At 52.4% G+C, this 68,412-nt stretch overlaps 5 protein-coding genes across 5 annotated transcripts; 3 read left to right on the top strand and 2 right to left on the bottom strand.

Annotated features, from left to right (window-relative positions):
• Positions 1-23,215: 23,215 nt before the first annotated feature.
• KCNA10 (potassium voltage-gated channel subfamily A member 10) lies at positions 23,216-24,766 on the top strand. The gene has a single exon (XM_009808112.2). The coding sequence runs from the start codon at positions 23,216-23,218 to the stop codon at positions 24,764-24,766; it is 1,551 nt and encodes a 516-aa protein (XP_009806414.2).
• Positions 24,767-29,607: 4,841 nt separating this feature from the next.
• On the bottom strand, positions 29,608-33,382 carry LOC104251662 (embryonic pepsinogen). Its single transcript, XM_059831349.1, has 9 exons — positions 33,327-33,382; positions 32,827-32,989; positions 32,438-32,555; positions 31,830-31,948; positions 31,519-31,718; positions 30,962-31,075; positions 30,264-30,408; positions 29,941-30,039; positions 29,608-29,745 (listed from the first exon to the last, which is right to left on the bottom strand). The coding sequence occupies exons 1-9, from the start codon at positions 33,380-33,382 to the stop codon at positions 29,608-29,610; spliced, it is 1,152 nt and encodes a 383-aa protein (XP_059687332.1).
• Positions 33,383-38,874: 5,492 nt separating this feature from the next.
• PROK1 (prokineticin 1) lies at positions 38,875-42,039 on the bottom strand. Its single transcript, XM_059831350.1, has 3 exons — positions 41,968-42,039; positions 39,804-39,929; positions 38,875-39,015 (listed from the first exon to the last, which is right to left on the bottom strand). Exons 1-3 carry the CDS (start codon positions 42,037-42,039, stop codon positions 38,896-38,898), a joined length of 318 nt encoding a protein of 105 aa, XP_059687333.1. The 3' UTR covers positions 38,875-38,895.
• A 2,806-nt stretch (positions 42,040-44,845) lies between these two features.
• LAMTOR5 (late endosomal/lysosomal adaptor, MAPK and MTOR activator 5) lies at positions 44,846-46,625 on the top strand. The gene is made up of 4 exons (XM_059831351.1): positions 44,846-44,903; positions 45,082-45,143; positions 45,645-45,762; positions 46,263-46,625. The coding sequence occupies exons 1-4, from the start codon at positions 44,869-44,871 to the stop codon at positions 46,321-46,323; spliced, it is 276 nt and encodes a 91-aa protein (XP_059687334.1). The 5' UTR covers positions 44,846-44,868; the 3' UTR covers positions 46,324-46,625.
• A 1,858-nt stretch (positions 46,626-48,483) lies between these two features.
• On the top strand, positions 48,484-59,698 carry SLC16A4 (solute carrier family 16 member 4). The gene is made up of 10 exons (XM_059831348.1): positions 48,484-48,527; positions 49,064-49,170; positions 50,287-50,419; positions 50,988-51,131; positions 51,604-51,765; positions 52,293-52,552; positions 52,643-52,841; positions 54,157-54,368; positions 55,174-55,267; positions 59,421-59,698. Exons 1-10 carry the CDS (start codon positions 48,512-48,514, stop codon positions 59,573-59,575), a joined length of 1,482 nt encoding a protein of 493 aa, XP_059687331.1. The 5' UTR covers positions 48,484-48,511; the 3' UTR covers positions 59,576-59,698.
• The last annotated feature ends 8,714 nt before the right edge of the window (positions 59,699-68,412 follow it).

Genomic DNA, 68,412 nt, shown 5'->3' with positions numbered 1-68,412 from the left:
TGCAAGTGGTTTCCAGAAATTGGGGAATATGTTGCAAATCCCCCCCTACTCCTGCTCACCCCAAGCAATTTACCCCAAGGATGCTCACAGAAAGCATAAATCAACCCCCAGCAAGACACTTTTTCTGGGGACTCAAGGGCTTCAATCACACCCTCGAGGCAAAAACGAGTGTTCAAAACCTCAACTGCAGAAGGGGGATGGAGAATCCTCTTTGCCTTTCCGTCCCTGGCAGGATTGACTCCCACCAGCCTGCGGATGGATTTTGACACCATTTCAGATCTCAAGGGGAGCAGGTGATGTAAATCGGAGTCAGTTTTTGGAGGGGAGGAGTGGGGGAGAAACACATTGGGAAAAAAACCAACCCACAACCCTGTGTCTCCTCTCCCTGGGATTAGGGCTTGTTCTCAAGCTGCTGGCGTCTTGTTTGCATCCAAATAAACCCAAGCCTGATGCTGGACCAGTCTCACGGCTGTGGGCGTCAGAAGAACCCGGGAGCATCCTGCCCAGCCCTGCTGAATGCCCTGTAAGAGGGAGGGATGCCAGCACCGGTCTTGCCGTGCCGGCTGTGCCACTGCGGTGGTTTGCAATGAGCAGGACATCCCAGATCCTTGACTCTGCTGATTCCCACTGCGGGAGGATCCGGCCCTCTCCGGCTTTCCAGGCTGTTGCATTTTCTTTGCCTGCAGCGGGAGGCGTGGAGCGAGGCTGTTTGATTTGCAGCTCTGTTTCCTTCGCCATCCCCGGTGAGAGCAAAATTAAAATGGGGTTTTATAGCTCCTGCCTCCCCGCGGAGGCTGCAAATCCTTCCCGGAGCGGCAAGAGGGGAGTGAGCAGCCAAAAGGCAGCTCGCAGCGCAGCTCGGAGCAGGATCGGGCCCCGTGGGGCTGCCAGGGTGGCGGAGCAGCTGGTTTCTGCTACCAGCCTGGTCCGTGCCAAGCGCCGGAGGCTTTTCCTAAAGGGCACTTTCCCATTATTCAGCCCCCAAACTCCCCTTCTAAGTCATCGCTGACATGGGGGCCAGCCTGACTTGCTGGGGATACCCCATGTTACCCCAGCTGGGGATTTGGCCCCTCAACTCCATTGCTGTGCTCTGGGGGGGTTTACACCCTTTTGGCCCAGGGCTCAGCTCCCACAGCCCCACTGACCTCGTGCACCAGCAGAACAATCCCTCCGTGCCTCAGTTTCCCCATGCCCAAAACAGCCATCATGCAAAGCTTGGGGGGGATTAGGTTTGTAACTGATGGCAACACGGGATTTTTTAGCTTTTCCTGGGTGGGCGTTCCCTTGCGTGCTTCCTCGGGAGGGGGAAATTAAAGGCTGGAGAAAGGAGCATTTGGATGCCCGCACCCTGAAACCAGGGTGCTCTTACGGAGCAGCACCGGTTGCATGCATGGTTAGAGACTCGGCATCATCAGCCTGCAGACGGAGGATGCCCTGGGTTTGTGCAGATGGGAAAAGCTGCATTTCCCTGTTTGTGCATGAGTGGTCACGTACCATCACCAGGGCTTCCCTAAGAGGTTATTCAGCCGTAATCAAAAAAAGTGTTAAATGATTCTGCGTAATTAATCCCATGGAGATATCCCAGCGAGGGCTGCATCGTGCCGGTGGGGTGGGAGAGAGGGATCGTTCCTACTTAGTGGATGGAGAAATGTGGTGCGAGGAGCTCATCTGAGGAGGAGAGAAATTCAGAAGGTTACACCGAGGGTTTGCCCAGCCTTGTAATTAAGGGCTACCCCTTCCCTGGGAAAGACCCGTAATTATTTCCTTGCTCCCAGAGGAGAATTAGTCATTGCCAGCCCCAAAAAAGATATTTCTTATTTTGTCCTTCTCCTTGCCAACGAGGATGGAGCATGCTCAGGCAGCTGTCCGAGGGCTGTCCCTGTCCCTGCATCCAAACCAGGGGCAGCTCCAGTTTGATGTGGGATTTTAAGGGGCTCCCCCAACGCAACCCCCCCCAAAAGCCAACCTCTGGCTGCCCACATTTCAGCCCCTCCTCAGGCTTCAGTGCGCTGCAGCAAAGCTCTGTCCCAGCCGGGACATGCTGGGGGGATAGCTTTAATATTTTGCTTAAAAGTCTTTTCCAAGAAGCCCCCCCGGAGCTGGGGGGATGGTGGCAGGTTGCAGGGCTGAGCGGGGTTGTGGGCTGCCTTCAGGACAGGTAATGTTAGGATGAAAAGGAGCATTTCTCCCTTATCCTGGCAAAGAAAGCTGGTGCTGGAGAGGGGACAGTCCAGGGAGCTATTTCCCACTTGGGAATTGCTTCTGGAGGCACCCAAGGTTCAGCTCTTCGAGGGGTGCAGCATGTCTTGCAGTTTTATGGGTGCAGACAGAGGCTTGTCTGGCCCAGGATTCTGCAGGACTGACCAACATCAGCTGCCCATGGAGGAGGGGATGGGGTCAGTGTCTCCAGACCGTTCCCATGTCACCTCTCCAGGGATGTGTGTCTTGGGGACTGTGCTGCAGAGCCCTGCCTGGTTCTGCATGAATTTGTTCCTGCATGTGATTTGTGGGGATGGGAAGATGGGCCAACCCCCAGGTATGGTCCAGCATTCTTCCAGTGATGGTCTAGCATCTTCATCGCTCCTTTTCACCCTCCTAGTGAAGGAGGGTGGGAGGGAGGACACTGCAACCAGTACTGGATCTGGGGTCAAACAGGGTGCCCAACGTTAGGGGTGCTGGTCACCACCAAGATCTTTTCATTCCTATTCCCAGCCCAATTCACAGAATCACAGAATCATTAAGGCTGGAAAAGACCTTTAAGATCAAGTCCAACCACCAACCCAACCCCACCATGCCCACTAAACCATGTCCTGCAGTGCCACGTCCACACGTTCCTTGAACACCTCCAGGGATGGTGACTCCACCACCTCCCTGGGCAGCCTCTGCCAGTGTTTCACCACTCTCCCAGTGAAGAAATTTTTCCTCATATCCAGTCTAAACCTCCCCTGGTGCAACTTGAGGCCATTTCCTCTTGTCCTGTTGCTTGTCACTTGGGAGAAGAGACCAACACCCACCTCCCCACAACCCCCTTTCAGGTAGTTGTAGAGAGCGATGAGGTCTCCCCTCAGCCTCCTCTTCTCCAGACTGAACAACCCCAGTTCCCTCACATTTCCTAGATTTTCACCCAGATTTTCAGCCCAACCGGCACATCTGGTCCTGACCAGCAGGAAAACCTGCTCATCAGCATCATCAGCTGCAGCCTTCCAAAGCTGTGGGCTAGGTGGGCACCTGAGGAATGAGGCTGATAATCTGGTGAGCAGCTCCACCTGCCTGAGGTTAGAAAAGGACCTTTGGCAAAGGCAAACCAGTCTGGGACCATCCCTGGGACTGCTGGTCCTACTGGGACAGCCAGGTATGCTCTGCTCTTGGGTTAAAGCGGGTGAGCAAGGCCAGGCGGAGCTGAGAGGGGAGCAGGGCTGTGTTTAGATCATTAGACAGCGATAAAACCCAAGATGCGACTATTTGAGGGTGCGGAGCCGTATTTCACACCCAGCCATGCTGGGGATGTTGTGACAGCTTTTTGGCAGCTCCTGTCTGCGTCGTCCTCCCCTGCGGGATCTGGGGAGGGGGAAGAGGGTTTGTTAATGGAAAGGATGAGGAGAGGTGGGTTTCTGTGGGTTGTTTTGTTTTACAGCAGTGAATTTTGCTGACTTGTTTCAGGGCGCACGCTGTCGAAGCGGGGGTGCGGTGCTGCCTGCTGAGATGGCAGGAGCAGGGCTGGGGGGATGGAGGGGACCTTTTTGGGGCAGTGATGAGAAACCAGCACCCAGGAGCTACCTGGAGTTAGGAGCAAATGTCTCATTTTTTTCAAATGCCTGTTTTTAATATTTCACCCCAGGAAGGCTCTGGGGTGCAATGGCCATTGGGCTCATGAATATATTGGTGTCTAAGAGCTCCCAATGAATATATCTGTGTTTAAGAGGGTTTAAGTGTAACCTCTCCCTGCCCAAGGGGCTGTGTGAAGGTGCTGAGTGGGTGTTTTTTTCCCTTTTTTACCCCAAAGAGGGTAAATTTTGCAGAGGGCACTTGTACCCCCTTAACTTCCAGGAGCATCACTGCATCGAGGCAGGTTTACACCAGCTGAGGACCCACGGCAGCTTTTTAAACATCACATCGGGGTGGAAAAGGGCGAGAATGGGTGAAGGAGGGCAAAGGGGCTCCCGCCTGTCGGGTCTTCTCCCTTCACTTCTGCTCGGTTGTGCGTGGTAGTGGAGGGGACTGGCGGAGCGGGATATGACAGGTCGTCACGCTGATTTGCCAAACTTTGGGGGTTCTCTGGAAACCGGGTTTGGATTGCGAGAGCCAAGCTCGGGGGAAGAAAACAGTGTTTAGGGAGAATGCTGGAAAGCATTCTTTGCCCTTTGCATCCAGCATCTCTGCCTCCATCGCAGGAGTGGAGTTTCATGATCTGATGCTTAGCTGTCACCAAGAAAAGTGCCTGCCTTTTCCCCAGCTCTGCGACGAGCCCATCTGAGCTCTGAACCAGCAGAAATGTGAGGGTTTTTGCAGCAGGTCAGCAAGCTGAGGGGGCTGGGAGAGGGGAAATGAGACCTTTCCGGTGTCTGCAGCATCCTGGCTGATGCAAACATTGGTACCCATCAGCAAGAGCCCCCTCTCCCCCCTGCCCTTAGGGGAGTGGGGCTGAGGAAACCCTTGTTAGGGAAAAACCTGGCTCTTCATCCCAGGGGTGAATGATTTCTAGAGGAATATATGTAGACTTGAGGTCCAGAATATGAAACAGCTGTGAACCAACCTCTTACTGCAGCTCCCGAGAGCTGGTGCCTAAATCTCTTGGACCGTTTGATCCCTAAATCCAGTGGCTTTTAGTAGCAGAAGGGTCCCTCCCTGTATTTCCACCCTTGCCTTCCTCCCTGGAGCGAGAAGCATCGGCAGGAGCCTGGTGTGTGAGTGGGGCCTGGCAGGTTTCCAGTTCTGCTTTCACCCCAAATCCTCAGCTTTTTAATTACAAGCAAGAAATTAGCCGGCAGCCTGTGCCAGCCCCTCCGCGGTGGGCAGGTCTCGCCCTCAGGGTCAGATAACCACAGCTTGGGGTTAGGAATATATGTTGAGATACAGGAAACAGCTTGAATAGCTGTTCCTATGTAGTTATATCTATATGCATGTTGATATGTATGTGTTTGCATTCTCTTTTATGTCTCTATATGTGTGCAGGTAGAGAAATATATGTAGATATACATGCACACATGTTATCTCCTCCCCTAGAGAGCAATGGCACCAGCTGAAGCAGCTTCCTCTGCACCTTTCTAATCAGCCCAGCAAGTCCCATTTTCAACTGAGGTGAAAGTTTTCCCCCAAAAAGACCAATTCTTCTTGTCCCCAGGCTCAGCCTTTGTTGCAATGCATCCCTGCTCCCATTAAGCATCTCTTGGTGGAATGGTTTCATTCATACCCACAGCTGGATGGGGTTTCATCGCTGGGAATGACCTTGACCCCCGTCATAGCCTGCTGGGTGCATTGAAATGGGTGGTTTTAACAGTGAGGAGGGGAACTAGAGCCCTTAATATCCCCCTCAGTGCATGTGTGCAAGTAGGTAGTGCATCCCTAAATAAAATATATGCACCACTGTCCTCTTCTGGCTGGAGCTGTTATATCACAGCCACTTGCCAAGACCTGCAGGACCCTTTTTTTCGGGTAAATTTGCCATGTGCCATCCCTCCCCGCTGCAGAGGACGGGATTTGGGGGCCCGACTTCGTCAGCGGCACAGCCCTGGGTTTGGGCAGCGAGGGAGGGGGGTCTGGATGCAGCCATCAGGTCCTGAGGACCATGGGGTGCTCCGGTGGGTTGCCCCTCATCCTGATGAGATTTAATAAATGTTGTGGCATGCTGTAAAACTAACATGTCTTGGACTAAGCTGCTATATTTCCATCCCCCAGACAGGGGCACTGTTGGATTTAATTCCTGGTATAAGATATTTTGATTTTTTTTTTGGTTTACAGTCCACTAAAGCTTCTCTGGGAGGGGCACAAATTCCCCTGCGAGGTGAATTTAAGATTATTGACAGTAACTTTAATTTTCTTGGTCACTTTTTCAGAGCCACCCTTAGCCAGCAAGACCCGGTAACCACAGAGCAGGCAGAAACTGCTGCTTTGGAGACACCAGCAAGCACTTTCTAATGTTACTGGGCTTCAGCTGCTGCAGGGACTTGATTTGGAGGCTCAGGCGGAGTAACCTGTCCAGGCAGAGCTGCTCCCTCAAGCCACTGCCTGTGTATTGAAGGAGGAATGACGGGAGCAGACCTGCACCTCCCACACCTGGAGCAAAGGGATGTTTTGGCAGCTCAGCCCTCTTGCGTGCTCTGTGCCTCAGTTTCCCCATCTATAACCTCGCCTTGGACAGGGCTTTCAGGCAATGAAGTGATCCCGCGCTTGGCCTTGTGACTCTGTAAAGCAGGAATATCTGCTTGGCATGGATGTTGCCTCATGCTTGTCTCCCGCACCGCGCAGGAGGGAGCCTTCCCCTCCAATGAGGCCGCTTACAGTCAGGGCACCAGAGCCATCTCCTCGCCTTCCTCCTGGCTGTCCCCATCGTATGCAGGGAGAAGAAAGAACATAGCAGAGGTCCTAATTTCAGACTTTCCCCCTTACTCCTTCATCTTCCCTAGTTTTCAGGGGCACCGAAGGGGAAGGATTTCATTACCACCTGCTGCAGCCTTTTATTTTCCATCTGTGTCTCTTTTCTTCCCTGACTGTCTGAAAAGAAACCGTCTCCCTCTCCTTTGCCTCACTGCTCACCCCAAAATGTGACACAGCCACATCTACATCCCCGCACCGGTCCAGTGGCAGGGACAAGGTGGGTGAGTGTATCTCCTTCTCCCTTTGCTGATTCGAGGGAGGGGATTCTCCCCCTCTACTCCCTGGTGAGACCCCTCTGTGGCCAGCTCTGGGGTCCTCGGCATGGGAGAGACACGGACCTGTTGGAGCGCGTCTAGAGGAGGCCATGGAAATGATCGGAGGGATGGGACACCTCTCCTATTAGGACACGCTGAGAGAGTTGGGGTTGTTCAGCCTGGAGAAGAGAAGGCTCCGGGGAGACCTTCTTGTGGCCTTTCGGTACTTCAAGGGGGCTTATAAGAAGGATGGGGACGGACTTTTTAGTAGGGCCTGTTGCGATAGGACAAGGGGTAATGGTTTTAAACAAAAAGAGGGGAGATTCAGGCTAGACATAAGGAAGAAACGTTTTACGATGAGGGTGCTGAAACCCTGGCACAGGTTGCCCGGAGAAGTGGCAGATGCCCCCTCCCTGGAACCGCTCCAGGTCAGGTTGGACGGGGCTCTGAGCAACCTGATCTGGTTGAAGATGTCGCTGCTCATCGCAGGGGGGTTGGACTAGATGACCTTGAAAGGTCCCTTCTCAACCCAACTATTGGATGATTCCTCATCCTTTGGCTGATAGAAAATGGACAAGCCATGGCCCCTTCCTGGAGGAGGCTGTTGTGGAGGTTAAATAAGGACTGGAGATGGGTGCTTTGATGTCATCCTTCATGGATGCTGGGGTGACATGCTGCTCTCCCCAGGGAGGAAGCGAGCAGATACGTGCTTTGGTCAGAGGTGGTGGTGAGAGTTTCTTATTACTGATATAGAATAGCCTGATTTTGGTGACCAGGAGCTGCCGTGACGTGGATTAGGGTTATGCAAACCCTCTGAGAAGGTGACAGGCGTGGAACAGGAGCCTGCCTGTTGATGGGGCGGCATCAAGTTGGGCAACGAAGACCTAGAGGGTGGAACTTCATCGGGGTGAGCATGGGGTCCAGGGTGATTAGTGACAATGTTTATAGACAGCCTGATGAGGGGGTGGGGATCAGATTGCCCAACACCGCGCAGGCACGGGGGATAGCATAGCACGGCCCGGTGAAATCAGAGTGGGCAGAGAAAGTGATCACGGAGGTTAGAGAAGGGGTGAGTGCTGGGGAAAGGGGGTCTCGGGGCACGGGGACAGGGAGGGGGGGGGGGGCCATCGTCCTCTGGTTAAAGAGCTGGTCCAGGGACTGGGATGCTGCTCCTGGCTCTGCCCTAAATGCTCTTCACCTCCTCTGTGTGCTGGGGATGGAGTTGTACCGCAGACCTGCCTGAGATCCCTGACTCAAAGCAATAGCACAGGCTTAACCTGTATGAGCATCCCTTATTTTCCGTGCTCCTCTTGCTGACAGGAGCCAGCCCCAAAGCACAGGGGTGGGATGGTGGGCTCTGAGATGCTTAATAAAACACACTGCTGTGCCCCACGTGGGTTCAGAGCAGGCTGAGCATGCTGTGCCAGCAGTCGGGTTCCAGCAGATTGTGGCCTCCTCTAAAAATGCTGCGCGTGGGCTCACGAACAGCATTTAGAGCTCGGGGAGGGAGCATCTGATGGGAAAAGGACCCGGCTGGCCGCAACATCAGGCAGATGCCAGAGCAGGGAAACGGGGCTCGGGGAGGTGAGAGGGAACACCGCTGCCCATGTTGAAATAGGAGCGGGTGGCAGTCCCGGCCTGCCCGCTACCCAAGCGGCTGCTCAAACCTGCTGCTGCGTTATCCCGGATGGGGATGCACTGACAAGGCAGATCTGTGCCCTCCCTGGGCTTTGCAGAGCTGGGGCCAGCGGCCAAGTCGTCTCAGGGAGGGATCCCCAAACCTCCATTTGCTGAGTTAGTTTCAGCTTTCCCTTCTCCTGGTCTGGGTTTTTTGGGGTGCTGGGGACCCCAACTCCTGAGTGCATGGACCAACCACCCTTTTCCTCCCCCCGTGCCATTGCCCAGCCTTCCCCTTCCCTCTCTGCCTGTCAGGGACCTGCTGGAGCGTGGCTGGCACGGAGCTGCTGGCACTTGGCTGCCTGCACCACCGGCAGCTCGGGCTGCTCCGGCCGGGCAGATGGCAGGCAGGGCAGGTCGCATCCTGCAAAGCAGCCCAGAGAAAGCCACCGTGAGAAGCTTTTGTTTTGTTGCCTGGAGCTTCTCTTTCAGGTCCAGAGTTTCCAGGGCATCGATGGGTCTCTGGGAGCGGGAGCAACCCTGGTGTGGTGGGGGAGGTGCACTTGGGGTGGCCCGTGGTCCCCTGTCCTGCTCTGGGTGGATGTGGGCAGCCGAGGTCCTGGAGGGAGGCTGGATTCAGCACCACAACTTTGAAGCTTTCATCATGAATGGGCCACTGAAATTCAGGAGATTTGGTCTTATATCTGCTAGTTGTTTTGTAAAGTGTTTGCTATGCATTCAGCCTGGAGAAGAGGAGGCTGAGGGGAGACCTCATCGCTCTCTACAACTGCCTGAGAGGGGGTTGTGGTGAGGTGGGTGTTGGTCTCTTCTCCCAAGTGACAAGCGACAGAACAAGAAGAAATGGCCTCAAGTTGCACCAGGGGAGATTCAGGCTGGATATTAGGAAAAACTTCTTTATTGAGTGAGTGGTGAAGCACTGGCAGAGGCTGCCCAGGGAGGTGGTGGAGTCACCATCCCTGGAGGTGTTCAAGGAACGTGTGGACGTGGCACTGTGGGACATGGTTTAGTGGGCATGGTGGGGTTGGGTTGGTGGTTGGACTTGATGATCTTACAGGTCTTTTCTAGCCTTAATGATTCTGTGATTGATGAGCAAAGCACATGTATGTCCCACAGAGCAGGAAAAATAAAGGAGAAGAAAGAACCAAGTGGGACAGAAACCAGGGAGAAAGGAGGTGATGGAGACGGCAGGGTGCAGCGACAAGGGAGAAACACAATCCACCCAAGTGGGTACATAATTTATTTGCCCATTAGCTATTAATAAGCCGGCCTTTTGTATCAAGTCTCCTGACGTCCTTGTAACAACTTCAGGCCTTTCTGCAGAGCATCACCCTTTCTGGGTGTTCCTGTGCCACTTGCCATGCTAACATGATTCTTGATATGTCCTGTGCCTTCGTTACCACCATTCAGCTGAACGAGTAATTAATGAGATTCCCCATTACTGCAGTGTAACAGTAACCTCCGGGAAATACCCGTGAGGCAGTACCATCTCCAAGGGATACTGGGCATGCATGGCTTTGGTGGTGCTTAATGGAGAAGATAAGTCTTTGGGGCTTCCTTGTGAGTTGGGTTAAAGCAGAATGGCCAAGCTGGTGACTTGGGCAAGCCATGGACCTTTCCTTCCACCACCTGCTGTTCATGATTACTACCGGGTTGGATGTGGTACCTGATACCAAGATGCTGATCAGCTCGAAATAGCAAGGAGAGGTGGAGAAGACCCATCCATCCTGGTCAACAAACTCATGGGTACCCTGCAGCCTCCAGCACGTACTTTCTTCCCGTCCCCCTCATCAAGCAGAAGATAGATGGACTTAACCCATCCCATATGTTCTTGGGATAAAGATGACCAGGACACCATACCATAGGCTTGGAAGGACCCATCAGAGCAGCCAAAGTCTCCTACAGCTGGTTCTTGGTGGGTCAGGGAACAAGGTGGGTCTTTCCTAGCGGGAAGACCCTTCTGCGACCTTGGGGGTATGTCACCTCTTCCCTGGCATTGCCTGATGCTGCTGCTCAGAGCTGAATGCAGGGCTGCTCTTTGAGTTTGCCCACAGTGTGGGAAGCTCAGTGCCTCCTGGCAAACCCCTTGAAAGGCTCCCTGGGACAAGGAAGGGCCACAAGTCAACCGGTCTCCAAAGTATCGGCCTTGTGTCCCTTAGGCACTGCACAGGGAAGAGCGGTGAGGCCGGGACCCAAGCCCAAAGCCATGCAGCTCCCGTTGAGGCAGCAACATGCCTTGGTGGGACCAAGAGAGTGGACTACAGCCCATATCTGGGCAGGTAAGAGCTGCTGGTCTCTGTGGTGCCTTTTAGTCTTAAAATGTGAATGTTGCTTCTTAAACCAAGTGTTGCTGCCAGGCGGGAAGCTCTTGATGTCGAGGGGAATCCCTCACCCCATGCGTACGTTGCCCATGGGGCAATGATGGGGACAAATCTACTCCCAAGTAATGAAGCTATCACTTGGGGGGGGTTCAGCTCAGGACCTGAGCTGTTGGGGGTACAACCCCTCTCTTGGGGCTGGTTGCCAAAGAGTTTGGGTTTGTTCAGGGTGGCCGTTCCCCCCGCGTGTGAGGATGCGCCACAGCCCTGCTTGCGGCACCGCGTTTCTTCCCCGTGTTTCCTTTAAAGCCAAGGACAGCAAGACAAGGTAGGGTTTCACGGGGGTATAGGATTTCCGAATCTGAGTCTTTCCTGAGACAAACTCTTTCTAATCCTTACCTGCGTGTCAGAGACGTCCAGGCACCGGCCACATCCATAACCACCCGAGATACTGTTATTGCTTGAGGAAGGGCTGTAATTTAGGCTGGCCGAACAGGGCTGCAGGTGAGTGACTGGTTTTAATTTTATTTACTGTGCTTATAAAAGTCTGTATGGCATTGATGAGATAATGGAAATGTAACTGAGCCCAACACCCGTGGAAAGTTCCCACCTGTATTAAGCCACCCCTTTTATTTTACTTTATTATCGCTAAGATGTGGAAGAATCACCTGGTTGAAAAGGTTTCCATTTATCTCCAGTTAAAAGGGTGCTTGGCTCATGGTTTTGTACCAAGTTGTGCTGATACAGGATTTTGGGATGCTCTTGGGTTTGTGCCTGAACCCAGCCAGACACGCTCTGTGCTTTGAGCATTTACAGCCTTTGTTTCTTCTCCAAGACTTAAATAAAGTAGTTATTCTTGGCTGTGATCTTTTTAACGGGCTTGAATGCTTTGCAAGTCTTCCATTAGAAAATCATCAGCCGTTGCAATCTGCTTTATTGGAGCATATGCAAGAAAAGTTAAAGACATTGAAACACATGCGAGGAAGTATTAGTCGCCTTCAGCCTGCTCAAATTAAACCGTAAGGACCTGGGGTGAAATAATTCATCAGTGTTTCTGACAGGCTGAAATCTATGGCTGCCAAGTAGTCACTTAAAACCTGAAGCAGCGGCGGGAGCATCCGTTCTATCGGGATGAATTAAATGGGGAGGGGATGAGCTGCAGAAGCAGACGACATCAGATTCAAGCTGCAACAATAAGAGTTAATGGGATCTTTCTTTTTAGGTTGGTTTGGTCTCTCCTGGAAATAAAAGGGATGTTTTAGATGATCCCGGGGGACTGAGCGTGGGAATCCCCACTGCACAAAGCTGCTCAGCGCTTGTCCCGGTGACGCAGAGCAGGGTGTGAGGAGGGTTAATGGGAATATTGGGTCAAAACTGCTTCCAGTTTCAGTGGATTCAGTACAGTTTGCAGTTAGTGGTGAAGAATAACATACGATATTCAGAGAGCCTGGTTTAGGTCGTCTTCCCTGGTCTTGTGGGTTGGTGCAGGAGCGCAGACGGAGCTGGTCCTGGCGCTGCCTCAATGCTCACTGTGGCTCTCACGCTAATGAACGCTTCCATGCTCCAAGCACTAATGAAAATGCCCGTAGAAAACCAGGCACTGGGAGTAAAGGTTGGGTGGAAGGACTCAGAAGGGGCCAAAGAGACTTTCCTTGGATAGTTTTGGGTTCAGGTTCAAGCAAGTATCAACCCAGAGGTACTCCATAAGCACCTTCAGGATTGTTTCATGTTTGCTGTGTGATGAGCTGCATGGTCTCAGGGGGAGGTAATCTCTGTAGAGATTGTAGAAATTTCCATACAAGCAAAGCCTCAATCCAATAAAGCCTAATTTTTAATGGGGAAAAAATTATTGTATTGCTGATTCCCAGAGCAATACAATCTGGCTTCCTCAGTTGAGCCGTTCCCTTTGCATCTCCCCCAACCCCAAAGTGGCTTAAAACTGCAGCTTTTACAGCCGAGATTGTGCATCTCTGCCCCTGCAAATGATTTCCTGTTGCATCCCAAGATGAAATTCAGCTCATGGCATGCAGTTGAGAAAACCACGGCTTTGCCATGATCACTTAAGTGCTGCCCTGGGCAAGGAGGGGGGACCAGGGAACCCCATCCCGGGGCGGCCATACACCCCTCTGGGCTTGGCTGCTGCCAGGCTCAGCCATAACTGTTTTCAAAAGGTCACGGGAAGGAGATCGGGGAATTGCTCCAAGGCAAAATCAGCTCCAACTTCACACGAGAAGCCCAAGGGGCAGCTTTTTGCTCTCTCTGAGCTTTGAGATCTCCTTTTCCCCACAGTTGGGGGAAGATTTTCCAGGATGCTGTTTTCTTTTTATGTCTTTTTATTTTCTTGGGGGTTTTTTTTGAGCAGCACCTCTGGGAGACCCCGACTTTGCGCACCCCGCTGCTGGGATCCTGCCGAAAGGGCTCGGTGCAGGCTGAACTCGATATTTTCCTTTCCCAATTCAACGGCACAGCGTGGAAACCTGCCCCAATTACACAGGCTGGAATGAAGCTCGAGGGAAAGGCTCAGCATCCCGAGCTTCTGGCAGGAGGATTCAGGATGCAGGTGAGGGCCGGGGATGGCTTTTGGAGGTCAGTCGGGAAATGCCCTGGCTGGTACTCGCCCTGCTCCTGTGTGCTGGGTCACTTTCCAAGGTGATGCTCTTGTTTTTGCCTTTGCTTGTGAAGTTTTGGGGCAGGGAAGGAAGGCAATGCTCTCTGCAGGGACTGGAGAAAGAAATGGAAAAGGAAATAGCTGCAGTTTCATCAAATCCTGCTGGCAAAGCTGGCAGGGGCTTGAAACGGCAGCTCAGATGCCTTGGCTGAAGGCAGTAGGTGATGCTCACTGCCCTGATGGCTCCTTGGACTAATTGAGGGGCTACGGCCGAATCCAGCAACCTCTGCTCTGCACCTGGCTGGGGCTGCCCTTGCCTGTGTCCAGGGCATGCCCAGGACCCTGTGCTGTACAGGCAGAGTGTGACCGCCCTGCAGGGGTTCACAGAGGAACAGGCACCCCTGGCCATATAAAAACGGGATGGAAAAAGCACCCAGGGGTGCCGTTCCTGCTCCCAAAGCTCTGGCAGTTTGGGAGCAACCCTCTGCGACTAACGGCGGTTAAGCTCCCGTGAATGGAAGATATTCCCGTGCAGCGGGATGAAGTCAGGCCCAGACATTGGCAGCGGCCGAGGAAGTGCCTGGCTGAGGGGACGGCTGGCCGGAGGAGCTCTGGATGCCTCCACCCGGCTGGTACCTCGGCATGAGCCATGCCAGCAGTGGGAGCAACGGAGGGTCCTGATTTTCCGGCTGCTTCTTCCTTTCAAGCGGGTGCAAGCGAACGGGGTCCCTGTGAAATTGGCACCATCCTGGCTGAACGTGGCAGAGCATCCCAGCGAGCAGCGCTGGCAGGGGGGGACACATAGAAAGGGCCACACCTGAGCATCACCTCCTCTTCCTCCGCTCCGGGCCGCTCCTTCCTCACCCTCGCTTGGAAAGCAAAGGCCATGCACGCATTTTCAGACATGAAAGTGGTGAGTTGGGGTCCCAGATGCTGCTGCTGCTGGGGGGCAGGACCCAGCGAGGGAGCAAAAAGCCATTTCAGGCACAAGGAGAATGAGGGCAAGGAGTCCCACCGGGCTCACGTGGGTACCGGCATCGCCTTTCCGCCCAGCGCAGGAGAGGTACGAGCATCCCCGCGCTGCCGCGGCCATGCGCCCGCGAGAGGCGAAGGGGCAGCACCGTCGGGCAGCCCCCGGCCAGGGGAGCTGAAGGAGGAGGAGGAGGAGGATGGAGGCAAGGGGACCGGACGCCCCACGCGCTGGGGGAGGATGAGGATGATGCAAAAGCCAGGTTTGTTACTCCCTTCTTCTTTGCAGCAGCCTTCACAGCGGGGCGAAGTTGGGGGTGGAGGAGAGGAGGGTTTGACCGGTGGGTCTGCAGCAGTTGGGTGCCGCGTTCCTTTTTTGTTGGGTATTTTTTGGGTGGTGGTGACCAGGGCAGAAGTTTAGTTTGTCCTTGGAGGAAAAGGGAGGGCAAAGCGCTCCCGGTTGCCGGCTGTGTGCTGCGAGTAACCCCGGTTTTGCCGGGAGCCGGAGGGTCCTACTGGCCTAATCTCAATCACTTTAAGTCTTAATTGCTTTTTGATGACAGGTCCGAATTGTAATGTCCGCACCTGGACGGGACCGTGGGGTCACGGGCTGCCGTGATCTCTGCAGCGGCTCTGGCTCAGCACACGATGCTGCAAGCCCCGAGTGACACCGGGACCCCAAACGCTGCCACTGGCTCTTTTTTGCTGCCCTTGTTGCAAAAATCGGGATCAATGCAGGTATCTGTCTGACCCGATTTGCGGCTTCCTATTGCTTTCCATTTATACCATATATCCATTTTTGGCTCTGGCCGACAACCTTCTAGCAGGGTTTGCTGCCAGTGCGGATTTTGGGGAGGGGACACAAAGTCATTTGTGTGTCCTGAGGAGCAGACTGAGGTTACAGCACTGAGCTCTGGATGCTGGGTCGGTGGGGGGGCTCTGCCTCTATCCCAGTGCTTTCGGACAGACTGGGAAAGTTTCCCATCGATTTGGGATCGAGTTGTCTTTATCGCGTTACAGCCACGGTAAGCAGGAGGGTGAGAGCGGGGAGGGCGGCTGCCTCCCCCCGTCCCCATCCAGGCGCCCTGATGGAGCCGGGATGCTCGAGGGGAAAGGGGTCACTCCATCCACCCGCACTTTCTTGCATCTCTTCTGATGCGCGCTAATTGAAGTACTTTTAAAGTGCTTTGTGTCCGTCTGTCCGTCCCCCAGCCGCTTCCTAAAGCGTGCCAAACGCTTTGCAGCAGCAACTGCTTCGTGAATCCCAACGGAGAGCAGACCACCAGCCTCCAAAAAGCCCATTCAGCATCCCCAAAAGCCACCACAGCACCCTCATAGTCAAAACCCCATTTAAATCTTTTCCTGAATCAGGCTAAAACCCCGACTCCGAGCGTGAGGAAGATGAGGGCTCAGCTGCAGCAAAGCCTGGCCCGGACCCAGGTTATCGCCAGCTCCCTTCGGCGAGCAGCCTGCATTGTCGCAGAGCTCATTTCACCCCATCTGGCTTTTCCTGCTACCTGCGTTGTTCTGCGGCAGCTTTTATGGGGCACCCGGTGCGGGACCATGTCAGCTCCCTCCTAGCAGGGACTCGCCCTCGCTTGTTATTAAATTACATCCTGACCCGGTTAATCCATAGCTGATTAATTTTGGACTCTATGGCTGGGTATCAGGAAGGTCTCATCTGTCTCATGGCGTGTACTGTATGTACTGGGCTCTCTGTTAATCTGATTTTTTTCTTTAATATAAAAAAATATGGGTGGAAAAATCAGAAGGAGGTATGCAAACTGGGGAGGATTAAAGGGGTCTGGCCAGGCATGCTTCTCTGCCTGCCACGGGGGTCAGCGGCGAGGGACACCTCCGTCCCAGCACCAGGAATCTGGTTTGGGATATTCCTCCTGTGCCTCTTTTCCCACAGGGCTCCTGCCTGGCTGTATAGCCCATCACCAGCTCTGGGGAAACTGAGGCACGGAGAAGGGAGTAAACCATAGGAGCTGGTGGCTGTCGGTTCAGGCTGATTTTCTTTGCTGGTGCAATTCATGGGTTTAAATGTTTTTGCCTATTGCAAACCTTGTGTGTCTCCCAAAATCCAGCCCTCCCTCATGCTGGGGGGTTTTGCTAATTTAAGGGCACTTTATGCAGCGCTGGGAAATAAGAAAAATTCCCCCCAATATTTCGAACAACCACGGAGATGCCGTGGAGCCAACCCAGCTCCGTCCAAGAGCCACGTAGCTGAAATAGTAGTGCTGAACCCCAGCTAATTAGTTCTGCTAAGAAAGGAAAATTAGCAGGGGCTCATTACTGCAGTAAATTGCTCTGTGGACTGAAGCGCGTGCCTGGCGCAGAGCAGAGCCCAGCGCTGCTTTGCAGAGGTCTCTGCGGGCATCATTTTGCTTGAGAATTAGGGAAAAATCAAATTAAGTGCCATTGCCTCGTTGCACGGGAGTGGCGATGGGGTCTGCAGAACTTCTCCTCCTTGTTCCCATCCTGCTCCAGTTCATCCCATGTCAGATCACAGGGGAAACGGGTGTGATGAGCTGGTCAGTCCTCTGCCGCTTTCCCCACAGGGAAAATTAAGCTCCCTGTACAAACACGGGTCCAAGCAGTGATTCAGGGACCTGCTGCAAAAAAAACCCCGTTACCAACTAATCTCTCTTCACAGCGGGGCAGGCTGCGGGGTGTGTTTTATCTCCCCTCCCACGGCCGAGCTGTGCGTGCGGAGCTGCTGGGCAGCGATCCCGTACCAGTGCTTACTGGATGCCCGTCCATCCTGGATGCAGGACACCCTTGGGGGCCAAATTTGTCCGTGGGATAAATCCCAGTAGAGTCGGCGATGCCAGAAGTGCGGAGCAGAGGATTAGAGGGAAAGAAGTGCAGGAGGAGGACGGGGTGCCCGGGGCAGTCCGGCTTGGGGGGGTATTTAAATCCTTAGGGCCAAAAGGGTATTTAAAGTCACCTTGGTTGAATGCAAAGGCAGAACTGTCCCGAAGGTATCCAGGGTGTAGCCAAAATCTCCGGAGAGGAGTGCGTTGTGTAACCGTCCTGGTTCTTGGAGGCAATGATGTTATTCCGGGCATCTCCCCTCGTACCCGTCTCCCCTGGACCATAACCCTGCTTTGGTTTCAAGGCTGTTCCTATTAACAGCAGGTTTTTGCCTGAGCTGACTTCTCAGCCCCAGCACAAGCCAAATCACCGGCTCCTGTGGATGGTTTTCACGTTCTAGGTTCCCCTCTACCACAGATGCTCTTTCCCTGGGTGCAGGATGTGACTCTGGTTAGTGCCAGGGAGATCTGGGGGGGGAAAAAACCCCAAAAGAGGTCAGGTTTTGCCCACAAACACCATCACCCTGTGGTCAAAGCCCTCCCAAACCTGGGTTTGGAGGGGAGATGGGCGCAGGCTGCATTTCCGTGCCAGGAATATCGATTTAATGGCTTTTTGTTAGCAGATCTCCAGCTCCCTCACCAGGGTGGGTAAATATAAGCAGTCTACAGGGGTGCAGAAGGGGGTATATAAAATGATAACCCAGCCCTGAAGGGCTTGATCAAAGGTCTGGATAATGTTGTGTCCTGTTTCCATCGCAGATGGCCGGGGATGAGTATAAGATGCTCCAAGCCAGCGGGTCCCGGGCTCTCCTCCGGGACGGGGCGGTTTAATGTGCTCATTAATGTCACGGGGGAAGAAGTAGCTCAGAGGACAGAAAAGGAAGCTGGAGGGAGGGAAATTGAGGGGGCCAGGTCCCTCAAGAGCAAAGGAGCGTCATCGTGGTGGAATTCAGGCTGAAGCACGTGGGTAAAAACGTGCCACCCCTCCTCTGCTTTCCTCAAATGCGGAGGCCTGGGAGGAGATGGAGGAGGAAGAGGAGGAGGAGGCGGAGGCAGGTGGGGAGGTCATCTGGGTGAAGGTAGAGGTTGGACCCAGTCCCATGTGAGGCCACCGGATAGGGATGAAACCACCTGAAGCACCCATGGCAAGGATGTCCGTGAGCGTAGCAAGCTCTGGAAAGGAAAGAAAGAAAAAATGGGGAAAGAAAAAAATAATAATAAAAAAATCCCGGTTATTTCAGTGAATCGTGCCAACCTGCTCCCAGCCACTCGGGGCATTTATTTATTTATTACCAGAGGTTATAAGCCCGGCGGCACTGGGGTCCGAGCCAGAGGCCGGCCGGCAGCCAGGCGTGAGGAAGGGGCACGTCCCCTCTCTCCCTCGTCCCCCGCCGATGCACTCCGCGGGGCTATGCCGGCCGTACCTGCTGCTGCTGCAACCCCTCCCAGCCACCCTGGGGGGGACGGAGATGTCCCACGTGTCGGTGGCACCGTGGCCGTCCCCTCCTGGAAAGGAGCCTGCTGTACCCACGGCCACAGGCAAGAGGTAGGTGGGCAACGGGGGATGCTCCAACGCTTGGGCTTTCCCCTCGCCTCCTCTTTTTAATATCCTTATTATATATTAATGATAAAAAGAGCCCTATCGCCTGCTGTAAATCTCTCTCCCGGTGCCAGCGGCGTGCGGGTCCCTGTTCCCCCTCTCCGCCTCCCTCCCAGGGACCAGCTCAGACCTCGCCACGTCACGGACAAGACTTGTCCCCACTGGACCATCCGGAGCATTATTGGGGATTAAAGGTGGCAGCCGCCAGAAGGGCACGTCCTCCCCCGTCTCGCTCACCGACGAGCGGGTGGGGGCAGGAGGTGGGTGGCCAGGTCCCCCCCTCTCTGGGTGAGCAGGGCATGGGGACAGGGTGTCCCCTGCACCCCACCAGCCCCCTTTCCCAATGGACCCCCAGCTCTTTTTAGGGCTCCCGGGGCGATGGCGGGGCCGAGGCTCCGAACCGCACTGGATCCTGCCTCCGTGCCTGCCAAAGCCCATCCCTGGCGCGCTGGGCTGCCAATTATACGGTGAACCAAATAGAGACGAGCCTTTTAAATGACATTGCCTGCGTTATCCCAAAGGGACCTTTCAAGGGTATGGCTGGACTTCTTTTTTTTTCTCTCCGCTTTCCCTACACATCCCTATGTGTGTTTAATAACTCTCTTCCCAGATGCAGAGAACGTTGGTACTTCCATGCCCTGTGCGGGTAAGTCCCTGTAGGTGGTGGTGTGAGGGGGCTACGGGAGGAATCACCTCCTTTCTCATCCCGGCACAGGGGTGGTGGGGAGGGGATGGGGGGAGAGAGGCTCAGCATCTCCGATTTTCTGGAAAAACCTTGGAAACAGCCATTGTTCACCCCAGGAGTGTGAGGGGTCGCTGGGGATGAAAGGACGATGGGTGGGAAGCAGAAGGGAATTGCAGACGGGGAGGTCTCGATGGTTGCGGAGGGGCTGGTGGAAACCACAGTCCCGGTTTACTGGGATGTGATGGGCAAAACACAAACTCTCTCCCTCAAAATGACCTTTCTCTTTCGCCGTCTCTCTCCCTTTCCCTCACTTGCTTTTTTTTTTTATTATTTTCTGCAGCCAGGGATTTCATCTGAAGGATATTAGTTAATCAGATTCTGAGAAGCAGATGTTAGGTGATTTAGGAGGAAAAAATGAGGCAACTTTCTAGTTCAAGCCTCCGCTGGAGCCCGGAGCGCGCGTTGCAAAGCGAGCCGCTCCCTTCTTGCTTTGGGAGGATGCTTGGAGGCTTTGGGCAGCACCATTCGTTTCAGTCTAGATTAAAAATGAGACAGATGGGGTGGTCTGGGGGTTTGGGGACAGGTGGGGCACCTCTCTCTGGTGATGGGGACAGGGAGGTATCAGCATGGTTTGGGGCTTTGAAGGCAAGAAAAGGAAAGTCAGAGCCCTGCATTCCTTGGGCAGCTGCCCCGAGGGCTTGAAATGGAGCTAAAAAGCACCTTTCCATGTCCCAGCGGGGAGGATAAGCACAACCTTCCGCTCTCAATCATGACCATGACATGCAAATAGTCCCTTCACAGCTCTGTGCCTCAGTTTCCCCATGAGGGATGATGCCGGGGGGCTCAGTTTGATGTGCATGGAGGCTCTGGAGCAAAGCCAGCTTTCAAGATATCATGATTTCTTCTGTGACCAAAAGTCTCAGGCTGAAGCTGTCCTACCAAGCAAGGGTTGGGGGATTTTCTTGCCCAGGGTGCCAGCGTGCGGTATTAAGAGTTAAGCACACTTAATGCTTAAAATACCAAGATCATCTCATGGTGCTGACTTAGGTATGCAATTTCACCGTCGGCTTTAGCTGCTCTAACTTTGCTCCACTGTCAAGAGAAGCTCCTGGGGCACGTGGTCCCCTCTGGGCTGTCCCACCAGGACCAAGGTGTGGTGGGGCGTGTGGTGGGTCAGGTCAGCTCACCCATCCAGCTGAACACTAAACACTCCTGCTCTCCTGATTCAAACTGATTTTCTTTATTTTTTTTTTTTTTTCTGATACAAAAATAATCTCTGGTGGTTTGTATTAAGGAAAAAATAAGAACACAAAAAGGGAAAGATACGTGCTGCTTTTCCTTTTTTCTTTAATGCTTGTTTTTCCCTTGAAAGATTCAAAAGAGCTTTGTTTGGGCTGGGCTTATCGCAGTATCCCTTTGCCCGCCTCCTGATGCTACATGGGCACTGAAGCGTGGGTTATCTGCAGCTCTCGGTGGCCGTCTCCCCACGGAGGTCGTGTTGCACTTTCTGCACCCAGCATTGCTCTGATGCCGCATCTTTTCCTGCCCGCAACAACTTTTCAACAGAGCCACTGACATGTCAAGCCTGAGCTGAATCTGGCCCCACGGAGAACCGCTGTGCCTTGGGCATGCCTGAGCAGGACCCGCGTCCGTCGCATGGGGCTGGAGGACTTGGGTTTGGAGTCATCGGGGCTGCTCAGCTTTGCAGCAGGTTGCTTTGGGGGGCAAAACCAAGCTGCAGCTGCTTCCTCCAGGCATCATTTCTGCCCCGTTGCCCCGAATGCCTCTCTCTACATGTCTCTAAGTGGGAAAATTGGCAAAAAACCAGCCAGAAGCAGCTCTACAGAGATGGATGCTTAAGAACTGCCATGCTCCGTGGCTTTTTTTTAGGCAAAGAAACAAGATTTTTAAGTGTCTTTGCTTTGGTTTACAATAAGTCGTGGGATTTGTCCCCAAATCCAGAATCTCATGACACTGCTGAGGTTGAGCCCTCATCAGGGATATGGATGCTGACTCCTGTATGAAGTTTTGCTTTTCGGGTGGTAATGCCGAGAGCAGAAGAGGGAGGATTTGGAGCAAGCTGGGATGGTAACATCTACTTCTGCAACAGAGTTGGGTTTCTAGCTTGTCCGACCCAACTTCACCAGCAGTGCATTGGCATGGGTGGATGAGTCTGCTTCTGGGGAACGGGGGAGGAAAAACTTCAGAGCCCCAAATGGCTTCAGGTAAATAGGGTTGTTGAGGCACTGGGTGCAGCTCGGTCCCCATGGACAGGATGGATCCCTGCCCAGCACCTGGTTGCACGAAGCAAAGCCTGCGGTGGAGAGCATCCCCATCGCAGGACCGGCCCCAGTGCCGCTGCCGCTCCGTGTCAGACGTGGCCTAAATTGCTTTGCTATTCTTGGCAGTCGAGGGCATTTGGGTTTTTTTGCTCCTTCTCTCTGAACTTCGCTGGGTAAGAAAGCCAGTGTGCCCTTGGGGATTAGTGGTCACACGGAGCAGCTCTGCGTGTCCTTCTGTGGTTTCTCATGTCCGGAAAATATATCTGTGGAGGAAAGAGCTGGAGGGGAAATAAATCAGGGGGTTGAATTTACTTGGAAAGTGCATTTTTGGGCAAATATCCCCAGATCAGTTCGCCGTAAACATCTAATTTCTCTTCGCACTTCTCCCTGAGGCAGGACAGGTAATTTCCCAGCTCCGTAACTTGGCCTGGTCCCTGGGCTCTGCTTTGGCTTTGGCTTTGAGTTCAGTACAACAACAGCGGCATGTCAGGGAGACGTGCACCCAGGAGTATTTTGGGGACACGGTGACTGTTACTGAGCTCCTGAGAGAGCCAGTCTGGGAAAAAATCCACCCCGTGGCCTGAAAGATGCTCTCCAGCTTCTCTCAGTGACCTGAGTGTTTAGTCCTCGTCTTCTTCCTATGGCTGGGAATATTACGTCTACCATGAAGGTGGCCTAGGAGGGCTCTGGAGAACGTCACCTCGCTCACTGCTCACCCCAAGGTCTGGATCAAGACAAGGGTTCCCAGTTCATACCCTCTTCACGCAGAGCAAAGGGGTTCTCCAAGGCTGGTGGACATGTCCTTCTCCTCCTGACCTGCCTTCCTCCTTGGCTGCACTCCCCAAATCCCAGTGTGGCCATGTTTGGGAATTGCTTTCCAAACACTGATTGATCCAGCTGCAACATGCCCAGGACCTCCTGGGGTTTGACCCGATGCCTCTCCCAGCTGGAGCAAGGCCTGCTGCTAACCAGGACACCCATGTTTAATACCGCCAAGTCCTGCTCCAAACTCTGGAGCCGTACCTGGAAATGTCTGAAATGACCCTTTGCTCTGCAGGGCTGGGATTGCTGGGGAAAGGCTGGGTGGGACACCTGGGTTCACCCCCATCCTCCGCTTCTGCCTGACCTTTTATCCTTGGGTGCTGTAAATGGTATTGGGAGGTTTAATGATGATAATGAAGCCATGCCAAAGGGGTTTGCAGGATCTGGAGATGAATAACTTGCTGGAAGTATAAGGCTTTTGCCAGTCAATGAAATTAATGTTTCCATTAAAAACATACAGGGTTTTCTGACCTCAGTTTTATTTTATTCTTTTCAGTCGAGCCAAGCAATACACATGCACAATTCAGCTCTGTCTCCCTGTCCGTTCACTTGCAGATCCTCATAGCGTGGGAAAGACGCAAGCTGCCGGCATCCGACCCGGGGATTTATGCTGCTAATCTGATTAGTGTATGATGGACGTGTCCAGTTGGAAGGAGATGGAGGTGGCACTAGTCAGTTTTGACAACACTGATCAGATCGTGGAGGATCCCTGTTATTCAAACGACCTCAGCCCCGCTGGCCAGTCGCGGAAAGGCCATCCCAGCTGCGCCAACCTCCTCTCCAACTTAAGAATCCTCATTAACAGCGAAAACGCCAACAATGAGACCATTTTCTCCAGGTTCCCCGCCGAGTTCAGTGAGCACCTGGTGGGGGAGAGGGTGGGCATGGATGAGGGGGACCAACGAGTCATCATCAACATCGCTGGGCTGAGGTTTGAGACGCGGCTCAAGACTCTCAACCAGTTCCCTGAGACCTTGCTTGGGGACCCGGAAAAGAGGATGCGTTACTTTGACTCCATGAGGAATGAATATTTCTTCGATAGGAACAGGCCCAGTTTTGATGGGATCCTGTACTATTATCAGTCCGGTGGGAAAATACGGCGCCCGGCCAACGTCCCCATTGATGTCTTTGCTGATGAAATCACCTTCTACGAGCTGGGTGATGAAGCCATGGACCAGTTCAGGGAGGATGAAGGGTTCATCAAGGACCCTGAGACCCTCTTACCAACCAATGACTTTCATAGGCAATTCTGGCTGCTCTTCGAGTACCCTGAAAGCTCCAGTGCAGCCAGGGGTGTAGCTTTGGTCTCCGTCCTGGTCATTGTCATCTCCATCATCATCTTCTGCATGGAGACCTTGCCGGAGTTCAGGGAGGAAAGGGAGTTTAAGTCCACCCAGGAGCTTTCTAAGAATCTCACAGACACCTTGCTGGCCCACAGCACCTTCACGGACCCTTTCTTCGTCATAGAGACTGCCTGCATCATCTGGTTCTCCTTTGAGCTGTTCGTTCGGTTCATCGTGTGCCCCAGTAAGACCGAATTCTTCAGGAACATCATGAACATTATCGACATTGTGTCCATCATCCCCTACTTCGTGACACTCACCACCGAGCTGATCCAGCAGAGTGAACTCAACGGGCAGCAGAACATGTCCTTGGCCATCCTGCGGATCATCCGGCTGGTCAGGGTCTTCCGCATCTTCAAGCTCTCCCGGCACTCCAAGGGGCTGCAGATCCTGGGGCAGACCCTCAAGGCCAGCATGCGGGAGCTGGGCTTGCTCATCTTCTTCCTCTTCATCGGCGTCATCCTCTTCTCCAGTGCTGTCTACTTCGCAGAAGTGGACGAGCCACAGTCCCATTTCTCCAGCATCCCCGACGGCTTCTGGTGGGCCGTGGTCACGATGACAACCGTTGGCTACGGAGACATGTGTCCCACCACCTTGGGTGGGAAGATTGTGGGGACTCTGTGCGCCATTGCAGGGGTATTGACCATTGCGCTGCCCGTCCCCGTCATCGTCTCAAACTTCAACTATTTCTACCACAGGGAGACAGAGAACGAAGAAAAGCAAATTCTACCGGGGGAGGTGGAGCGAATACTCACCAGCGTGGTGGCGGGAAACGGCAGCATGGAGTCGCTCAATAAGACCAATGGGGGTTACCCTCGAGACAAGGCCAAAAAATGATGGTCGAGGCCATGATGGGACTGGGCACTGTCAGGTGGGATTGGCTGGATAAGGTATAAAACATCTGCATGCTCTGATTTTTTTTTTTTAAACCAAATGTGCTGCTGCTTTTTTTTTTTTTCTAGACATTTTTCAATCTCTGATTTCCTGTGGCTATTCAAATAAATACCATCTTTCTTATCTCTCTTCCCTGCCCATCAGTCTGTTTTTTATTATTTGATGCTCATCTGCTTGACATTTAGCTTTTCTGTCCATGGCGTCAGAACGGAGTTTCCCATATACAGAAATTTCCCCCATTTACCGGAGGGGAAAAAAGGGCAAAATGACATGAAATGCTTTGCTCAGTGGCACCCAGCTGTCCAGGGATGAAGGTGGTCCAGCTCCCCGCTTTTCTTAATCCATTTTAAATAATTCCTCCCCACCCACCACTCAGCATCTGGGAGTCTCAACAATTCCCAGATCTGGGACTGAAAAATAAGCTGGCAAAAAAAAATTGAAAGTTGTATTTCTAGCTGGATGAGTTCCCTGGTCTGCCTGCCTAAATAATTTGGTTGGCACAGCAGGGTGGGTGGTGATGGATGGGGCCAAGCCGCTGTGGGGGGGGGATTAGGAGGAGAGCGACGGTGACCGGTCACAGTGGCACGGCCACCGAGGAAGGTCCAGGGCACCGTGGCTCAATGCCCACTGGGGTTTCTGATGGAAAACTGCACTCTCAGAGAGGGAAGGGGATTTGTCCTGCAACAAATGCTTGTCTCGGGGGTTATCTGGTGTACAAATGCCCCTAGAGACGAGCCACCATGACCTTGTAGCTTTTATTGTCACTTATGTTGCTGCAAATGGGGCACAGAGTAATGAGGGCTGACGTTCCCCGACAGCTCGGCTTCCCATTGTAAAAAAGCACTTCTGGTTTTCTAAAACATGCACATTTTCCTCGGTACTTTTGATGGGAGAAACCAGCAACAGATCATTTTGGTGTTCTCTCTAATGCCAGCAGGTTTTCTTCCGACAAAAACATTTTGTTCCAACTTCACTGTTTCCCTTGGCTTTTTTTGATGTTTCTGCCTACATTAAAATCACAGTTTCTCATGCAGTGTCTACACATCCGCTTTTATATCCCACATCTGTTATACTTGCTGTCTCATCTCCCAAAGTTTCGGCATGATCATTACACAACATGCCAGCATCTCTGGTTTGCAATTTCATTCAGAAAGGAGTGGTGAAAGATGGATTTTTTTTTTTTTATTCCTGGTCTGATAGAAAATGTGAGGTTGGGCTTGCTGGGATTTTCCCCGTGGCAGAAATCCTGCATCCCTGGTTTGGGGGGGGGTGTATTTTGATTTTGGGTTGATTTTTTTTTTTCTTTCGTGGACTGTCTTTCTGCAACGAGGTCTTTCGCACCCCAGGGAGGTGGATCTGGGACATGACCATCACAACTCCTTCAGGAGAGGTTTTTCCCTCTGGGACAAATCCCCCTTTTCATCTGCTCTCCCTGGTTTCTTCCCATCCCTCCGCCATCCTCTTCCTCACCCCACCTCTTGCAACCCCCAGACCATCATCCTGGACAGGAGGAGGAGCTGTGAGAACTATTTAATCTCCTTCCCACCGTGTTCAAGTTCTCATCATCTTCGGGGACGGCTGGAGGAGGCACAGCTGGGCACAGCTGGAGAGCAACATCTCCAGCTCCTTTCCATTCACCCCTCAGTTCTCTCCAGCAGCTCTGCCACGTCACTATTTTTATTTCATAGCAGGTTCTTTCTCCTTTTCCTCTAGAAAGCTTGAACTTTTTACATTCTTTTATTTTTTTAGTGCTCCCGTCCCCAGACTTCACTCCCAGCCTGTCAAAGCTGAAGCACTTTTGGTGTTTATTCCTTGGGAAGTCACCGTGAGAAACCCTGGTGAAAAGGTTTAGGTTGGGGAATATTCAGCCTGATCAGCTACGATCCCATCTTCACTGCTCCTGCTCCCTTAGCAAACAGGGACCGAAATGGTGCTGGGATGGATGGGTGGGTGGGTGGGTGGCTGTATGGAAGGATGAACAACCTGATTCTTATTAACTTGTAACCTTTATCTCAAATAAAAGAATAGATGCTTCAAAGAAGTCTGGCATGCAGAAAATATTGTTTATTTGGACTCAACTTTTTGTTCTTGGCTTTGTGCCGCTCCACAGGCACTGGTCCCCAGCTGGGAATCATGTGGGGGAGTTGAGACATGGGACATGATAGATCTCCAGGTCTGTGAGCTGAGGACAAATTCTGCAGGGGTTTCCCCAGCACTTTGGCTTACACCATCCATTGCAAGGGGCCAGGTTCGATGGGGATCCCTGATTTATGCTATGAGGACGGGGTCAGAGGCATTAAACCTCTCCAGACACATTAGCTTATTTCCGATTTATCTTAAAGGGAAGAGGAGGAAAACCAGGCTATGAATACCCAGTGCCAACATGCAGCTGGTGCTTGATAAAAACCTGATAGAAACCCCATTTTCCAGCACAATTTGCAGCTTAGTATCTTCCCAAATACAGGCCCAAAGCTCAAAGCTCAATGAAATCCATAAAAGGCTCTTATTAACTGTCCTATTCTTGAGTCAAGCCCTAATGAGCCAATCTGTCATGTCCTCTAGCACACAGGCTGAATTCCCACTTGAAATCTTGTACTGCCACAGAAAAAGCTAAAAAGAAGACAAGAAACCTCTTTGCTTTATCAGAAAGATGTCCTGGCTGCTTTTTATCCCTGGAGCGAGTTGGAACCTGTGGCCATGTGTGAAATATTTGTCAGCTAGAAGCGTCTCCCTCTTCCCTTGAGCTGAAATTTCCAAGCGAGCCCTGGAGCATCCTTTTGTCACCAGGCAGATATTTCTGTGCTTCCCCCCACTGCGCAGGAGTACAGTTTTGGCACCGCATCCACGAGATGGCACTCCAGGATAGACATTTCCCTGGACATAGACTGTCCTGACATGTGTTTCCCCCTCTCTAATTCATACTTGGAAGCTTTTCACTGGTTTATTTCGTTATTGTATGTGGGAGCGTGGATGTGGGAAGGGATGCTTTGACCACGGGGGATGCTCACGTGGAGGAAGCCCATTGCAGGGTGACGTTTGCCGGGGACTCTCGGCACCGGTGCAGAATAGCCACGCCAGGAGGGTTTAGGAGCTGCCTCCTAGCACAGCATTTGGGTTGTTGGTCCTGCCCGGGACAAGGACACGGCTTCCCTCTCCTGTCCCACTCATCGGGAGCACAGCCAGAGCCCCTGGGTGCTCCTGTTGGGTCTTGTCCATCCTGGCAGGGGCTGGTCCATGGGTTGCTGATCCTCGGAGCCATGGTTCCCACTGCATCGGGTTCATTTCTTGTTGCTCACAACAATGAGAAAATTCCTGTGATGGAGCTGAGGTAAAGCCCCGTCTGCCCAAAATCCAGGCTTGGGTCCTTCTTGCACACAAGCGATTCCCACCCATTGGGGCTCAGCGATCCAGGGCTGTGTGAGCTCAGGGAGCTGGAGGGGTATAAATCCCATTTCCACCATCCCGTATCATATGCTCCTTTCTAGTTGGTTCAAAGAGAGGGCAACTTTTTCACAGTGAGAAGACAGAAAAATTAATTACCCACCCCGATCGCCTGTATCTCTCCCTCTGCATCCCTGTTCCCATCGGGTAAACAATCGCTGGGGCTCATCGGTGACGGAACCTCATTTATCAATAAATAATGCAAATAGCCCCTTATCCCTCAGCACAGTAGAAATGAAGAAGCAGCGGGGACTCTTGGATCTCTCTGTCTCCCAGCCGCCTGCTGAGCGCTTTCACTGCAGCTGCTTGGGAGGAAAGAGGCAGCCTCCATTTTTAATAGGGTTTTATATGGATGGAGGTAATTTCCTTTTCAAAAATGGGAACTGCTGCTTTAAAGGAATGAAACAAAATGAGAGAAGGAACCGTCCTGACCATTGCAAGGGAAAATGTTCATAAAATAAATATATTAGGTTTTGGTGGGTTTTTTGCAGAGTAGTAAAGACTAAAACTGAGGACTAGCTGGTGTTTCCAGGCTCGTGGCGACCATCTCATAGCACAGACTGGTTCATTATTGGGAAAGGGGCATTTAATTGAGATTCTTTATGGGGAAACAACTAAGCGTAACTGGATTGTTCTAAACTATGGAAACTGAAAAAAGACATCACCTCTACACATGTACAGCTGTGGATGTGCTTCTGTAAAAGCCTCGCGATGGGAGGGCATGCACTGGGTGAGAGCCATCTCCTGCCCTGCTCTCTTGGGTGGTCCAAGGGAAATCTCCAGCCAAGCCACATCCTCCTGGGAGAGTCACTGCCCTGAGATGTCATTGGGCTGTCGGACACCAGGTAGAGAACACGGGGGCAGACCTTGAGCCCAGGGACAGGGGAGCTACCTGGTGAACCACTGGTGGGACATGGTTGTGGGTCTGCAGGGATCTGCTCTGAGACAGGCTGTGTCTGGGACGGTGAGTTCATCCTCCCTGGATGGAAATTTGAGTTTTCCAACATCACTCACTTGATATAGCCACAATAACAGAGCCAAAATTGACTTTGTAGGGACCCATCCCTCAGCCCCAGCAGGCTATGACCACAGCTCCCAAAGGCCTTAGTCAAGACTGTGTTGACCAAATGCTCCTTAGCCAACATGAAGCAGCAAGTGTATGACAGCTCCTTCCTAATTCCTGACATTTTATCACAAATAAATGTGCAGCCACCAACTCTGAACCATCAATACTTTATTAATGTGTGAGCGAGAGAGTCCTTGGGGATCTCTTGCTATGCCAAAACCCATGGTTGTGGTCTGGTTGCCAACGAAACCTCAGCACTGCTGGCATCATGGTGGATCTAAATAGCCTTGGCCAGTCCAACGCGGTTGTTGGCCCGGTCAAAGATGCTGTAGTACACCCTGATGAAGATGTCTCCCAAGATCCAGAGGTCCCCAGAGGTGTTCTGGAAGCTGCTGATGCAAGGTCCTTGGTCGTTCTTCATTTGAGCAAGAAAAGGCAAATGGGGGAAATGTGGGCGGGTGTCTTTTCTTGCATTACTCTGGAGGCCCATGGCCATCCATCCCCTGCCTCCCATGGGAATGGGAGAAGCCAAGGTGACCAGAGCCATTGGAGGAAGTAGAAGGACCTTGCGAGAGGCTCCTGAAACCAGGACCACCTGGTGCCCCCTTACCTGCTCTATGTAAGCCAAGGAGGACACAGGATACTGAACCCCATTGATGACAAAGATGACATCAGGCATGGCAGAAATGGAGCTGCAGTTCACGTTGTACTGCAGAGAGCAGAGGAAAGAGGCTCTTAGTTCACAGGGCAAGGAGTGAAGGGGTTTGATTTCACCGGTATAAACTAGACTTGGATCTCTGTTGGAGGTATCAAAGGAGCAGGGCTGGTTTGCCATGAGCATGGTTTCCCTGTGCACGGAGGCAGGCTTGGCACTGGGCTCGGCAGTGCCAGGCTGCCTCCAGGGCGAGCAGAGCAAGGCATGGGTGCTCTTACCTCTCCGTACATGTCCTGCCTGGCCCCGACTGCGCTCTGGATGTTACTAATGCCGGAGGGTGGCCCAGCCACGAGGGAAGTGCCGGTGTCGACGATGGCTTGGCAGCCACCTCTGCATGCAATCTCCTGGCTGTTCACGATGATGCTGCGTGGACAGAAAAAGCACGGGGCCCTTAAATAACCAGCTGGATGTTAGTGATGTTTTTGGACTTCTTTTAGAATCATAGAATCGTTTAGGTTGGAAAAGACCTTTAAGATCATCAAGTCCAAGTATAAGAGTTAAAGCTGGGTTACCCAAAGTGCTGCCCTTGAACCTTTTGCTTTTTGGAATTTGCAATGCCAGCTGGTATCACAGCCCCTATTGCACACACGGGCACAGAACACAACACAGCAGCTGGGAACCAACCAAGCCCAGTGAAGTAGGTTTTAGACCATAATTTTGCTCTACTCATCACCAGAGACATCCCCAAGAGCACAGGCTTTGTGCCGAGAAGAATTAGGCTGTGTCCCAGGCACAAAGCATCCCCATTTTCGGTGGCAGTTACCAAAGTACTATGGATTTTGACCCCATAACCTTCTGCATCCCTCAGCTGTGGGGTGTTAGATGCCAGTGGAAAGCCTCTGGTGTTGATGGATCCAAGGTCTTTCCAGAAACGATGGTTAGAAATGAACATAGACCAGAAGAGCTGTTTTGTCACCTGTCCATGGAGATCTGCCAGTAACCTTGGTAAGAGACGGAGATCCAGTTGATGGAGCCGGTGAAATAAGACTCATCGATTCCCCCGAAGATGACCACACTCCCTGTTGTCTCGCTGGATGATGCAGAACAGAAAAACAATGGAGGGTTTGCCACGTGGCTTCAGTGCAGGCAGCTTACAACAGCAGGGCTGCATGTCCCGTGGGGTGAGATGCTGCTTGCGATGCCACGGTCACACCCGCTCCCTTCCTCATTATAGAGCATCAGCGAAGGCAGTGGTACAACAGCAGTGTGTGCCAGGTCCTTTGGACCCAGCAAAAGGGAAAAAGGGAGCCATGGTGGAAGCACGTGGCTGGAAAACAGAGAGGTTTGCCCACAAGCCATAAGCTCTCCAGCGAGTCTGGTGGCCACCTGCTACGAGCCCCCCAGCTCATGACACAGAGACAACAGCCGGATGGCAGCAGTGACAGCGGAGGAGCTGGAGCCACCAGCAAGTGCAACAATCTGCATGAGATGCATCTGCTACCTTCCCCAGCCCTTGAGACCCACATGGCTTACCGGGACAGATAGACCGAAAAGAGGTTCTCCTCCAGCAAGCTCTCATTCACCAAGTTATCAAACACCGGCGTGATCCCATCAGCAGCCAGATTTGGGTAGCCCAAGCCCAGGATTCCATCAAATTTGACATGGACAAAGAATTGGCCGGGCTCGGTGGTGCTCAAGCCAAAGAGCTGGTTGGCGTCCACCAGAGATGCAACCTAGGGACAGGGAGGATGCCGTAAGATCTGGAGCAGGCACTGCAGTATTAAGGTTAATCAGGTGGAGAAGGCACAAAGGACCCCCACTGGAAATGCCATCGTGATACTCACGGTGACAGTGTCGGAGCCCACGATGCCCTCCATGTCTCCGGTGCCATACTGAATAGACAAGTTCTGCCCCATGCTTTTGTACGTGGAGGACTGCAATGGGTTAAACATCTGATGGTTTTCTAGAAGGTAAGTGGGAAAAATCAGAAATGAAGCCTTTCAGCAAGGCTGAGCCGTAAGGGAAACGTGGGAGGAGGAACCCTGAGGAATTGCTGTTTAGACCTGCCATTTATTTTCCTGCTTTCAGGAGCAATTTAGCTGTGAGCATTTGCTGTACGTCCCCGCCCCTCCTCCAGCCACCAGGGAGCCACAGGAAATCCCATCACCCCCTTTGGATGGATGGGGAAACTGAGGCACTGAGCACTAAGCACATCACCCTGTGCAGTACAGCACGGAGTAGGTCCTACACCCCAAATACTCATCTCTCCAGTGCATTTCACAGGTGTGATGGACCAGGCACCATGGGGTCTGCTCGTTGCACTGGCTAGGTGGCCTCCGGTCCCCTGACAATGTCACCCCGATCTTTGGGCTTGATCGTGCAATTATAAGCCCAGGATGTGCTGCTGGACCCTGCTCTGCCGAAACGGGGAGCCCTGCCTGCCCCTACTTACGGCAAGCCAGGCTGGTGCAGGAGATGGAGGGAACCCAGAGGTTGGAGGAGCCGGTGTCGAAGACCACGGTGAAGTCCTGTGGCGGGGTGCCGATGGAGATGGTCCCGTAGTACTCCATCTGCGGGGCAGCAGGACTAAGGGTTGCTTTTAAGGCGTGAAACCAAACCTGGAGCTTCTCCAGGCTTTCCAGCCTTCATGGGGACACGCTGCTTCTAGCAGAGGTTCTGGGGCCAGGGCCACCAGCACAGGCAGGAAGGGGCAAGGGATGTGAGCTGAAGGCTTTGGGGTAAAAGGATTCAGGTTTGGTCCATGCACAGCGCAGACGTGGGGATGGGCATCCCACAAACCACCCCAGGGCTGCACCGCTGGGGGACAAAGCCAACACTCACGTCGAGGGTGTTCAGCAGGGGCTCGGTGGCCACTTCGGTCCCGTTGGGAAAAGCATGCGGGAATTTGGTGCCGATGTCATAGCGGTGATGCTGGAAGAAGCGGTGCAGCAAGCCCTTCTGCCTGAGGACCTCTCTCAGCGTCTTCCCCCTTTCCAAGGGCAGCCTGGCACAAGCACGAAAGAAAAAAAATACGTTAGACAGGATTTTGCTGCCTGCAGCTCCTGCAAGCAGCATTTGAGACCGTCAATATTTGTGCTGATCCGACAGCAGAAGCACAGTGGACTCCCCCCAAGTCAAGGGGATTTTTGCAAAACCCCAAAGCACCTCTAGAAACCGGACCCCTCCCCAGGCACCCCCACTTCCTCTGCACCCCTGCAGCAGCTTTCCCAAGACTCAGACCTCACCTCCGCTTCTCAAAGCCATTAAAAGGCTCTGAGTGTTCATTTTCCCCCTCCACCTTGACTCGAGCGGCCCGTGAGAGCAATGCTGCGGTGACTTACTTGGTGACGCCCTGGGAGAGAGCAGAGGCAGCGCAGAGAAGCACAAGGAACCACATCATGCTGGGGCTGCCGGGGCAAATGCCCGGCAGTTTATATAGCCCCTGCGCACCCCACCTGCAGTGCCAAGAGCGGCCGGGACCGCCGCTGCGCCGTGTCCCCCCCGGCGGGCACCCGGCCAAGGCAGGTGACACCCAGGGACCAAAGGACACGGCAAACATCGGCTGATATCAATACGTCACCCGGCAAGGTGGGGGGGATGGCTGCAATCACACCGTGCTGACCGTGACATCCTACCGCGGACCCCGTGCTTGTGGGCATCATTTTGGCTTCTCATTTTGGCATCCAAAGCCGTTGCAAGCAGCAGTGGGACCCCCCCCCCCCCCCCCCCCCCCCCCATCTATGGGTGTCTCCCCCTAGTTGGGACGGGGAAGAGGGAGCCCCATTGGGTGCCGACACCCTGGGCAGGTGGGTGCGTGGGGTATACGCACGTTTTTGACCCTCCGGTGCCCGTCGTTATCTGCAAAAACCAATTAGTAGAGTGGGATGCAAACAGGCTGCAGGCAAGGTGACCCTGCAGCACGCCGACCCCTCGCAGCGTGGTTTGCCCAGCGATATGGGGACCATTAAAACAGGATTAAAACTCCTAACGAGCGCCTCCGTATCGCCGGCAGCGATAATGGCTCCGGGCCTCAGCTCGCCTTTCGCAGTTTGCAAAGAGGAGAGCGCGAGGCACGTGGAGGGCGAAGGACACGGGGCGATGCTGAGCGGTGCGGGCGAAGGATCCTGCTCAGCGTGTCCCAAGCCACTACACCCCCTCCAGACCCCCGAAACTTGGTGGCAGCTGCTGGTGTCTCGGCAGGAGAGTGGGTTTCTCTGATGACAGCACGGAAAAGCTGATGGAGCCTTCTTTTCGTCTTTATAATTTGAATTTCCTATCAGTGTTGCCACTGTTCAGAAAGGATGCTGTGGGCAGAGCCGCTCCATCCCCACGCCGCCGGGACGGTCCCCTCCGTGGCGGGGGGAAGGTGGCTTTCTGCACTGGGGCTGGTTCTTGTAATGGAGAAAAGCAGGAATTAATAAAGATTTTTTCAGCAGAGGGAAAGGAACCAGCTGAAATCGCCTGGTTGATGTGTGCAGGAGTGGGAAAGGGCTGGGGCTGGGCTATGGTGGGCAAAAAGACAATGAGGCGCATCCCGGTTTGGTCTCAGACATGAGTTCAAAGCCATCGGGAGGAAGCGCAGAAACCCCTTGGGACCCAAAACCTCTCTCCAAGTAAAAATAAATAAATAAATAAACAAATAGAAATAATAAAAAGAGTATAAAAATACAAATAAAAATATATAACATTATATAATAATGATAGAATAGTAATGATATTATTGTTATGATATTAGTATAGTATATATGATATATGATGTGTGGTATAACAATAAATAAAATAAGAAAAATAAATATAAATTGTATATTACACATAATTGTATATATAATATCAATATATAAAGCTCACAAAGTCCAGTCTTAATGCCGCCAGTAGCTAAGCAGCTTTTCAGAGGCTGCTGTCTCTGTTCAAGATGGGGCCACTGCAAGTCGCTACGGAGAGAAACGTGGGGCGGGAGCAATAATTTATACTTGGTGTAAAAGTGGGGCTGGGGTTGACGTGCGGTTTAGAGGAGGGAATGGCACGATGCCGTTTGGAAACCACACACGCGATTATTTTAGGTGTTGAATATTCAGACACGGGAGCATCACTGGGATGTGGTGCTGGGTTTGTGACACCCAGCTGTGTCCCAGTTGGGACCGGCTGTGTCCTGGTCAGGTCCTGGGTCTCAGCCGTGTCCTGGCTGGGTCCCAGCCGGGTCCTGGACAGATCCCAGCCGGGTCCCAGTTGGGTTGCCAGCCGTGCCCCAGTTGGGTCCCGACTGGGTCCCAGCCAGGTCCCAACAGGGTCCTGGCCACGTCGTGGGTCTCAGCCCAGTCCTGGCCGGGTCCCAGTCAGGTCCCAACTGGGTCCCAGCCATGTCCTGGCTGGGTCCCAGCCTGGTCCCAGTTGGGTCTCCAGCCGTGTCCCAGTTGGGTCCCAACTGGGTCTCAGCAGTGTCCCAGCTGGGTCTCAGCCGTGTCCTGGCTGGGCCCTGGGTCCCAGCTGTGTCCTGGCCAGGTCCCAGTCAGGTCCTAGTTGGGTCCCAGCCGGGTCCCAGTTAGGTCCCAGGCATGTCCTGACCAGGTCCTGGGTCCCAGCCACGTCCTGGCTGGGTCCCAGTCAGGTTCCAGTTGCATCCCAGCCATGTCCTGGCCGGGTCCCAGTCGGGTCCCAGTCGGGTCCCAGCTGGGTCCTAGTCGGGTCCCAGCTGGGTCCCAGTCAGGTCCCAGCCATGTCCCAGCCGGGTCCCAGTCAGGTCCCAGTTGGGTCCCAGTTGGGTGCCAGCCAGGTCCTGGCCAGGTCCCAGTTGGGTCTCAGTTGGGTCCCAGCCATGTCCTGGCCAGGTCCCAGTTGGGTCCCAGCCATGTCCCAGCCGGGTCCCAGTCGGGTCCCAGTTGCATCCCAGCCATGTCCCAGCCAGGTCCCCGTGGGTCCCAGCCATGTCCTGACCAGGTCCTGGGTCCCAGCCATGTCCTGGCTGGGTCCCAGTCGGGTCCCAATTGGGTCCCAGCCATGTCCCAGTTGGGTCCCAGCTGGGTCCCAGCCATGTCCTGGCCGGGTCCCAGTTGGGTCCCAGTTGGGTCCCAGCCATGTCCCAGCCGGGTCCCAGCCGGGTCCCAGTTGGGTCCCAGCCATGTCCCAGCCGGGTCCCAGTTGGGTCCCAGCCATGTCCCAGCTGGGTCCCAGCCGGGTGCCAGCCGGGTCCTGGCCGGGTCCTTACCCGCGCTGGCTGGTGCAGCCGGGCACGGTTCACCTTGGAGCCAGAAGACTAAATAGCAAGCGGGGAAGCGCACGTGTGGAGGACGAGAGGGGCACTTGGCACCGTGCCGCGGGGGGAAAGCGGCTCACGGAAGCAAACAGCCCCCGATGCTCCTGATTACGAGGTTGTGTTGACTTTTCCCCCCGTCCCCGCTGGAGGACGTGAGCTTTTGCTTTGCTGCTTGTGCTTTTTCTCCTGCACGGGGATTTCCACCTCTAGGAAAAAAAAAAAAAGGAGATTTACTGGGTTTTGCTCCCCTAAATGCTCTTTAAAAGCAGCTTAGAAGTGTTTTTTTCTGCTAAACTGCAGGTAAACCCATGCAGGGAGATGTCCCTGGAGAGAGCGCGGGAGAAGGGAGCAAGGGCAGGGACCCGCTCAGGCTGCACAGCCCTAACCTGGACTACTCATGACTTCTTCCATTTACGATTTTAAATCAAGAAGGAGAGCTTGCTCTTGCGATGGGCGTGTCCCTCTATAGATTTATGCCAAAATCAAGTGATTTCCCACTAAATTGTCACCTCCTGCAGTTTAAAGCCCCCGGGAGATTGGGAATTCCCACCAGGCAGCGCTGCCCCAGGGTCTGGGGACTCCCCCCGAAATGGGAATTGAGGATGGTAAGAAGCTGTTCGGTTCATTTATTTCTTTTTGCTGTTGGTTTTTCTGCTGGGAGAAAATCATTTGCAATATTTTCCCCTGGGAGATGTCTAAAAATTAACTAAAAAGAAAAAAATAAAAATCCTAGTCCTTTCTGCACATTTCCGAACTGGGAAAGCCAGAAGCAGCTAATAAATTAAGGCAGCTGAATAAAAGAAACCCAAACCGTGAAACTATACATTTTTTTAACACTGTTATGAAACATGGTGCTTTTTTCCTGACTTTTTTCCCCGCTCTGTGTTGCTATGGGACCCATTTCTGCTCGGAGACCCATGGTGTCCCCCGAGCCCTTCTGCCACGGTCCCCAGTGCCGGGCAATGGGTGTCATAATCTCACCTGCCCGGGCAGACGCAGCATCCCCACTGCAGGACTCTTGTAAATAAAAAGCACCACTTCTGATGTGTAAAAAAAGAGCTAAATAGAATCAACCTGGTCATTGCAATGTTTTATTTTCACCAAATTCACAACAATTTCAGGGGGGGCGGGGGGAAGCTGTCACCCAGCATCAAATGCCAAATCCGAATTACTTTACTCTCCCTGATAACACGGCGACTGCCACAGCAGGGTCTTTAGAAATAGGAACAGTTGCTGCTATAGCACCAAAATCCATCAAAACCCAGGAAAACCCACCACAGGGGGAGGGCCCAGAGCACAGGGGGGTGCCCGGGCTCCCGGCACCGAACCCCAAGAGCTTTCCAGGAGCAGCTCTGAGTGCGTCTTCAAACCCCCAAAATAAGCTTTGTGTTTAAGCGCTGTTTCTGCTTGAAAGGAAACCAATCGGGGGTCGTTTTCGCTGTAAACACTGATTATTCTTTTGTATTTCTTTTCTTTATTTCTTCTTATTTATTATTGCCGGCGGCTGCTGTAGGAAGCGGGAGGGAAGCTCAAGTGATCCACGATTTTTCCACAATACGTTTTTAAGAGGGGAGCTGAAAGCCCGCGTCTGAGAGAACTTTTAGCACATTTAATTAACTTGAATATCCCATTCTCCTCTCAAATTTGACTGACATCAAGAGAGGCTCCCAAACCTCATACCGTGCCTGAACCTAAGGCAGATGCTGAGGCTGGAAAACATTTTCCTATGTCCCAAAACCCCACATCTGGCATGACACAGCTCCGGCCAGCCCGGCTTCAGCCTCTGCTGCACACACTGCATCGCTTGAACTTAGTGGAAACTCATTCCTTAATTCCCCACAGCTACTTGATATTGATTCCTTTTAATTGCCGGCTAGATCAGATCATCCATCACCAGCTTGAAGAGCTGCTTCCAGGAAAAAAAATAGGCTGATAAGACACAATCGGGCAGTATCATGATGGGAATTACCGTTACAGAAATGGTTTATCCAGTAGGAATTGCAGGGAAACTGCGCAACCTCCCGCCGGAGGAAGCTTCTGCCCCTCTGAATTTTGTCTTTCCCTAACGCGGGACTGGAAAGTGTAAAAATAATTAAAGTCAGGTCTCCACCGCCCCCTTCGCCGCTGGGCTCGGCCCTGCAGACGCTTCGGCAGATGAAGTGACGCTGCTGCTTCACGTCCCAAATTTTATCGTGCGCCAGGATAAAAACTGCGGGAGGAAGCCCTTGGCTGCCGGGTGCTCGGCACCTACTTTCGCTCTTCCCAAATTGCATCACCCTTGTTGTTTACTGCATAAAATAAAGGAGGGAGGTGAAAGCTAGCTGACAGCCTCCGTTACATGCAGACAACAGCTCCTGAAAGGGATTTTTGAGGCCACAGACATTTGCCACGCACACTGTTCTGCGATCCGCTCCTCTGCAGAGGAGGCTGGAGCCGGGTCCTGCTCTGGGATGGAGCAGAGCTTGGCTAAGCCACATGTCAGAGCAGCTTGGCCTGACCGTGCCTCAGTTTCCCCATATAACATATAGCTTATAACAACACTGTCTACCTTGGAAAAACACTTTTAAGGTTGCCTGGCGCTACGTGGGCACCCGGCAGCCATGGGAGAGGGCAAGAAATGGGTGCTGGGGGCTCACGGATGGAGAGCTGGGAGCATCACACTAAAAATCGATGTTCTTGAAGTTGACGGAGCAGCGGTAGCGGCCGTCCAGGAACCTGGAGCATATGAAGTTGGGCAGACACGGGCAGGTGTGGTGCTGGCGCTTGCCAAAGAAAGGGACCTGTGGAGAGACACAGGAGAGATGGAGGAGAGATGAGGGCATCAGGGCGCTGTCGCAACCAAAAAAATATTAAATGGGATCAAAGCCCTGAGAAAATCTCTGGCTCTTCTCAAGGCTTTAATAGGGATATGCCCGAAATTAATTTTTGATCCCGCTGAAGCTCTTCGCTCCTTCCTTGTGCGAGCAGAAGGCGCAGCATCGTTAAATCTTGCTCCCACCGTGCAAAATCAATATGGGAGCGCGGAGCGGGACACTCCCCCGAGGCCGGGACGCTGCCGCTAAATCCTCGCGGAGGAGAGATTGCAGCAGCGTCGCGCTTTGTGCTAATCCCAGCGCGCTGGGGTTTCTTGTCGGGCAGAAATCACGGCGCTGGGGCGGCTCTGCGGCATTAACTCGGCTTCTCCTCGCTTGGCAGAGCATTTACGACTTAATTTGGAGTGGCGCGGCGTGCGCTTTTCATTAAATGAACGGGCCGGGCGGTTTGGTCCCAGCTCCGAGTCAAGGTCCGCAGCACCCATGGGGCATCCCGAGGATTTAGGGTGGCGTGGACAGGCAGGGGGTTGCTCAAAATACTTTAGAGGCTGAAACCAGCTGCACCGCGCCAGGTCGGGGACCACCACGATGCTGCCCGGAGCCTCATCCCAAATCCACCCCAGCCCCCCCCGCCACCGACCCCCTTCTCCATCCCAGGGTTTAATGGAGCTTTTCTCCCACGCCAGGAGCTCGGTGCCCTTTGCCCGGTCCTTGACGCCCCGTCCCAACCCCACTGGGCATCCCCACGCTGGTACCTTGTGACTGAAGGGGTGGCACTCGTCCCCCTCCTGCCCCAGGGGGGTGCACATCCGCAGCCCCCGCAGCCAGAGGCTGACGGCACAGCAGGTCCCGCTGCCGCACTGCAGGTCCCGCTCGCAGGCCTGGGGAGAGGGACGATGGTGGGTTAGTGGGACTGGCCTGGGAAAGCATCGTTATCCCTCTTCTCAGGGGGGGCGATGGAGAAATCAGCCCATGCCAAGCTGCTGGGTGTAACCCCTTCACGGGGATTTAAGGGAGAGGGGTTCGCTCTTCCTAGCCCTCCCGTTTTGGGTTAGGTTGGGGAGGTTTTGGGGCAGGGGTTGGATTGGGGGTGCCGGGGTTGGCAGGATGAAGGGGGAAATCCCTCGTGCATGCAGTGATGGGAGGGATGGAGGAAAAGTTTGCAGCTGCCCAACTTAAAAGCAGCATCGGTGCCAGGTCAGAGTCGCGGTGTTGCGGGATAAACTCACTGTCCGGATCCTCCGTCGTGCACACGTCGCCCCTCTGAGCCTGTAAAGCCTGCTAAATAGTGCAAATGCCCCGTGCTTTTATTTTTTTGTTGTTAGTAGGGAGCAGAGTAACGCCAACCACTCAGCCTCTCCCACCCAAGGCAGATGTAAAATGGAGAATGGTCACCTCTTCCCCCAGGCTGGGGAAACTGAGGCACGGACGCAAACGCTGCGCCGGCTCACCACCGCACCTGGAAGCCCATCAGGATGTTGTGCAGAGGTGGACGGGGGCACCTGGAGCACCAAGCAGGTCCCGTTTTCCCTCCCAGGCTGTGTTGGCCATCACTAGAGCAGCTCATCGCACCCCCCCAACCCCTTCTCTGACCCATTTTCCTGACGTCGGGTTGGTAGCACAAGAAGCACTGATGGGGCTCGTCCAAACCCCCCCGGGGTCACCCCCTCCTTGGGGCACCTCTCTCCCAGGAGTTCCCAGCCACAAGCCCATCGCTTGTACAGGTGAAGAGGTATGGAAATTCCAGCTGGGGAAAAAAACACCAGGGCAATGGATAGAGCGTAATTTTGGGGTGCAGCTCTCTCGCAGGGGGGGCAATAAGAGGATTTTGCAGAGTCTTCCCTTTCCTGAAGGGAACCTGGTTCTCCTCAAGCATCCAAAGCACCTTGTAACACCCAAATACTGTTAAAAATCAGCTCTCAAGCGACGCTGGACCCTCGCTTGCAAATTCGGGGGGGGGGGCTGATGGGGGCTGCACATCCAACCTCTTTTCTCTGGTTATTCAAAACGAGTCGTTTAAGCCCTGGGAATAATTTCAAGAGCTGCTGAGTCTATTTGGCCCCGGATGGAGGTGGCTCCCCCCACCAACGCGGCTTTGCAGCTCCGGGTATAGGTAGGGGTTGGGGAGATCCAGCCGAAAAAAAGGGTTGAAAGAAATCGGTCTGGGAAAAGAGGAGCCAAGAGCCAGGTGAAGTCAACCACAAAATTCCCAGTGGTTGGGAAAAACCGGGAGGCAGAGAGGCAGCCGGGATGCAAACGCTTCGTCTTGGTTTTAAACAAGATTTTTCGCTTGCCGGGGGAAAAGAGAAGGGGGTTCAGCCAAGCCCGGCTTTGTTGAAACCAGCATCTGGGCTACTGAAGCACCACAAAAGCCTGGATCCTGTCCCCAAAACTCGCTGCTCCTCTTGCTTTTAGCATCGCCCTCGGTCCAGCTCTCACTTGGCAGCACCGAGCTCCTCGACACGCCGAGCCCCAAAAGCCCGTTAACACAGCAGGGTGAGCATCGTGCCTCTCCTTTGCACCCCCCGACATTTCCCCCCTCTTTTAATCATTTCTCTTGATTCGGGAGGAAGAAAGACAATCTGGGGTGCTCGAGGCCTTGCCCCGGTTGGGAACATGCTCTGGGGGATGCCCGTAAAGCTATATTTTTTTTTCCCAGCTGGAAAACTTCCAAAAATGCCCCGTTTCCCTGCGGGACAGGTCTGAGAAGCAGAAAGAGCAGCTCAGCAGCGCGACTTTACACTCACGTGGGCTGGGGCTGGCTGCGGGAACAGCATCCACGCATCGGAAAAATGAGTAATAAATTGGGAAAAACCACCCCAAAAGCAAACAGCGAAAGGCACCAATTCCTGCCTTATTTCCCCAAATAATAATAGAAATAAATCAATCTCCCAGGTTGGGGCTGGGACCGGCACTTACCCCGGTGATGACGGCGCAGGGGCAGGAGGTGACGAGCAGGAGCAAGCAGAGGGTCTGCAGGAACCGGCCCATGGTGCCGGGGCAGGAGCCGTCTCCCCGAGATCTGCAGCAGCCCCGCGCCTCCCACCCTATATAACCCCTTCCAGCTCCGCCACCGTGGGCTTTTTTTCCCCCCCCGCAACGATCTCAGAATAAGATGAGACCTGAATCTCTAATGGTATAAAAGAAATATTAATAAACCACCGAGAACGGGAAAAAAAACCCCACCTCTCCCACCCGCACCCGCGTCCCAGGGTTATTTTTCAGCTAAGCCAACACAGCTGGATGTTCCAAGTACACCTCTATATCCATATTCATCCCTGACAGGTGTACTTAAGAACTGAATTAAGAATTTGTGATTATTTAGCTAAAAGAAAACACAAGAATAAAGTTAGCCTGCTACTTCTCGGCTCGTAAGAGCACAATGCGCAATAATGTGGCTCCGTGATAAATATCCTGTAGAAATAGAAACTTGGCTGCATTTATTTGTGAGAATAAAAGAAGGCAGAGAGGGAATAATATCTTTTCCAGTAATGAGTGTGTGTTTGAATCTGAATATAATGTGTAAATATGTTGATTTATGCCTTGAAGTATATCCCCCATACCTCAAATTGCATTTAGCGCATCTCCTGGGAGCACAAGGGAATATGACCAGGGATTGCTAAAGTGGCTAAAAAGGCAGGAAAAGCTGGAATTATCGGCTTCTTCTTTAATTTGTACATCCTGGGAGGATGCAAGGAACAACATCCCTACATGCCTGGGGATGGGGGGGCCTCGAGGAAAAAACCCACCAGCCCCCACCGTCGCATCCGTCAGGTGAGAGAGGAGCAAGAAATCTCTGCAGCTTCTGCAACGCGCTGTCCCCGCGGAGCTGGGGCCGCTCGTCACCCGCCGCCTCACCCCATGCAGCCCCTTTGGGAGTCCAGCAATTAAAAAGAAATAAAAATAATTAAAAATTTAAATACCATTCCCTGGCCAGCGCATGGTCCTGGGCTCCCACTGTCCAGCCTGGATTCGGCCGGGACTCCCCGCACCAAGCTCCCAGCGCCCGTAGCCGTGCTGGCCGGAGCCAGAGACCATGACTAAGATCCTTGGCACAACAAGGGCAGGAAATAAAACTCCATTTTTTCCACCCAAAACAAAGCTGGGTTTGCGATTCTGACCCAGCGAGATGAATTTTTCTGGCCCTGGATTGCTACGTACCATCCCCGTGGTGTCAGGGCTCCTCACCGGCATTTTCAATTTAGTCCCTTCTGGCTTTTCCCACTGAGGAATAAACATCCCTGAGCCCAATTTTGGGGCTGCTCCCTGCCAGACCTGGTCCACGGGCACAAATTAGGGACCGGGAGCAGCTTGGCCCCAGGGGGAAACACGGCCCGAGGTGATGAGCTGTGATTTGAACTATGGGTTTGATCGGAGCCACGCGGTTTAATCGAGCTTTTCTGTTGAATTTCTTTTGTAGAGTATCAGTCCGGTGCTAAATCGTCTATTTAATTAGTTAAAAATAGCCCCGGCATTTCCCGGCCCGGAGACCAGCACTTCTTTTGATGTGGCAGCTGTTCCGCTGCTTCGCTAAAGTCTCCTCCACCTGGGCTTGAATTAATTAATCCCATCTCTCCCCAAAATCCTCCTTTCCAGAAATCCTGCAGCCAGGAATGGCTCAGGAGCTGTTGTTTCCTTGGGAAGGTGCTGATGGGACGGGGAGGCTGCAGCCCCCAGCCTCCATAGGGCATATTTATATTTTTTGTCCTATGTTACTTCCCAGAAGTGGGAAAAAAACCCTCAAAAAAAGGCGATATAAATCCACGCCATCCCAGCAGGGTGGGATGCAGCCGGGAGCCCCTGGGCAGGCGGGATCGGGGTGCTCGGTGCTGCCCGAGAGAGCTTCCAGCTCGGCCAAGGGGAAAGAAAAATAGAATAAAAAAATAAAAACCCCGCTGCACTTCACTTGCCCCATCAATAACATTTTAATTTTCCAACCTGACAAGCCAAGATCTATCGCCCGGCGCAGCCGGGAACGGCTTCAGCCGACACCTTATTAGCGTCGCCGAGCTTTGCGATGCGCCCACCATAAATTACCTCCTCCTCTCCGCTGCCGGCGGGGCTCAGTTTTGGGGGGGCTCCTGGCAGGGAAGCCGGGCTGAGCATCGCTTTCAACACCGCCCTGCCCCATGGCAATGGGATGGGGGTCCTGAGCCCAACCAGCACCGTACGCACCGGTCCAGCGCGGCCCTTCTTGATGCCAATATTGGGCTCCTGCCTGTGGCCCCGCGTCCCCATGTCCCCATATCCCCATGTCCCCCTGCGTGGTCCGGCTGCGAGAGGATGCTCTGGCCGGGGGGTGCGTGCAGGGGTACCCCCGTTAAAACACCGCTTGAATTTCATTTTGCCGTAGAAATCCTGAGCGGTGCCACGTGGAGGGACGGAAACATAAAACGAACGATGCTCAGGAGCGTAAAGGTGGAGAAAAGGGAGGGAAACACACACACCGCCCCCCAAGAACCGCAGCTGTGCCACCCGCTCTGCGGGGAAACGGCCCCCCAGGGATCCTGCTTTTGGGGGGCAAGGGGGTGCGAGGTCTGGATTTGCAACTAACCCCCCCAAATTAGGGCACGTGGGAGCTGGCGGCGGCTGCTTCATTGCACGGAGCCCCGGGAGGCTCCCAGGGACGGAGGACGCGGGCAGAGGGAGGGGAAAGGTTTGGGGTGTACCCTGGAGTAGCCCCACTGACACTGGGCGGGCGCCTTCGCGCAGCGAGGCCTTTAGGCCCTAAGGAGCCGCCGTCCCCGCGCGTCACGTGGGCGACGCCGCTGCCAGGAGCCGCCGGGTAGGGCGGAAGTGGGGGGTGCGGGGCCCGGCGGCATGGAGGGGACGCTGGAGCAGCACCTGGAGGACACGTACGGGCCGGGGGGGGGGGGGGCGGGGGGGGACACGGGGGACAGGGGCAGGGCTGGCCGTGCCCCGCCGGGGCCGCGGGGTGGGGGGGTGAGGGGGGAGTTGGGCCTAGGCCGGCCCGGGGCCCGGCGGGGGTTGCGGGGCCGGGCCGGCGCTGACGGCCGCTGTCTGCCCCCGCAGCATGAAGAGCCCGGCCGTGGTGGGCGTCCTCTGCACCGACTCGCAAGGGCTCAACCTGGGCTGTAAGTAACCGAGCAGCGGCGGGGGGCACCGGGGCCTGCCCCACCGGAGACCCCGGGTTGGGGGGCAGCGGGCCCTGCCCGGTCCCTCTAAGGACTCCCGGGGGTAGGGGGCACCGGGCCGGGCCCTACAGGAGCCCTCCCAGTTTGGGGGCAGTGGCGTGCAGGGGCCTCCCGCACACCTTGGGGGCACCAGGCCCTGTTCTACTGCAGCCTTCCCCCCCGCCAAGTGTCCCCGGGGTCCGTGTGGCACCCACCTGCACCATGGTACTCAGCTTCCCCCTCGCGCTGGAGCAAACCGGAGCCAGCTCTTCCTGCCGCTTAAAATTCAGGCGCTTCGGTGGTTTGAGGACAACGATTTGGGGAGACGCAGCATCAGCCCCCAGGGGAGACAAACGGGCCCAGGCAGGAGCAGCCCCCCTCGGCCCCGGGGCGGGAGGCTGCTCCACGTGAAGCACCGTCACAGGACGTGGGGCTTCAGCCAACGTCTCCCACCTCTCGCAGGCCGAGGAACCCTCTCGGATGAGCATGCCGGCATCATCTCCGTCCTCGCCCAGCAGGCAGCCAAGCTCACCTCCGACCCCACCGATACGCCCGTGGTGTGCCTGGAATCGGACAGTGGGTGAGTTTCCAACCTGGGGGTGCCACTTTTCCTGCAGCCCTGGGGTCCTCCCCAGCATCAGATCCCTAGAGCAGCTCTCCGCATCTTGAGCTAAACTGGTAGATGTGGAGGAAGCCCCATCTCTGAAGCCATGGGGGGAAGGTAGTCGCTGCCATAGGCACATGAATTCATTAGATTAATGTGACCTCAAGAAGCAGGAACTGTAAAAGCAGTAGGAAACCGTTTAGGGGGTGGTGGCTGCTGCAGCTCTATACTTCTTCCACACTTGGGATCCCCATGGATAACAAAGCCCATGCTGTAGCCAGTCAGTGCGATAAGCAAAGACTTCTCCAGCACTCTTCAAGGGAGCGGGCAGAAGAGATGCAGCGACTGACAGGTCTAGCACAGAGCTGGGGGTCACTGCAGCCACTGAACGATACCCCTGTCCAGTTTCCCACCCACGTCAGCTCCTCCTCGTCACAGTTGGCTTTTCAACTGCCTCAGCACTTTTCTCGTTCTAGGAATATCATGATCCAGAAGCACGACAGCATCACTGTAGCAGTGCACAAGCTGGCGTCCTGACCTTCGGGAAGCTGCGCAGTGCTCCACTCCCACCTCCGGCCCAGCTCCTCCTCACTGGACAACCACTCTCCTCTGCTGCTCCAGCGCAGAACGTGCTTGTAGTACCAAACCTGGGCTGAAGGCTCGCTCTCTCCCTCTAACAGCTCCCGTGCAGCTATCGGGCTCTCCAACTCACTTCTACTGCTGAGGATGAAACATAGGTCACCCACCAAGCTCGTGTAATGATCAGATACTACAAGGTGTATGTATGTGTGTGCGTGGCCTTATTTGTTGGAGAAATCAATAAATGACCTGCAAAAACACGCCTTTGCTTCTCTTTGCTCCTGCTGTGCCCTGTTTCCAAAGCCAAGTGAGGTAACTTCTCGCAATCCCTTCTTCATTAGCATTTCTCTAGAGAACAGGAGCAGTGCACTTGAATTAATGGAGGGTCCTCCAGTGGAAAAGGTACAAACACTCTCCCAGGAATTTCTCCTAGGAAATGTTTAGCCTCCTCTAGTTAACGGTTCGACGGGAGAGTTACTTGCTTACTATGACCTGGATTGAAGTTCAAACCTAAACATGCTGGCCCTGCCTGTGCTGCCTGGTCCCTGTGTGAACTGTAAATGGATGTTGACAACATCCTCACAAATCCAGGCCTCCCTTCTTCTTACAGATCCGAGCATTTGAAACTGTGCAGGGAAAAAATCCTGCGGAAAGACTTATCCCCTTGAAAATCTGCTATGCTGAAATGCTTCCTGTGTGTAAGGGAGTAAAAAAGGAGCTGGCCCGCAGCTGTCCGCGTGTAAAGCGGAAGGGAAGCTTCACAGCAGAGCACGAGCTAACACATTGGGCTGGGTCAGAGCCAATACGACATTCACGCTGCTTTGACTTTACTACTAGGAGTAGCTCTGCTTGTCAGCGACATTCACAGCCTCGCAGTCACTGCTACGTACAAAACGGGCAGTAGAGGCGAGCCTGCCTGCACATGGGCCTCCGCCTGCCTGTCAAGGTCAGCGTTAATTCTGCGTAACGACCCGGCCTCGGCAGCTAGCGTTGGTGTGTCCAAACTCTGCGGTGGTGTTGAAGGGTCCCTCTTCTCCCCTCTCCCTGACAGCCCATGGAGCTGGGAGCAGCTCAAGCTGGAGCGTTTCCTCCCAGACATCCGACAGCTCCCAGTGCAGATGCTGCACCAGATGCTGCTGCTGCCGCCAGCACCCCCAGCCTCCCACCTGCCAAGCCCCCCAGTCCTTCAAGCCCTTAAACCATACTCACTGCAAAACCCATTCCACTTAAATAAAAGCTTAAGGCACATATTACAAGCCCTACTATAGGGAAAGCTCCTCCACAGGCTCTGATATATCCTGGGCTCCTCCAGTAAGACGGAGCACTGCCCTCTCTGCCAAGGGAGGGGAGCAGAGATCGGTATCACGATCCTACCATTTTATCTGACCTCAGGAACACCGTTTGGGGTGACAGGTCAACCGAAACAGGGGGAGGAAGTGTGAGGGCTGTATTTACCCAGGAGTTTGTGCATATTTACAATAGAGGCATGGAGCCAACTCAAATCCCACACAACTACTGGCTCCGCTCAAGGGCTGCGGCGGCACGGCTGCTCCGCTCCAGCTGCTGAGCATCTTAGCTGGAAAACCTAAAGCTTTCCAGACTATCCCCTCTTAAGTGACGCAGTTTCCCGGGCCAAGGGCCACGCAGCAGAGGCAGGGCGGGCAGGACAGGCAGGGACGGGGCTCCACGCCCCTGCAGCCGCCAGCAGCCCCAGGCTTGGCTTCAGTCCACCATTGCCATCTACTGCTCCGCTCAACATCTGGCCAGACCCAGGGCTGTGCCTGGAGCTATAACCCTTGCAGCCTTCCCCTCCTCTTTCCTCCCAGCAGGATTTCTGCTCCGAAAGCCCCGGGTTTCCTGCTCCCGGCTGGGGAAGGGGAGGGACTCCTGGCCTTGGGGCCCCGCAAGCCAGGCTCTGCCTCCAGGGAGGAGGAGGACGGGCTCCGTCCACCCAGCCCCAGTGCTTGCCGGGCTCCATGTCCCGCTTCGGGGCTCATCAGGAAGGACGGACACCATCGACCTCACCGGAGGCGAATGAAGGACCAGACTTTGGGGTGCCAAGTCAGGAAGGGGAGATTTCGTCTCTGGAACTAATGAAGAGATGATTCCTCTTTGCAATTGACTGTTTCAGGGAGGATTTTCCAGCATGCAGCAGCAAGGCGGTAAGGAAAAGTTTCGGGTCTGTCAGCCCCGACTGCTCTAGGGTCCAGCTGCTTCCTCGGGCAGGATCCTGCCGCTGCCAGAGGCGCGGGACGGGCGAGAGGATAGAAGGGAGATGAGCAGAGAAGGATGGGGAAGGGAGAGCTTCCCACGAGAGCTTAAAGATGGATACAGACAGACGGTGACCCCCCCGACTTCTGGCACAAACCAACCAAACTCTCCGCTCTAAAGCGGCAGTACAGTGCTTTGTCACTTAAAATCCCTTAAAGCTGAAGCGGTTACAGTAATTTGGTGGGGAAGTGAAAGGATATTAAACTGCTTGCAGGCAGTGATAACACGCAACTTAACATCTGTTGGTAAATAAAAGCTTCGCCCACCCTCAAAAGCTTTTGCAAGCCGAATGTAAAACGCCGGTGCCTACCTCACCCACAGCAAAGCAGAAAAGGGTTCAAAGGCAGCCGATGCTTTCACGGGAACAGTCTTTGAATTGAATCAGCAACAGAGCGGTGTTAACATGTCCTGAAATTCTCATTTCCAGGGGAAAGGAAGGAGGAAGAGCCGGAGGCTGCGGCAGCCGGGAAGAGCCCAGGCGCCGAAGCTGTGGCTGGAGGGTGGGCATGGGGAGTGGTGTTTCACTTCTTCCTGGTAAGCAGAGAACAAATTCACCAAAGCCCTCCTGGAGCTGGGGCTGATAGGAAGTCCCGAGTCTCTCTCACACGGAGCAGAGGACAGGACAGGCTAAGGGCTAAGGGCAAAAATCAGCCGTGCTTTGCTACACCGAGTGTCATCACCCGTTTCGCCGCAGGCTGAGCCAAGACACACGCCTTGTCTACGAAATGCCACCTGAAAACATCTCAGTGGTGTAAATGAGGGTGGCCCAACCTGCGGCCCAGGGGCAAAAGGCAGCTTGCAACGATAAGACGACTTTTCCCTACTCATACACACCACCACGGGGGTGTCAAACCCCAAAGGGGTGTCTTGCACCTTCGGTAAGGGCGAGATCCCATCTTGGGGCAGGGGAGGATCGGAGCAGAGATGGGTCCCCAGGGACTGGCCACAGGAGCAGCACAGGGTGCAGGCAGCCCGCTTACCCTCCCCCAGGAGGACCGGGCATCTTGACACCACTATAAGGCACTAATTCTCCACGCCTCGGGCTTTAATACCACACACCACCTCCCCATCAGTGATGAAGACCACGCCATCGCCAGCTGGGAAGCGCAGGGAAGCTTTCCCCACTTCCACTCCATCCAAAGTAACTCACTGCCAATCATTAACCACCCGCTACCAGGGAGGAGGGAGGGAGTTAAAATTAAGGACACGATCCGTCCTTTGCCCCTGTGGCAGGGCTAGCCTGGGAAACGGCTCTGGCTAATATCCATCCCTGCTCCGCTCAACACCTCATCAACTCCCAAGGATTTTTCAGAGTGCTCAGACCCATTTAGATTATTTTTTAGTATTTAAAAAATAGCTTGCAGAGCAAAAAAAACCCTACAAGAGTCAGGCTCTAGTGTTATTTTGTTCCTTTTCTTTGGAAAAGCCAGTTTGCACAGGTGGTTTTTTGAGAGTCTGGTTAATAAACCGTAGCGTGGCCACCACCAGTCCACCCTGCTGATATTCCCCAACACACACTACACCAGTTAACATGTCCCAGTTTGTTTCTCCCCAAACAGAACAAATTATCCACACAAGAAAAACAGAAGGAAAAGCTTTCCCTCCTGCCTGACCCCTTTGGCATCTCACCTCCATCTGCTTCCAACTCAGGTCAACGTAGTCGTGATGGGGATGCTCAAGACCTTTGGGATTTTCTTCGTGGCTTTCCAAGAGGAGGTGGGGGGCTCCTCCGAGCAAGTCAGCTGGATCGGCTCCATCATGTCCTCCCTGCGCTTCTTAGGAGGTGAGCCGGCAGCCGTGGGGATGGGGGCAGCACTTCAACCTCAAGCCCATTTGCTTTGATAGAAGGGGCGCTGAGGATGCTCTGCAGATCCGAAGTCCATCCCAGATTGCGGCAAGCCGGACACGGCTGGCGCCCGCACGCGTCTTAGCAGGAGCACGGTGCAAGGACGGGGATCGTGTGTGTCACGCCACCTCGCTGTAGCAGGTTTATTATACACATTCCGAGCAAAGCCTCACCCCTAACACCAATATTAACACCTCCGAGCAAGCCAGCTGCTGAATAATGCGTGGCCACTGAGCGTGGTGGGCATTAGGAAGCAGGCTCAGGACATCTGAAAGCTTGGGCTTTGATTCCTGCCCCGTCCCCCGAGCTCCCAGGGTACGAGGCGAGGTCTCTTGGCCACTTTCCTGAATATTAACCCAGCCCGAATTTCTTGTGGCCCTCCCAGGGTGGCACACGGGCCGCTCGCCGGGGCACCAGATGCAATGACCCCAGTGCAAGTCCCCAAGCCCTACAAAGCGTCATCTGTCATCTTCAGCCCGAGATTTCTCCCTCCTTTCCCTTCCAGCCCCGCTCGTGGCCGTGGTCTGCAGGAGGCTGGGCGAGCGGCCGACCTCCATCATCGGGGCCGGCTTGGTCGGAGGGGGCTGCCTGCTCAGCACGCAGGCCACCAGCGTCCCCTTCCTCTGCATCTCCATGGGACTTCTCCTGGGTGAGCAGCCTGCGACTCAAAGTCGGGCAGAGATTTTCCTGTGCACGATGAGTAAAAGCAGCTCCTTTAATGTTAAACTCGGCAGTTCCTTTAATAGCAAAGCATCCCCAGCTCCTTTCTATGGTGTGAAACCCCAAAGCTTCATGCTCAGGAGCATAAAATACCAGTTTCAGCATGTTAGACCCAACTAACCTTGCTTTTTTCTGTATGCAACGTGAAGCCTGGCCTTTTAAAATCCCTCACTAAAAGTGCACAGCCTCAAGAACCTCAGATACTAAACACCACGCACGAAACCTTGTTCTCCACTGACTGCAACAGCCGAAGTCCCCCCACTTTCGGCCCATGAACCCTGCAGAGCAGCTCTACCATGGGGACAACGAGCTTGGGATGGCTCGACTTTGAACCCCTAAAGCTCACAACATGAAGCACTCACTTTCTGGGTGTGGATATCTTATTTCTCCCCTTCCCACAGGTATGGGCTTCGCCTGCCTTTACCAGGCGGCCGCGGTGATGACGGCCAAGCGCTGCAGGACACGGCTGGCTTTCTCCAACGCCATCGCCCGCTCCGGGATGGGGCTGACGTTTTTAATAGCACCGTTCACTCAACTTCTCATTGATTTTTATGGCTGGCAAGGTGAGCGCATGTCCCGTTTATCCAAATTCATCAGCATTAAGAGGGCGTTTGAGGATATCCGGGCAGGATAAGAGGATCTTTTTAAAAATTGGATGCACCGAGGAACAACTCCACCTCTTCTAGGGTAGTTTGGGGACATCTGGTTCATGATTAAACACTTAATCAGTCATGAAAGTTCAGTCAGAGTCAAAACAGAGACCTCAGAAACCAAAACCAAAAGTGAAAATCCCTACTTTTACTGCACTTTTTCAGGCCATCTAGAAGGTCCATCACGTGTAAGGGACTTCTAATGATGGAAAACAAATCAAACTCCCAAATCCCAGAGGTAGCTTGGATTTGTTGCCTCCATCACAGCAAAAGGGACTTCCAGCTAGAAAAACAGGAATAAAAGCTCCTGTAAGAGACCTTCTCCTTATGACAGAGCTTTCTCCACGTTCAATACAAACTACATCCTGTTCCAGAAAAATCATTTCCTACTGCTCCTCCTTTCCCATGCCAAGGAAAAAGCATCTTCTGTCTTCCCTCAGGTACTCTCCTGATTTTTGGAGGCATCGTGTTAAACCTCGTGCCTTCCAGCATGCTGCTGCGACCTGTCAGCACCCAGCTGCCTCGACGCTCCTCTGCTAAAAATGAAGACCGTGGGTCTTTAATGGCAAAGAAGGACTCAGAAACCCTTGATGGCTGCTTAGATGAAACCACTCACGGAGAAATACAGCTTCGCAGCGTACAGGACCTTCCCACCACGGACGGACTCATGATGTCCGACGGCAGAGATGTCTCTGGTCCGGTACATACATCGGCTTTGGAAGGGCTTGAGAAACCCCCCGTGCACAGCCACTCGCCAGAAATAGCCACCGAGGCCAAGAGAAGCTACAAGTCCCTTCCACCGACCAAAAAAGAAAATTCGCAGCCTCTCCTCGACTTCTCCCCACTGACGGATCCCGTCTTCTGCATTTTCACGTGGTCTTTTTTGTTCAGCCACTTGGCCTACTTCGTGCCCATCTTCCACCTGGTAGCAAGAGCCAGGACACTGGGTATAAGCAGCATGGATGCCTCTTACCTTATTTCAGTGGCTGGTAGGCGAAAGAATCTTTTAAACCCATTTATAATCACAATGATACCAGAATAGGAAAGAAAAGCAACACAAATCTTGCCAAGAAATAGTCCTAAATATGTCCTAGAATAGATCTTCATGGAAGAGGTTTAGCTCACAGCCCTTACCCCCCTTCTGTATATATAGCGACGCCTTCTGTAGATGTACAAAGTCGCTCTCACATGGTGGGTGGTTCTCTCAACCTAAGCTAGATGATCCCCCATCCTCGCTGCACCGAACAAACACAAGCTTCCAATGACATAGGTGCTATCTGTCCTCCTAAAGCCTTCCCACCACGGCCCCTGCCTCGAGTAAACCCACAAGCCACAGAAATCCAGAGTCACTCGGCATTCAAAGACCTCCAGTTTGACGCAGGAATGTGTGCAGAGAGAAAAAAATTCAATATTGGGGGAAAAAAAACCCAACCATTAACTTGGATCTAGCCATTTGGATTTGGCGCATTCACCTCCAAGGGAAAAAAAAAACCCTCAACCCCCAGCCCCGAAAAATAACAACACGCCTGATTATAAGCAGGGATTAACACTAAAGTCGCATTGGGTTAAGAAAGCGGCTGCAACCTCAGTCATCGTGAAATATTTTATTGTACAAAAATAAATTCTACTTCTGCACTGCCGTATAATATTTAGCAATGACGTATGCTCTCAAGGAATCTAGAAGGAGAGCACAGGAATTAATCTGATGTTTTGAATTAAGAGTAGGAGGGACACAGTGGTCAGCAGGATATTAGCTGACAGCGAGCACTGCTCTGATCTTTAGTTCGTGAAAACATATTGAGAAATGCAAAATCCAAGTATCAAAAGTTTGCTGAGCCTTTAAAAAATTGCTGGGCTTCTGTCCTCCTTTGCTGCTTTATAAAAATTAAAATCCCATAAGCATATTTCTTCTCCATATTCTGCTTTTTCTCTATCTTGAAAAAGAGATCGAACAGCAAGCTTCTCTCTCCTATTTTTAGTGACGGGCATTGCAGAGTTTTCTGCTGAGTGCGCAGCCCTTAATTGAATTTTTACAGACCACTTTGGTGCATTCACAGGCACTTGGCAATAGCAGGCACCAAGGTAAAGAAAAAAAAAACACCAAGCATGAATTTTACAACAGCCTAAAAAACGCCTTCCAGTAACTTCCCGGCGTATCAGCCCTTTGTGGTCACGTTCTTATAGCGAGGGCAGGTGGAATCGGGATGCGTTTCAGAGCAACGCAGTGCAAAATAGCAAAAAAATTATAAATAAATAAAAATAAAGTCTTCTTTGAGGCTCCGGTGAACTCCTCTTCCCCCCCAGGCATCACGGAGATGGTCAGCCAGCTGCTCTCGGGCTGGGTCGCCGACCAGAACTGGACCAAGAAGTATCACTACCACGTGGCTTACCTTGTCCTCGGCGGCATCACTAACCTGCTCTGTCCTCTGGCCACCACCTTCCCGTTACTCATGACCTACGCGGTGGCCTTCGCCGTTTTCTGCGGTGGGTTCATGGCTCTGGTCCTCCCTGTGCTGGTGAGTAGGATATTTCATTAAAAAACGTAGTATGTGGCATTTCCAAGAGTATTCCAAAGTGATCCGAAAACCCTTTCGGAAAGCTGAATTACCCTGGGCTGTTGCAGACCCGCACGAGAGGGCTCTCCCCCTCCAGCCTTCCCAGACTCCTTCTCCAGCCACTGGAGAGCCCCAAATCTCCTCTCCAACCCACTTACTGGTATCCACAGCCCAGATGCAACAGAAGCGCTGGGAGTTTATCGCAGATTTTTCATGACTAATGCTAATTTTTCATGCTAATTGCCTTCCACGTCATCCATCCTTTCTGAAGGAGACTGCTCCAGCTCAGAGGAAAGGAATGGATTCATCCTGGTCCCCATCTCACTAACGCTAAGACAGAGGGTTGTGTGTATCTGCTCCCGATTCCAGAATTATCTACACCACGCACAGACCAGTTAATGGCAGGATCCGGGTAGAGAGGCGTCATCACAATATGCCATTTCTTCCTGGGAAGGAATTCAGAGTTTAAAACACCTTCCTCAAAGTCTTTGCAGCATTACTAGTTTCGGGAGACAGCCAAGCAGCTGGAAGGCAAAAAAGCCGCTCGCATCCCAGTAATTTCCATGCTGGCCTTAAGGAGGCGAGCGGATTCCAGGCTGGATCAGACCTACAGGTGCAAAGTCCTTTCAAAACTGCAGCTGAAAAGGAAACTCCCCAGAAAAAAACCCCCATATCTCTCGTGCTCGCGCGTTCACGTGAACTCAATCAATAATTATCCATTTTGGTTTAACTCAATCAATAATTATCCATTTTGGTTTACAAACAGGTAGATCTAGTGGGTGTGCAAAAACTCCACAGCTACCTGGGGTTTGCTGCCTTCTTTGCTGGGATAGCGGCCGTCGGCGGACCTCCTCTAGCAGGTAACTCTAACGTTACGTGTAATATATACCCACCGCAGACATCCAGTGATAAAACCTGCTGCCGGTTCACTCTCCTACCCGTATGCATCCAAGGATGGGTTTTCCTGTCCAAGTGGGGGAAAAAAAAAAAACCAACCACCGTATTTCAGAGATTTATCTTTATACACAGGCAATATTTTGGTCATGAATTTGCAAAACCCAACTAGCGGTTTGGAAAATAGCTGCATGGAAAAAAGGAGGCTAAACCCCGCGCGCACCTTTTAACCCCGACCACAGCAGAAGAGTCACGACCACATTACAGCGGATTTTACCCTCAACAGAGCATCATAACACTGAACTTGGAAGAGAGGGAGCAGAGGGGAGGCGAGGAGAGGGAGGTAAAGCAAGGAGGGGCTCAGCAGCAGTCCCACCAAGCAGAGGCACTGAACCGTAAGGAGAAGTCTCAGTAATCTCTTGTTTTGAAGAAGATTACGTGGCTCAGCCACAAGAGCTCCTGGGCCCAAAGATAAGGAGGATGAAAAGCCTTTCCTCTCCTCCCTCTGCCAGAAAACCAAGGCAGTTTTGAGTATCTGGCAGAGTTTGAGCGCTTAGAAGCGAGTCTCCGCTCTCCGTTTACGAGTAAGGGACTTGTTCTCCTCCAAACATCTTGGCCAGGACAAAGCTCTTCCTTTCCCTGATGGCCCTTTAGCCGTACCTCATAGCTGGAAACGGGATCTGAGCTCTTCCTAGGTCCTCGTGATGCAAACAAACTAGAAAAAACTGCAAGGTCAAACATCAGTGCGAACGATGTCCCCTCAGTCACCCAGCAAACGTATCCTGAATAAAACCTGGCCGCCCATTCTTCATTTATCGCTTCCTGCCCTCTGCTATCAGCCGCCCCACGCCTGCAGAGGCACTTTGCTCGAAGCTGCCAAGGGTTCTGTAAATACCAGCTCCGTGCAAAGTTTTAGCAACGTTGCTGTAGTGCGAGCGTGTGAAAAAAATTGATTTCCCTCATCAATATTTCTAGGTTGGTAAAACTCTGTATATGGATGCAATTTCGAGCAACTAAAGCGTTTCATTGACAGTGTGCTTTACGCTGTCACGGTGATACATAGACTATATCGGGTGAGATCTCTTCTGCTGATACAAGATGTATGTCCACCAGAAAGCAATCCCTGTACAACCATCGCAGTAAATTCCCCAACGCAGTACCGTACAGTATGAAAAGAGCTAAATAACTTGGCTATCTCTTATCCATGCCTCATACACACTAAGATAGCGGTTATACTTCCATCCGCTTCCAATATATTTTCGCTGATTGGAAGCCTTTTGCTTTCCGAAAGCGCTAACCGCTCACGGCGTGAGCGCTTCTGCGTTTTGTAAAGCAAGCAGGTTTCTGCAAAAAGCCTTCCACAGAAATCAGTCTTCCTAATACTGGTGGGATAAATAAAGGCCAAAGCAAGCCAAGAAGCAAAACTCTCGCTGATCTGCGTCACCATAGGCAGGGTGAGAGGGAACCAGCTCAGATTTCAGGATCGAGGTCTGTGGTCCAAGATAAATTCTGCAATTTTCCCTTCCAATACAGCTGTATTAAGCGTGAAAACTGAGTATGACCAGAAGCTCCTGATTAAGTGCCCAAAAGCCTCTGCTCCTTACAGAATACAGACAGGATTTAAAGGCTGTGTGAGACCCTGGGGTTTAGTGCCTCTGACTGCTGCTGACCGCCCTAAAACCTTGACTCTAGAATTACAATTTTATAAAACCCAAGTGTTTTTAACGCAGTGAAACCCAAGGCATAATGAGAACTGCAAAGGTTAAAAATGCTTATTTTGCGTACTAGAACAAAGCCTAATCGCAATGCAACGGAAAGGTGACTTACCTGCAAATCTGTTTAACTAAAAGCCCTTAAATCTGTCGGCAACCGGCCCGACCGAGAGCCCAGGGTGAGAAGTTTGAAGGCTCCTTCACAGCTCCAGGTCCGCCAGCACTGCTGGATGCTTCTGCCGTGCTGAAAAAAACCCAAACCAAAACAGAACAAACATTATTTTGAGAAGTCACGAGCGAGCTAAGGAGAGAAGAGTATATTTTATTTCCATAAGCAATACAAATCAGTAACTCAAACTACAAAAGAATAAAACAGACCGTGTAATCCAAGATTACGAACCAGATTCCAGCAACCAGCACACAAAAACTCCAGCCCCAGCAAATTTGGGTGGTGAAGGGGGAGAGGATGGAGTAATTCGAAAGCTGTGCTGGCACATGCGTTTAGATGCTCTCATCTAAATTTTACCCGCACTTCACACTAGATATTGCTACTTAGCATATCAGGAATGAAGAAAATATCTGATTACAGATGGGCAGCACAATTTCAACAGCCTGACCACAGCCCGCAGCCCGCTTATGTGCCGTGGATGTTTAGTTTGGACCACTCAGGTGTCAGGGATTTACCAGCATTGCTGACAAAACTGCTGCTTTGCTGATGTTTGCACACCGTGAGCTTCTAATTCAGCTTTCCGCAGCAGGAATGATTTGGGTTTTGGATGAGGAGCAGGGGCACAGACAGCGTAGGTGCTTTAAAGGGCTGTGGGTGTCATGCGGTGGAAGGTCAGCGCTGTGCTGCCGGCGAGGAGGCAATGCTGGTCTTTCAGCATCAAGTAGAGCTTATAGAAAAAACAAAACAAAATATCCTGAAGGATACTTTAAAAATAATTTAAATAAATCAGAGCTCCGCAACTGGAGCATTCTGTCCTGTACATCTTGTAAGTGACTACGTTAGCTTCCCTTCTCCTGTCCAAACCCCAGAGACTTTCAGACAGTAAAAACAGATCCCACCTTTGAGAATAAACCACTCCGCAAAAACATCAGGGTCACGGGAGAGCCACCCACGTCGCCAAGTCCAGTGCCACGGGATCCTCCTTTCCGACAGCAAGCTCCATCTTCGCCTGCGCCACGGCTCACACGATATCCCTGAGAAAAAAAAGCAGAGGTGAAACTCCCCCTGAGAAAGGCACGAGCCAACAGAAACTGAAACCGGGGTAGAGCAAAGCAGCCCGCAGCCTTTCCTCTGTTTTATAAAACCCTCCTGCAGCCGTGTAAATCTACAGCAAGGAAAATGTTAGCACCTCTGGTTTGTCAGAGATCCCCAAATTTTACCGGCACCGTTTCCTTCCCTACTCAGAGCTGCGGCACTCGCAGATAACAGCGGCGGTAACGCTGCTGCGCAGCTGAGACTGGGGTCTCCGGGGACTCTATTATTTCCCTTCCTAACCAGAGCTGGGTTTAAGAATCCCAAATTTGGGCCAGATCTGCTGTTTGTGTAAATCACGCAAGTCCACATACGTCACGGGAGGAATTGCATTTTGCGCCAGCAGATCTGGCTGAGCTGCTAACCCACCTCGGGCATCCAACCATCCCACGCCAGATTTGGGAGTACATGAAGGTTTTTATTACGTGCAGCAGCAACTCCCATAGCTTTGTATATTTTCGATTCAAACGGAGGAATTCTCCGCCTTTAGAATGATCGTCTAGACACGAGATGATATGCCATAACTAAACAAAACACTTTGAGGTCATTTTAAAAGGCGACCTGCCCCCTCGCAGATTCCTGAGTCTTTATGGAATTTAGTTTTTCCTTTTAAGTGCTCACAAAGCTACTTTTAAGCAAGTTCATTTCAAGCTCCTGGCCTGGGATCTCTCATATTAGGCAGGTTGCATTAAATTGGGTCTGCTCACAAGAAGGCAAGGCTGGAGAATCTGGAGTTTGCAGCCCAGATGTTGCAAACACCAACACGTGCAAGTCATCTCACCAGCCCGGTGGGATCTTCCATCTGCTGCAGCAGCTACTTTTGGACCATTTATTTAAAACAGGAAAAAATATCAGGGATTAAATTCAAATCAAATTAAAATCCATGTCCATTACAAGGATCAGGAGAGGTTAGCTCCAGGAAGAATGACCTACAAGTTTGCCTGTTAGACCAACGGCGATGGTCCTCACTGTCCATGGAAATGCTGCACAGCAGCAGGCACACCAAGAGTTAAGATAACTTAAAGAAAATATCTGAGGAATTCTTAAATGAGAACACACATCCTTTGCTTCCCGCCCACCTCCCAAAAATGATTTTTTTCGGTGAGAAAAATCCAACAGCTTTAATAACAATCTTTTCTCCCGCAGGGTGGCTGTATGACTACACCCAGACATATGTCTGCTCTTTCCTCTTTGCTGGAGCCTGTGCTCTCATCTCACCTATTTCTTTCTTCTTTGAGCCTTCGGCTCAGAAATGGAAGCTAAAAAAAGCCAAGCTGAACAAGGGCCCCACGCTTGGCTGAAGCGATTCTGCGGTGGAAAATTTAAAGGACGGTCTTTGATTGCATCCACGATCGGAAGGTGATCGCCGGCACAGACCTTCTGTACCGGGACATATAAACAGCAGCAAAAATGAAGAGAGGAATTTTTAGATGACAGATTCACAGTTTGTATATCTAGATATTTCTCCCGCATGCATGATTAAAGCCATCTGAGAAATACATAGTGTAAAGCCTTATTTGGTGGGAAAAAATAAGGCCCACAGCCCGGACGGACATGGGCTTCGCTTTGACTTTGCTCCTGAGCTGTGTCTTTCTGTATCTCAGGTTTAACCTCGCTGCAATCGGTCCCACGGCTCGCTACCAGCGCCGCAGAGCCACCCCTTGGCTTTCCTAGGCACCGCGAGAGAGCAAAGCTGACTCACCTCTTGGGATGAGGCAGCCAAGGACCTCCAAAGTGCCAAAGCACAGCAGGAGATTTTAGCTTATCCTAGTCAGACACGAATAATCAGCCCCGGGGAGGGATGCAAGGACAGAGACGGCACAGAGAGATAAGGGTTAAACTTCCATGAGGATACGGAGAACAGCCGTTCCACAAGCACCTCTTTTTCATCGTTCCACAAACATCTCTTTTTCATCGAGAAGGATGCTGCACCGCAGCCGCTCGTTCTCCCGGGCACGGAGTTATTTGCCACAGCGTGGAGGACCTGGAAGCAAAACCAATTCTAATTAAAGCCAGTACCACGACATGACATGCTTAAAGATCACACCCATCTCTCAGCCGCCTCTCCCCTCCTCCCCACCCTCCCAACCGTCCAGCGACTCTCTGGGATTCAGCGGAGGCGCGAAAGCGGCTTCCAGAGCTGGGCAGCAATGCTGAGCCTATATTCAACCAGCATCCTATAGATCTAATTCGGATGAGCAAAACGTAAACGCAGCAGCTTTGACTTTCTTTCCAGTAATGAGGTTGCAATTTTTTGCATTATCGCCAGATATTTGAAATTATTACACGGATCTGGGATATGGTAAGGGTTTTACACGCAACCATCCCAGCCACTGGCATGATCCTTTTTTTTTTTCTAATATTAAACCAACAAGAGAGTTGTTTCCCCTACAGAAACACTCCTTTAAACTGTCAAATGGGTTATTTCAAGCACAAAATTAAGCGATCTATATTTAATAAAAAGCTACAGAACATTACAGCGGTATTAAGGAGCTAAAACATTGCTGCAGGCAAGAAAGTTCCCTCGCAGATAATGGGCTAAATCCAGCAGTTACACAACTACACGACGCCAAAGAAACCAGGCGTGCTTAAAAGAGGGGAAAAATTTAGCCTTGAATTTGCAGAAGATGGGGAGTATCAATGCTACAAAGTGGTTCATTTTTCATATGCTGATTCACAGCTTCTCCTGACTCCTGCGGGCATCCGCAAGCATCCAGCACTTCCAAAATTGTCCTTTTACACCTTAAACGCTGCATCAAACACAGGACGGGATTCAGCTGGACCAGTTACTATCTGTATCCACGATAGGATCTCTAGAGGGTCATTTTCCAAGCAACTGGGGTTTAAGGATAAGAGGACTATTTAAGAAGCGTTTAAGGCACCGGGAGTTTAAGAGGGGCGAGCGGGTAGCGTGTAATTTGGCTCAAGCCACTCCTGCACGAAGCCTTCAGCTGAGACCTTCTGCAGCAGGGCTGAAGCTTTCATTTGCAAATTTGAGTTCTCACCTCTTGAAACATTACAGTTCATCCCTCTCCTACTGACCAAATTAAAGACTACCAGCAGCACTGGTTTGCTGCTGTAATAGGGGCTATTAGGAACACTTGGCTCCAGCTTTTCCAACCCAAAAGCTTCCAAAAAACCCCTCTTACTCTCCATCTCTCTAACACATATTTGAGCTTGGTAGTGCTTTTCGTTATCTAACAGTATGAGACCCAGCGACCAAAGCAACGCGGGGACGAAGAAGAGCCAACACCCCGCATCCTCGCCCCGCTGCTCTCGCTCTCCGTGATTTATAGCGCCTATCCCCATGCTCTAATCTCTTCCTCTCCCCATAAATAAAGCCACTCTGCTCAACACCGTCCTCCTTTCAACACAAGCCCTGCGACACTTTCCCCTCTTTTGCCACCAAGAAACAACGTGCAGCGGGATGCGGTGTCCACACCTCCCATCCCATTTGCTCCAACAAACGGGCTCCCTTTAAAAGCTCTGGGTTTTTAAGGAGGAGAGTCCTCCCTGGTCCTCTCCAGAGTAACACATGCCACCAATTCCTTACCCCTATTTAGAAAAATGGGTCTCCCAAGTGCTTGTACCCTCTCTTTCCTTCTGTGAAGGAGCAAACAGCTCAGAAGCTCCCATTGCCCACAGCATCTTACCCCACTGATGGGCACCACCAGCCTTTATTTGCCCCCAAAATAATTCTGCAGAGGCCAGGTACCTCTCTCTAGCCCCAATCACCTCTTATCTATTAAAAGAGGTTGAGGAAAACAGTCCCCAGAATAAGAAACTCCTCCCAGCTGCCCTGCAGAGTCCTACCATCAGGCTGGGAGGCGGGAGAAGAGTCTTCAAGCCGCTGTCCTTGCAAGCGAGCAGGCTCCGGACAACCTCCAGCATTCAGATACACTTCTCTCCTCTCACACCTTTTGCTGAGAAGGCAAGAACAAAACAGATGTTTTAGTTCTCCTCGCAGCTCTGAAAACTAAAGCCGTTTATTTACTTGCAAAATACACGCAACACATGCATTAGAGAAACAAACAGCAACGACAAAGGGAACATCTGCCCCCGAGGAAGATTTTTCCATCCCATTGAAGTCATCTTGCAAATGACTTCATAAAGCCGGTTTTGCAGAGCGAAGAGCATCACGTGCTGTTTGGATAAATGCAAAAGCAAGGTTTGCTGGGACACAAACGAGTTTAAAAGCTGTAATCTCTTAGGTCGACTAACAAATCGCCTTCGTGCCTGCTCCCTTACCCAACCACACAACACAGGTTAGAGAAAATGAGCAGCAATGGCTTGAAATGATCTTCTGCATGGAAAGGGCTTTGCTTAAACACAGTGTCCTGCCCAGTCCTCCCTCCTGGTGCTGGGAAACAGCAGCCCAAGAGCAGAAGACTGGATTCCCTCATGATTTCCAACCCCGCCTATATCCTCTCGAGCATCATCTCTGCACTGGCTTTGTATTGGAAAGAAATTACTAACAACCTCTTAGGGATCTTTCTGAGAACACAATTAACCTGTAAAAAATAAAGAAAAAGCTTGTAAAACTAACGACAACCTCAGCACTCTGTCTTGAGTCACTCAGTGTAACATTTTCCTGCCCCGAGCTCATCTTTCGCATCCACAATGCCCGGGGTAACGTGCCACGGCAGGCTGTGCTGCACGTGTATCTTGATGAGATTTGGAAGTATTTTACCAAAGATTCCTTGGTTTGAAAACCTTCCTAAAATTCACACCAGGAAGATCACAGAATCACAAAGGTTGGAAAAGACCTGTAAGATCATCAAGTCCAACCACCAACCCAACCCCACCATGCCCACTAAACCATGTCCCGCAGTGCCACGTCCACACGTTCCTTGAACACCTCCAGTGATGGGGACTCCACCACCTCCCTGGGCAGCCTCTGCCAGTGCTTCACCACTCTCCCAGTAAAGACATTTTTCCTAATATCCAGCCTGAACCTCCCCTGGCGCAACCTGAGGCCATTTCCTCTTGTCCTGTCGCTTGTCACTTGGGAGAAGAGACCAACACCCACCTCACCACAACCCCCTTTCAGGCAGTTGTAGAGAGCGATGAGGTCTCCCCTCATCCTCCTCTTCTCCAGACTGAACAACCCCAGCTCCCTCAGCCGCTCCTCATCACACTTGTGCTCCAGACCCCTCACCAGCTCCGTCGCCCTTCTCTGGACATGCTCCAGCACCTCGATGCCCTTCTTGTAGTGAGAGGCTCAAAACCCAACGCCAAAAGATCTCTCCAAAAGATACAGCAACAAAGCTCGCTGGCCAAGCACCTGAGTGACGAAAGGCTTTTACAAGAAGCCCAAGGAGCCAACCTCCAACTTCACTGTATCCCAACAGAAACACCCCAAGCACCTTTGAAAAAAACCCTACTTTATTTAGATAAAAGGTTTTCCAAGTACCGATGGACAGAGGATTGTTACCCTGAATCCTGATTAATTTTAAGACCGCAAGATTAAGAAAGGCAGAAGAAAGCATGGACTTGGCTTCTCCAACAAGGCATCGCACCACACGCTGCTGCAGTGAATCACACACAGAATCACAAAGGTTGGAAAAGACCTGTAAGATCATCAGGTCCAACCACCAACCCAACCCCACCATGCCCACTAAACCATGTCCCACAGTGCCACGTCCACACGTTCCTTGAACACCTCCAGGGATGGGGACTCCACCACCTCCCTGGGCAGCCTCTGCCAGTGCTTCACCACTCTCAGTAAAGACATTTTTCCTGATATCCAGCCTGAACCTCCCCTGGCGCAACTTGAGGCCATTTCCTCTTGTCCTGTCGCTCGTCACTTGGGAGAAGAGATCAACACCCACGAAGAACCCCTTGTTCTTTATATAGCACATATAGTCTTAACATGCTTGCGTGTTTTCCCTCTGCACTGGAGGATTAGTTACTCCTGGGTTTGTTTCATGCAAACAACTTGGCTGCAAGGCTACCGTCCTTCCGGGGCGGTATGGGCGGGGGAAAAATGCTTTTCTGTCGTTATTCAGTGATTTATTCCCAGGAATAATCCTGCGAGGCAGCCCCGGGAACTAGAGCTCCGGCCAAAATGGGAGCGAGCAGTAACACAAGAGCGCTGGGACTTTGCTGCCCTCTCGGCCCTGCCCGGAAGAGCCTGGTCACCCTCCGTCGCCCGTCAGGACCCGCTTCCAGCACCCATGCCAGGTATTTTGGCAGGACTGATTTATGGGGTGGGCACCTGCTGGGTTGTAATCCCCGCTTCCACTGATTTTACATCAGCCAGGATAAAAAGCTGCTAAGGCTCAACTCAGGTCTCTCAAAGCTACGGAAGCCGGTGCAATCAGAGATCGCATCGAGAAGCACACTGCGCGAGTCCTTAACTCACACTGGAATTATTTTATATTATCATTTTATATTATTATTTTATACAGTCGTCATATGCCTCTGAGGGCCCTGGCTATCAGCTGCAGGTTCCCTTTCCTCATTCTGTATTTGTGGAAACCTGCTCTGGGTCGTTGAAAGTCAGGGTAGAGATTTGAAAACATGGATTTAGCCATTCCTCAGCACACAAAACAAGCCTCCCCCCAGAAGCTCTCCATGGTCAGCCTCTCTCCTTGATAAAAAGAATAATCTACTAATAACCAAGGCTGGGACTTTCCCACCGCTCCTCTCAGATGCTGACGACTGATAAACCCCGGCACTAAATACGGAGAAAGTTGATTCTGACGTTTATCGCATAATAAGCGACGATTTTTATCTCGCAATAAAATCCCCTCCAAGGGCTGGGCTGGAATGGTTTTAGCCGTTCTTCCGACGTGCACGGGTGAGCTGGGAGAGCCGACCAGGAATCACGCAGCCGCTCGGAGGGCTGAGACCAGGGTGAGGGGCAAGAAGTTTTGGGTTCAACCCACCACCTGGGACCTCCCGTTGCCCCTTTCTTGGCACCTCGGTTGCTTTATGCAAAAAAACACTGCAAGACTCTCGCCTACGGCAATATTGCGAGAAACACCAGCTTTGCAGGACACTCATTAACCATGGGGAGGAAAAAAATCTACAGAATTCAGATTTTAAAGGGGAACAAGAAGCTTTTTCACAGCTGTGGCAGGCACAGGTCTGGTTTTCGGGTGGCGGTACACAACATACCCCAAACGAGGTGCTCCACCTACCAACGCTCCTGAGGTTTTTGCTTTTACCTTAAGCCGCAGGAAGAAAGCAAAAAGCAATTTAAAATAGCTGGGTAAGGATATGACAACACGGCCTTCCAGCAACAGGAAACAAGGCTGTTCTTCCTTCGCCCGCTTGTTTGGCAGATACCGTGTGCGGTTTTGGCTGTTTACTTGCCCGTACACACGCTGATAGCAGGAACACTCGGCTTTTTTTTTTTAATTCTTGTTTCCCTCCCTGCCTGCAACACGTCCCGCAGTTGCGTCTGCGACGCAGAGCCTTATTAGGCTGAAATTCAGCAAAGCCTGAATTAAAAAGTTTCCCTTCCAGCAAGATGAAAGCCTTCACAGGAGGTGGGGAGTTGTTTGCTTTTTTCTGTTTTTTTTTTTTTTAAATAAAATCTTTAAAGGTAGCATAACGATTTTCACTGAAGTCAATGGGAATTTATCAGCTACCCTAATGAAAAAAAATTAAAATTGATGTTTGAAAACAACCCAGAAGTTTTAGCTCTAGCTAAGAGATCCTTGCGGAAAAGCTTTCGAGCCTGCGGTAACCACAAAGGAGATGGGAGCTCTTGCTCACGGCCACGGACAATTTCAGGAGTAATTCACGGGTCAAAGTCTCCGTTTCCAAAGCCATACAGACTTTGCCTCTTAAGTCACCACCGAGCTTTGCAAAACTTTCCCCTACAGATATTTCTCACGTGGGCAAGATAGGGCAAGGATGGCACTCTGCCTCAGGAGAGGCAAAGGGTGTCTTTACAACACCCCAGTGACTAATAAAACGCCAACAAATTGATTTCCAACCCCTCAAGCCTTTGATCAGGCAGGGAAAGGGAGCTACGGCCAAGCCAGCTGAGATAAGGGCGGTTGCAGGGATGGGGTGTGTGGGACCAGGCTCTCCCAGCCTCAACCTGCTGCTGGGACGCAAGTCTGCGTGCAGTGAGGAAGAGTAAAGGCATTTGTTAAAAGATACCCGACGGCTAAGAACAGGTCTATGCCGAGAGGCCAGAGGAGAAAGCTGGGCTGGCAGATGTGAAACATGAAGGCTTCATCCACCCAAGAGGAGCAGCCCAAGAAACGATGACGTCCCCTTCCTCGCCGTGCTCTCCCTGCAAGGCTCAACGACAGTCGCTCGGGTGGTCCAAGAGCTCATCCTGCACCAAAGCTCTGCCCAGGCTGGCAACGGCGCTGGGTTCAGAGCTGAAGCACCCGAGGCTGGCCTGCCTACGTGCAGGCAACGACCAAAAGCAACCCCTTGGCCAAGTGGGCTGCAACCACCACCACGGCCCAGAGGACAACTCCCCTTGAACGGCAACAAGAGCTTAACAACAACCCTCGTGAGACCTCGTTGGCTTCCCTTAACTCAAACTCCTTCTGCACCCTACGTGTGTCCTCAGGCATATCTGAGATGTCTGATTTTACAGGCTTGAAACGCAGCACTTGCACATGAAAGGAGATACAGACCAAAGGATCCAAGCGCTCACTCGCTACAAATGGCAGAAATTACAGGGAAAACAGCCAGTTCGGGGCAGGACACTGGATTAAGTTGTACGTGTTGCTAAAAGTCAGCCTGACCTATCACTAGATCTGAGGACAGGAAATACTGAAAATAGCTAAAAATCTACAGACCAATCGTCAGATCCGATTGCAGAACTAGGTATGAAGGTCAAGGCAGGGAGATAAGGAGATGAAATATCCGTTACCCACAATTAACCTACAGCTTATCCGCTCGTCTGTGGAAGCCAACTACATGCACACACAACCCATCCCGACCCCGGGACAACACAGCTCAAACCAAAAAGCATGGGCACACGAGCTGTGGGCTGGGAGGTGGCAACTCGTTAACTCATAGCAACACCAGCATGTTTGACAGCACCCGTACCTCGATTCTTCAACCACATTTCATCAACACATCCCTGGAGCGGGATACAAAGGGTTGACAATACAGCAGACCTTTGTGCCACCACGTACACATTCTTTGCTCCTGCTAGAAGCACCTCAGCTCCATCAGCACGTGAACAAACAGGATGAACGCCAGCAGGGTCTTGTTAATCGGCCCCGAGTAACCCACCACACCGAGCGCAGCTGACCGAGTCCTTCAGCAGCTTACTCTGCCTTAAGAATCCACTTCACCCAGTTCTCAAGCCAGCTATAATTAAACTCAGGCACACAGCTGCTAGACAATAACCGAAGGAGACACAATAGAAATCACAAAGCCATCAGCCCAAAACACTTCCCATTCTCTCCCTGGCCTTTCTGCAGACGCCTCGCCCGATCAGCTCGCACCAAAAACCAGGACACGTGGTGAGAGCGTATCCTCAAAGAGCTTTTGCCATTTCATAGTAAACCAGCAGCACGAGGCGAACATAAGCTTGTTATTAGCGAAGAGCAGAATCTGGGCCATCTGATGTTTTAAACTTATTAATTCAGCTGCGGCTGGTAAAAGCACAATTCTAAAAAAAAGTGTGAATTCAAATAACCGGTTCCCCACCTAATCCACTTGCATCGCTTTCTACTGCGGTGCAGTTAATTAAATGGTTCTCTGTATAAATCCACTTTCCCCAGAAGTCTCATTAGCCAAATTAATATGATGCATGTAAAGCACTTAACCCTTCAAAGAGACGAGTTTTAACAAAAGCCTGGCTTTACCTGGCAGCTGAAGCGTCCCTCTAACCAATTCAGAAGGCAGCGGGGCAGACCCAGCACACGAAAAACAACTCGCTATTACAAAGCGACCACGGGAGAATCATCCCACACCACATCCCACCATACCTCCGAGTCTCCGGAATAAATATGTAATGAAAAGGAGACAGGGAATGCTCTCCCGGTTAAACACACAGTGAAATCTGAGTCAGAGAGGCAGACCTTTTGGGGAACAGCCACCGACGGCCCCGTCTGCCGTAACGCAACAAGCCAAAGCATCCCCAAAAGGTGGGAGAGTGCCCAACCCCTGGGAACACGCGCCCGGCTACCCGAGCGGCTAGCCAGCTTGT

This window comes from Gavia stellata, chromosome 30 (genome assembly GCF_030936135.1).
Source record: "Gavia stellata isolate bGavSte3 chromosome 30, bGavSte3.hap2, whole genome shotgun sequence".
Taxonomy (NCBI): Eukaryota; Metazoa; Chordata; class Aves; order Gaviiformes; family Gaviidae; genus Gavia; species Gavia stellata.
The sequence above is the reverse complement of the archived record's forward strand: the minus strand, read 5'-3'. Positions and strand labels throughout refer to the sequence as shown.

Bases quoted from the DNA above. Each gene is read 5' to 3' on its own strand.
- LAMTOR5 (XM_059831351.1), top strand. From the start codon at position 44,869: ATGGAGGGGACGCTGGAGCAGCACCTGGAGGACAC. The intron at 44,904-45,081 runs GTACGGGCCGGG...CTGCCCCCGCAG, and splicing joins GAGCAGCACCTGGAGGACAC to CATGAAGAGCCCGGCCGTGG. The intron at 45,144-45,644 runs GTAAGTAACCGA...CACCTCTCGCAG, and splicing joins GCAAGGGCTCAACCTGGGCT to GCCGAGGAACCCTCTCGGAT.
- KCNA10 (XM_009808112.2), top strand. From the start codon at position 23,216: ATGATGGACGTGTCCAGTTGGAAGGAGATGGAGGTGGCACTAGTCAGT.
- LOC104251662 (XM_059831349.1), bottom strand. From the start codon at position 33,382: ATGTGGTTCCTTGTGCTTCTCTGCGCTGCCTCTGCTCTCTCCCAGGGC. The intron at 31,949-32,437 runs GTAAGTAGGGGC...CTTACCTTCTAG, and splicing joins CTGCACCAGCCTGGCTTGCC to AAAACCATCAGATGTTTAAC. The intron at 30,409-30,961 runs GTGACAAAACAG...CTGTCCACGCAG, and splicing joins TGGCAGATCTCCATGGACAG to CATCATCGTGAACAGCCAGG.
- PROK1 (XM_059831350.1), bottom strand. From the start codon at position 42,039: ATGGGCCGGTTCCTGCAGACCCTCTGCTTGCTCCTGCTCGTCACCTCC. The intron at 39,930-41,967 runs GTAAGTGCCGGT...CCCTCTCCCCAG, and splicing joins CCTGCGCCGTCATCACCGGG to GCCTGCGAGCGGGACCTGCA. The intron at 39,016-39,803 runs GTACCAGCGTGG...GTCTCTCCACAG, and splicing joins GCCACCCCTTCAGTCACAAG to GTCCCTTTCTTTGGCAAGCG.
- SLC16A4 (XM_059831348.1), top strand. The intron at 50,420-50,987 runs GTGAGCCGGCAG...TTTCCCTTCCAG, and splicing joins CTCCCTGCGCTTCTTAGGAG to CCCCGCTCGTGGCCGTGGTC. The intron at 51,132-51,603 runs GTGAGCAGCCTG...CCCTTCCCACAG, and splicing joins CTCCATGGGACTTCTCCTGG to GTATGGGCTTCGCCTGCCTT.